A 60,948-nucleotide genomic window follows, 5' to 3' on the forward strand; every position below is an offset into this window, starting at 1 on the left:
ATTCTTTTCTGCCTCATTTAGTAATATCAACTTGACAGTGAAAGCTGATATTGAAACCACTTCAAATAAAGCATCAGGATTTTATTTTAAGAAGCTATTACTTAAGCAACCACAATCATGTAATTTGTTCAAAGTTGGGGAAACCCTAGGATGATTTTTGTTTTAGGTTTGTATGTTAGGAGATACTTATATTTGTTGTAATACCCTTCTGATAAAAGATTACTCTGCAGCAGTTGGAACTTTCTGAGCTTGTAGGACCACACAGGGATAACCACCTCTCCCAGAATTCAGGTCTTTTAAGATGCTTCCCGTTGTTTATCCGTGAAAAAAAAATAAAAAAAAATAAAAAAATTAAAAAATGCTCCCAAACATTAATCAATAAAACAAAATCTGTCTGCATTTGGTTGGAAACAGATAAATTCAGTACAGGTGAAGGTCATACTTGATCTTTCTCCATTTTGCCTCCTGGTTCTCACCCCATGTCAAAGCCCTTGATTATATTCTGCCACAAAAGCGTCTTTGGCAGGTGATGCATTTCCTCTGCTTGTGGTTAAACACAACACCTACAGGCAAAATGATCTTTTGCAGATCAGGACTGGGGTGGCAACAGCTGGAAGAGGTGACTGGTAGGTATTTCAGCTTTTATGGTCTGGGTTTCAGAGCCACCAGGGCCTGAACAGCAGTGAGCAGTGGCTGAGTCCCACCCCAGCACAGCTGAAATGGAAATAATTGATGCTGATGGTACCTTTAACCGAGAGAGAGTCCTTAATACCTCCTGCCAACAGCAGCTGAGTGTCTGAGCCAAAGCAAGGAGGGAAGGCTCTGACAGAAGATATTATGGTAATGTACTATAATGGGACTTGCTGATTTGAATAAAGCAGCATGTTAAACACTCCACAGTCTCCTTGCTGTGTGCCATGACCCTATTTACAACTCTACATTTAAGATATTTGCACTCCATACAATTTGAGACAAGCCAACACGCCCCCATTACAGTATTTTCCCATTTATTTTACCCTTAAAAATTTAAAAAGGGTGCATAGAAACTTTGTCCCTTGGTGAAAAGCTGAGAGCTCAGAACAAGCTTTGCAGCAGCATTCCCATCGTTTACCTCTTGAATGCATCTTTTGCAGTGAAATGCTTGTCCCAAGCCCAAGGTCAGCACAAAGTCACCTGTCACTTGGAGGCAGCACTACTGATCTCAGGCAAGAGCTAACACTTGGGTTTGTAGTTGTTAGAGCAATAAACACGCTTTATTACCCATTCATAATGGAAAAAAAAAAAAAAAAAAAAAAAGAGCTGATATTAATAACTGCACATACTAATGGCTGCAGAGCACCATAACCCGTGCTGAACACAGGCCCTGGAGAGCACTCGAGTTCCAGCTGAGTCAGAGCAGCAGCCTGAGATGGATGAGATGATAATGCACACATGAAATGTACACACTCTGCTGCTCCCCTGACCTCGGCAGCGCTTTGCTCTTCAAACCTTTGTAATCCGTCCTTCCTTCTGCTGCTTCACGACCCCTGTTCCAAATACCTCCCTCCACCACCTTCACTTTCCTAAATTGTGGTTGACTTCATCCCCAGTGGGCTGGAGGTGTCTGTCCTGTGGGGAGCTGATGGAGCTACTCCTGCTCAGCCCCTGCACTGCTGGTCTTGGACCAGAGAATTAGGGCCTGCTCCTATTCCCATCCCTCCCAGCCACTTGGATTGCAGCCTGCATTTCTAGAAAGTCAGGGTTTCTTTAAGCTGCAAATGTCATTTGTAGTTTTAATCTTGTGTTTAACTTCAAATGGAAAGCCTTTGTTTTCTTCCAAGTTCCTTGATGCAATTTTCCTTAAAATTAAGGATCTTAAAATGGAAAATTCTCATAGAAATCAAAATGTTCAAGATTACTAATGGCAAAATGGCTTTTATGAACTGCTTAATTGCATCAATATGCATCAAAAATATTCTGAAATATTTGAACCATTTGAATATGTTTGTTTACTCATTTTGATATTCATCTTGGCCAAGACATTTTAAAGCTAAATGTTTCTACCTCTTTTACCTGGGGATGCTGCTGAGGTCTCGTGCTCGGAGCTGTGTGTCACACAATGACAGAATGGTTTGGGCTGGAAGGAACCTTAAAGATCCTCTCATTCCAATTCCTGTCAAGGGCAGGAACACCTTCCACCAGGCTGTCCACAGCAGTTGTGGCTGTTTCATTCCTGGGGGCATTCAAGGCCAGGTTGGATGGGGCTTGGAGCAGCCTGGGATAGTGGAAGGTGTTCCTGCCCATGGGGACATCTGGAACAAGATGATCTTTGAAGTCCTTTCCAACCCAAACCCTTTGAGTCTGTGATTCTAATTTAATGGCTGAGGGTTCCCTGGTGACTGCAAATGGGTAACTCTTGTCTGGGGAAGATCAGTTTTGATGAACAGGCTGCTGAAACCTGTTGACCATGGCAAACTAAGAGGAGCTGTGTGCAATTTTTCTGCCCCTTTTGAGAGGTGCAGACGGTTGTGAGCTGACACCAGCCATCACAGGATGCCCAGGGATGTGAAGCTGAACAGGACAACCACTCCCAGAGCCCGTGGTGGGGCAGTGCCCAGCTTCTCCCAGCCTTCTGCTGCTCCAGGAGCCTTCTGCACTGGGAATGGCGGGATGGGAAGGCAGGCAGGGGCTGGCATGGGGGCAGGGGTAGCTGTGACACTGTGCTGCAATGTCACAGGCTGCTGCTCCTGCTCATGGGGCCCTGGAGAATTCATGAGAATTGACAGTGAGGTCATGGAGATAATCTGAAGGAGCTAAAGCAGCTGGAAAACTGGAGAGAAAAATGACAAGTTCTTTTGCACTTTTTGAAGCTGAACCTTATTTACTTCTGGGCACAGATCATCAGGACTGATACACACCAGTGGCTAAGGTAGAAATTCCAGGGGAGTAAGAGAACATCCCTTCAGAAACATGTGGGTAATGAATAGCAGAGGAAAAAGAGGCAAGGATAATTTTGGATCTGAGAGCAATGCTGCTGGAATTTTTCTTTTAAGAAAATTTGCAAAAGATATCTCATTGTTTGAAAAGCCCAGCAATACACCAGATGCATTCAAGCATGACTAGATCTGAAGTGTAATTCTCTCAGTGACATGATGGTCACCCTCGGTTTTTTTAGCAATTATGGGGCAGGAAGGAGTCAGCAGCTTCCCTGAAAAAGCAAATCTTTCATTTTGCATAAACCTGAGGTAATTCCTTTCTTGCCACTGAATTCCTGGTTCATACCCCTCTGTGAGCAGGTGTTCTAGGGCACAGGTTAGTTCAGCACAGAGGGGACTTGCTGAGTGTCCCTGGTTTAAGTGCATCACGTTTTAGGTTCTGTAAGTGCAGGAATACAAACTGGCTGACAAACTTTTGTGAATTGGACCATGAGTCATGATTAATTTATCAAGCTGTTCTAAATGCATCAACTAAAATAACAGAAATATAAACAGAAGTTATGTAATTCCTCCTTGCCTGTGCTTGAGCCTTGCTTGTGATGGTGGAAATACAAACTGAACTAGAGCGTATAAAAAGATTTTCAAGAAAAAGCCTTTGTTTAATGTTTTCTATGCATCAGATATTCCACTTGCCTCCCAGATGCATATATTCCAAATCATACTTCTGCTGTCCACAGAAAATTCCTCCATCTATTTATACTTTCAAATCTATGATCTTATACACTAATAAATAGTAATGAAGTCCCAAAGTAAATACCAATGTGATGGTTTCACTGGAGATCTCGCTGACATTTATAAATATCTGCAGCTTTCATGGTTCAGGACACTGGCAGAGCTCACAGATTCTGTTAAACTTTATCATATAATTGTACATATGGTCCCTCTTTTGAAATTGTAGTGCACAGGGTTGATGGAATATTTCTCTTAGGCAGCACTGCATGTGTTTGCCTGCTTTATGAAAAGCCATGTTCCTGTGCAGATGTATTTTAGCTAAACCCACCGTTTTTCATCTCAGCTGACACCAAACAGCACACACAGTCTGGACTTCCCCAAAGCTATGGAAATATTGCTATCTTGTGCTTACTCACCGCTCTGAGTCATCCATTTATATGTCTGTGCATTTATACTCCAGGAGATAATGCAACGAGGCTAAAAGCCATTGCACTCCTTGTGTGTGCCTTGGTCTGTCAAAGGGATTGCAGGACTTGGGTCCCCATGGTGGAGAGTTTAGCTCAGTGACCCAAGAAATACTTTCCAGTTGAATTCTGTCATTGCCCTGCTCCAAAAGGTAAGACAGGAATTTCATAGGACAGCCCAGAACTGAACCTTGCATGGGACAGTCCTGGGCCAGGGATTTTGTTGCTGGGATAAGGCCAAGGTGAAGAACTGTAAAGCATCAGTAGCAATGAGTTTGAGTCCAGCTTTTCCAGGATATGTTTAAGTGACCAAGGACTTGACATGGAAATTCATTTCAGCCTCAGATTCAGGGGTGGCACAGGGATTTCTGAGCCAGTTTCTTGCTGGAAACATTCAAATAACTGTGCCAAAAAGAGAAATTTCTCAATAGACCGAGCCCTACATACTCAGTATCTCCCAATTATACCACAAGATGGGAAAGGGGGAGGGAATTCTCCACTCCAGAGAACTCTGTCAGAGTAGGACTTTGCTCCTCATACAACAGGGAAGGTCCTCCCTGGCTTTAGTCCTATCATAGGAGCAGGAATCAAATAGTTGCCATCCCTGATGTCTGCTACAACTGGCAGGAAATGGATAACTTCCAGATAAAACAATAGCTAAAAGCCCCTTTTTGCTCAGTTAAACTTTGACACTCTGAGGGAGTTCTGTGCTCAGTCATCTCCTGTCTGACATTCGATGGAGACCTTGGGACAGCAGAACAAGGGGAGCTGTTCAGGAAAACCTCTCAGTTTGTGTGCAGATGACACACAGATAGAGCTGCTCCCAGTAAACCTGCACTGGGATGGTGAAAGGAGCTTCCATCACCTGCTACATGGATTCTGCCAACACTTCTGAAGCCCCAGCACTGCTCACATCTAAAGTCAGTTAAAAGTGCTTTGTGCTATCTCTCTGGGAAACTTCTTAAAAATGAACTTCTGGGAACAGTTGCTTTAATCCTCTGGGACATGAGACCTGTGTTTGCCACTGCTGCTGCTGAGGATGGGACTGGAAGAGAGCAGCCAAGGCAAATAGAGTGGGCTGCTGTTGAAGTAAACACTAAATCCCAGATCAGGTGGGACTTCTGCTGGCAGGCTGCAGGATGGCAGCTCTCAGCACACTACAAAAACCCAGCTTTTTCCCAGATGCACAAAGCCCCTTTAGACTGTCTCCAGATTTCCAGAGATGCATTTATACTGGCCTAAAATAAATGTACCAGGGAGGAAAGGAGAAGGGCTTGCTGCATATGCCACAATACAGATCAAGTCAAGCGAAAAAGCCAGTGTTGGTGGCACATGAAAAATTAGCTCCCTGGAGCAAAGTAGGCAACGACTTATTTATGCTGGCTGGAAAAACTGCTTCTTCTACACACTTGTTTCCTCTTACAGCTCTCCTCCTTTCCTACAGCTCTCCCCAGGTAAGGATAACCAGCCTGGTAATTTTGCATATCAGATCCTTTTCCTGGTAATGTTTGTAGGTGCTGGATGTGTGAGCTAACCAATGATTCACTGATAAGTGATTTAAGACGTGTGACCCATCCCCAGTTATCATTCTGAACAAGGGAGGAAAAGCAATGATGAAAGTGTGTGCCTAAAGAAAGATTGTGAAGTCATGTTCTGATCCACATCTCACAGAACAAGAGTGTCCTGAATTGGAAGGGACCCATAAGGATCATCAAAGTCCTGGCCTTGCCTCTGCTGTGCCTCCTCTGTGGCTGAAGACTTTGTCCAGCTTGCAGACGTGTGTGTGACCCCAACAAATGCTTCATGCCACCACTTGAGACCCAGGGGCTGTGCAGGGCAGGCACAAACCCTGCTGTGGAGACCAGCTGGTTGGTTTAAAACCTGCAGAACTGAAGTGGTGAGGGCAGCTGGATGTGCCACCTCTGTGTCCTATTAAGGAAAAGGGGCAGGAGGAAAGGAAGAGGCCACAGCTTGCACCAGGGGAGGTTTGAAATACACATTAGGAAAATATTCATGATTGAAAAGGAAGCTGAGCATTGGAACAGGCTTCTCAGGATGGTGGTAGAATCACCATCCCTGGAAGGGCTCAAAAAAAAGTGTGGATGTGGCACTTGGGGACATGGTTTTGTGATGAACACAGCGGTGCTGTGCTAACAGTTGGACTCAATGATTTTAAAGGTCTTTTCCAACCTTAATTACTCAATGATTCTATGAATGTTGCTAAAAATGACCACTGGAAAAATGAAATTCAGACATGCTGAGGTGAACTCACCAAATTAGTGCCCTGGTTGCCTCATTGGATGGATCATGCAATTTCTCAAGCTGTTCTCTTGCTAACATGGATAATTACTCCCAGCCCAGATAAACCCAAAGGTACCAAAATAACATCCTTCCCGCAATTTTTTTTTTTTTTTTTTAAATTTTGATTCTCCGAAGACGAGGTCTTTTAAAGGTCATATCTTGACAGAATTCCCCTTCTTACCCCCCCTGTTGTGCTAAAATAGATCAGTATTATTGACCTTGACAACAATGCCTGAAAGGTTTAGTGACAATCCATTCTGTATCAACGAGCACATAAAGCTGCTGTTTATGGGCTGGGGCGTTCTCGGTGCAGAGAGATCGGCTTCTCCTGACAAGGCACAGAGTAAAAAGATTTAATGTACCCATCTGAATGTGAATTGGATCGTACCCTCCTGACATGAGATCCCCAGCCGCAGGGAGAGCCCTGCCCGGCGCTGTGGTGCCGCATTAGCCGCTCGTAATGGCCACGAGAAGAAACAGAGCATGACAAGAGCTAAATAACATCAGAGCGGGGAAATGGCCAGGTTTCCCCCAGCCCTTCTGCTCTCCCAGACTTTTTTAAAATGTGGAAAGCAATGAAATGTTTTTAAAGTCGGCTTATTTTGCCTTTGAAACAGCTCTCTTTTTTTTTTCTTTTTTTTTTTTTTTTTTTAATAAGCATTTTTTAGAGGTGGATGTGTCACGATGGAAAAAAGCATCCACTCATGTTTAGCTGCTCTCCCACGTTTAACTCCAGTCCTCAGCCTGTGTATGCTCTTACACCTGCTCTGGGGCAAGAGGTCCCTGTTAATTGAATTCTTCTTTTCCTCTTTCCTTCCCTGAAGAAGAAAAGCCCTCTCCAAAATGATCAACAAAAATAAGAGTTGAAACTGTGGCCTCAACAAGGGCAAATTGAATGTGCCCGTGGTGTCAGTGGGGGCAGGATTTCACTTGTTCAGTCAGAAACAGGTTTTGCCAGAATCCTGACTCTTTCCCCTCGAGTTATGCTGATTACTGGGGGAGAGGGGAAGGGGGGAGGGAGGTGGAAGAACTGTAGAACAGTAGATAAAGAGGTGGATTTAAAAAAATAAAAATCACACACAGTGGTAAAATGTACGCTATTGCTTTTCTGGTTGTTTATAATAAAATTTGGAAAACAAGGTATGTGAAGAAAAGAAGACATGATAAAAATTAAGAGGTTTGTTTCAGAGTTTACCTTTCTCTGGTTTAAGGAGTTATAAATAATCCCTCCTAAAGGGCTGAATTACCTCCCATCATTAGTCTTATCTCCACAATGCCTTTTCTATTATGTTCATTTCAGGGTCAAAAAATTCACCTTGAAAAGCCAGCAGCACACAGCAGATTTCCCCGAGATCCAAGCAGGGAGACTTGTTTACCAGCTCTTGCACTATTCCAGCACTGGGAAGCCGACTGAGGCTTTGTGTGTTTGGCCTCAGGGTGTCTTTCCCTGGATCATTGTGTCTGGAAGTAGCATGGAACAAACTAACAGCTCCTCATGGTCTCTTCTGGAGATACAGGATTGCTGTCCAAGGATCAGCTGCTTCTGTTTCAGTGCATGTATTACTGAATTGGTATCATTGAAAACAGCATTTGGGAAGAAGAGGGGTCACTCACTGCAGCACAAGTCCCAGGACTGGAGAACAGCAAGCAGAGGGACATCATGGTCCAGGGAGGCCACAAGAGTGATCCAAGGGCTGGAGCCCCTCTGCTAAGGAGACAGGCTGAGAGAGCTGGGGCTATTCAGCCTGGAGAAGAAAAGGTTCCAGGGGGATCTTAAAGCCCCTTCCAGGCCTAAAGGGACTCCAGGTGAGCAGGAGAGGGACTGTTCACAAACACTTGGAGTGGCAGGACAAGGGGCAGTGGCTTCAAACTGCCTGAGGGCAGGGTTAGATGGGATGTAGGAAAACATTCTTCCCTGTGAAGGTGGTGAGGCACAGGGGCCCAGAGAAGCTGTGGATGATCCCATCATCTTGTTCCAACTCCCCTGCCTTGGACAGGGACACCTTTCACTAGACCAGGCCCCACCCAGCCTGGCTGGGAGCACTCCCAGGGATGAGGTGGCCACAACTTCCCTGGCAGCCCGTGGCAGTGCAGGTTTAAGGTTCTTTCCAACCCAAACCATTCCCTGATTCCATGATTCTTCCCGCCTGTGTGAGGACAAGAGCCTAAACTTGGATGAACATTTGTCTGCACACGCATTTCCAAGCCCCAGTATTTATGCAGAGACCCCTAGAAATCTCAGCCTCCTTTCCTTCTCAAAAGCAAGAGCACAGTGTTACTCTCCTAGCTAAAGATGTTTCTCCAGTTCATATTTCTCCCCCATGAGCTCATGTGATTCCTGCAGTGGCAGAACTTACAAAGAATTGCCAAAAGAGAGCTTTGACCATGGTAAGTTCAGCAGCACTGCACATCTCTGGTAAGCAAAGAATCACCACCATCACTTACAGCATCACTTTAGTGCCACACAGCTGCTGCAGGTCCAAGAAACCCAGCTTGGGTGGCTGGTAAAGCAAATTCCTGCTTCAGTCATTCAGTCACTTTGCAGATCAAAGGTGAAAATGAAGGCACAGGTTACTTGAAATACAATCTCGGCTGGAATAACCCACTGGGGGTTCCCTACCTGGGAATGCAAACAAAAGGGGGAGGTAGCAGGGGATGGATAAACCCCCCCAAAAGTCAAGGAAAGAATGAGGAGGGGAAGAGAAAGGATTACTCATTCCATCGCCAGCAGAATCCTGAGCGGTCCATTTGTTCTTCCCGCAGGAAAAGTCCTTCCTTTGTTTGCCATCCACAACAATCACCTGGCCTGTCGTTTGCCTTCAGAGAGCCCTTTTCCCCCGTTTCGAGCCCGGAATTACCGACACCAGGTGCACGGCTCCAGCCCATCCCGGGCCCGTCATTCACAAGTGCAGGTTCCCAATTTGCCAGCCTCCCCTGAAGGGCCTTGTCGCAGCCTCCTGTCCCGGTGCAGTGCCAGCGGCCCGGCACAAAGCGAGGGAAATGGGATTTCCTGAGGGAACTGCAGAGCCCCCTGAGCAGTGACAGCAGGCTCGGAGCAGCTCCGAGCACGGCAGCAGGGCTGGCAGCTACAGCAACCACAGCCCCTGGTGCCTCTGCTGTGGGCAAACACCGCCAGTCCCACTCCGAGTTTCAGTCACTGGAGTATTTCGGCTGGTCGGATGCTCGGTGCTGATGGAGGGCACTCGGCTCGGGCAGCGTTCACCCCCTCCCTTCCCTCCCTCCCCAGCCCCTGGCAGCAGGGTTTCCCATCTCTGGACGCCTCCAAGGCTCTGCTGATGGCTCCATTTGGGGTCAGGTGCAGGAACTGAGATGCTGTGAAAACACGGGGCTCGTGGTACCCGGGATTAACTCCGGGAATTTGCCTGTTGCACCTGCACAGGGCAAGACCTTTCCCTCGTCTGTGGCAGGAACTGTCCTCAGCCAGGGCTGATCCATGAGTGCTGCCCCTGCTGTAAAACAAAATAACAGTGACAATGATAATCACAGGAAAGTGAGAACTGAGATGATTTAGGCTTGCAGCTCTGTCCTGTGGTTTGGTTTGACGCAGCAAGTCCAGGCGTGGATGTACCAGGGATGAAGGGGTGAATAGCTCCCCTCTTATCCCTGGCTTTGTGGCACAGAATCATAAGTGGTTTATGCTGGAAAGGACCTTAAAGATCATCTCCAACCCCCTGCCATGGGCAGGGACATCTCCCACTCGACCAGGTTTCCCAGGGCCCCATCCAGCCTGGCCATTCCACTGCACATGAGATTTCTTGCAAGATTCTTACAGTCTCTTTGCAGCTACCTGAATGAAAGGTGTGTCCTGTCTTTCACTCCCAGAAAAATCCCAACAAAAATCCCAATGCCCTTAAGCTGAAAGAAAGTACGTTTAGATGGGATATTTGGAAGAAATTCTTTCCTGTGAGGGTGGGGAGGTGGCATAAGGTGTCCAGAGAAGCTGTGGCTGCCCCATCCCTGGCAGTGTTCCAGACCAGGATGGATGGGGCTTTGAGCCACCTGGGATAGTGGAAGGTGTCCCTGCCCATGGCAGCAGGGTTAGAACGAGATGATCTTTAAGGTCCCTCCCAAGCCAAACCATCTGATAATTCCATGGTTCTGTGTTCCAGGGGAGGGCAGTAGTACTGAAGTTGTTTTCTCTGAACATCCCTAAGGCAGCAGCTCACAGCAGACAAGGAGAGCAGCACGGCAGCAGCTCTGCTGAGCTCAGCACAGCCTCCTCCTAAAGCCCCTGCTGCTGCCTGGGTTGCCCTTGACAGAGCTCTGCTCCCCCTGCCAGGAGCGTGCCCGCTGCTGGCTCTGGAACATTCAGGCACCTTCTTGCTCTTCCTGCAGATGCTTCTGACTCATGCTGATCTCCCAAAGATTAGGGAATCCAGCTTTTGAAGTGCTCTGAAACATGTGTTAGAAAAGAAAATAAATTAATTGAAGCAACATTGGTCTGAGCCCTATCAAGGCTGAAATCAGACAGAGGCAGAAGGAATGTCCTTTTTTCCATAGCTCCCTCTGACCCATGGGCTGGAGGAGGAAGTGGGCAGATATTTTTAACAGAGACATTACATCACCATTTTTTTATATTCTCCATCTGTATGAACTGTAAGACAAAGTGGAGCCAAGTGTAATTATTCCTAAAGAAATTAAGGCAAGAGCACATGCACAGCATCAAGGTGGAGTTCCCAATATGGGAATCTTCCCAATTTGGCTTCTCTCTGGGCCAAATGAAGATCTGTCCTTCTTTCCCACCACCTCCTCTCCTCCCTATAAACCTGCAGCTACCTGTAAAGCTCCCAGAACACCTGCCCATGCCAGGACCATCTGTGCACTCACTGAGACTGGTGTGACTTAAAATCAGGAGCACTGGGAAATAAATCTCTCAAGAGAATCTCCTTTTCTTGGGTATTTGAAACAGCAGTCTCAGCCTTACCATTTGATGCAGTAAAGATTTCTCCCATGGACAAGTCACTCTAAATTGGGAAGGAACAGCATAAAAAAGTAGTAAAACCCACCTATCTCCAAACTGGACTTGATCCCAAGCACTGTAGGAAATGGGCTCACCAGTGGGAAGAATCCTATTCCATATGAAGCCCTCACCAGATTTTTTGCCTGTTTCTCCATGGTTTTCCCAGGTCACCCCACAATTACCCTTAGAGCTTTTCCTCAGCTGCTGAAAAGAGGAGCACAGAAATGGGTAAGAGGCTGCACTGCAGCATTCTTGGAGTTTTCAGGTGGATCCCAGACATGACAACAGCCTGTCTGCTTGTCCCACCCCACTGCCTCACACTGCCTGCCTCTCCCAGAAGATTTTTCCAGCCCAGGAGCAGAACTGGAGACATCATTCCCAAGGAAAGGCTTTGACATCTCTGTGTGAAGGAATTTGCTCAGTAAGAAGCATTGCAGACCACAGGTGTGGGCTTACAATATTGCAACACCCCAATTTTTGGAGCACACTGAAAATGCAAGGTGTTTTTTTATCAAAGACTACAGGTTTCAGCCGTATAAAAATAGGAGACCAGCAGCTTTGGATTGTCTATTAATTTTATATTTTTTACATTAGATTTTCTATTAACTTTTTATTATTTCCATTTGTTTTTCTAAAATATTTCTGTTAGTTTTTCTATTTTGATTTTCTGTTTCATTTCCTCTGCTACTTTTTCATCATTCTGCTTTATAATCAGCTGAGTTGAACAGACAGTTCTGGCCTCTTCCCATTGATTACACAGGACTGTTTTGCTTCTCATTACCTTGTTTCTCTCTTTTTGTTCTGGAAATCATACCCTGTCTGCAAAGAGAAGGCAAGTACAGCATTCTGACCCTCACATTTCTCTCCAGTTTTCTATTGCTGAGATGCCTGGACCTTGTCTTCCCATCGACTGCTTTTTCTACTGCTCAGCTCTGCAGCAGCCAGACTTTGTGGCAACATCCCAGATCCAGCATTCCCCACTAACCAGGAGAACGAGGCCATCCTATTCTAGGCCATCCCCCCAAGAACAGGCAGACAATTATTTGAAGCACAGGAGGGAAAGGGGTGAGAAAACTTTGGTAGTGAGGGAGAGGCTGCTCCACAAGCATTTACAAGTCTCGTTTATAAACAGATTACTGCAGGAAAGTTCAGCATTCGCAGCTGGCTGGAAAACCCCCTCAAATATAGTTTCCTTTGACTCTCCCTTCTGCAACAGTTGGGACTCAGTCTGAAATTCAAATTAAGTTTCATACCCGGCCTACAATTCCATTTTGTGCCCCAAAGCAAAATCTCCTGCATAATTGTGTGTATTTAGGTCACTTCTTCATTGTTCGCTTCTGCAAAGAAAATTGCTGATTTGCCAGTGGAGAAAATTCCTAATACAGTTTTCAAAAAGCACTTTTGCAATTAGAGATTGTGCTCCTAAATGAGACTGGAATGTAGGCATGGATTTGCTTGGGTAATGTCTTGAGACTTTTTATGTCTGTTTTTGACAGCAGTGACTTCATTTAAACACAGACTGTATTTGACATTTATACAGGGCTGAGCTTGTTTGCCAAACTTTATTAAAAGAAGTATTTATCCTACTTTCATACTTTAATCAAATATTACCCATAAATATGCAATATGTGCAAATATTAGTCTAAATAATTAACATTTAATCTAGAGAAATAACATCTTTTGCTGTTCTAAGGTTCTTTTCACTGCAAATTTTTCCCTACACTTAACGTTGAGTGAAGTTCTTTTGTTTCTAAATTTCTGCTGTGAGAAGTACTGGGTTGGTATCTCCTGTTTATGTCTGACTGTACAGCACCAACCACATGTATGGGCAGATCCATATAAACATTTTAACTCCTCCAGGTATCAAATTAAAATATTTTGAGCTGGCTGCAATGACGAAGAAAGCTCTCCTGGAGGCTCAGTTAATTGGCTGAGACCAAGGATCGACACAAAGCAAAGCTGTATCTCTGGGTCTTGCAATGAACTAAGGAGCATGACTCAAAATCTGTATTTTTTTACATCTTAGAAACCCATGGCTTGTGGCTTCATAAATATTTTTCCTGAATGTGCTCCAGAACAGGTTCAAACACTGAGCAAAAAGCCCCACCAGGGCTGCACTTCAGGGCAATGACACCAAAGGTTGGGCGGTGGAAAGTCAAAAGCTGATGCTGCATGTTCATTTCCAGGCATTAATTAAAAAATCAAATCAAATCACTGCCACCCCACCCCCTCCAGACACGTGCTAGGGACAACAAAGCATGGCAGATCTACCTCAGGATGCTGGGAGAGAGGGGAAAAAGAATCAGGTCAAAGCACACAATATACAAATCCTTGCGATGCCGTAGGGCACAGTATGCAACGACCTCAGACTGTTTTGAAAATCGATTACAGAAGGCCTTCAGCTGAATGGAGTCAATGACCCTCTCCCTGCACGGCAACAGAAAACAGCCACATCTTCTCTGAGCTCATACAGACGAGGAGTCCCAGCCCAAGATCCTCATGGTGGCAAGGAAAAGGGGACAATGATGGGAACAGCCCCTCCCAGCTACTCTTCCTCAGACCAGGAGATGAAAATACAGGCTTTCTTTTCAAAAAGATTTGGTTTCCATGAGATGAAAATGGATGAACCCCAGTTTTCCTCTTCCCCTTTGGAAAAACATCACCAGCTGTGCTGGGGGTCAGGATGCAATAGACAAAGAACGTGTGTAATTCAGGAACTACAACTGCCTAGTGAAATATATGTCAAAAGAGACAGCTGGCCTGAAGGCTTGGGCTGCCCTGTGTCTTTGTCTTAAGGATTTCTCTGTCTACAAGTACAGGAGAATTGGGACTGGTGAAATGGGGTGAGTTTTAGCTGGTTTGTCCAACTGCCAGTGCCTCCTTTCTTGCACTTAGAGGATTTGTAATTCGTGCCCAGTTACAGCTGCTCTGCTCAGACAGTGAAGGCTGTGACCAACACACTGAGTGATGAGGTTTGGTGCCAGGGAGCAGAACAGGGGAGAACCACAGAGCCATTCTCTGGGAAGAAGAGAATGGTGATTTGGGTAGCAAAGAAGTGGCAACTCTTAGGCTCTTGATGCTCCCAACAGACATAGAAAAATTAGTTTGGCTGTGTTACTGGTGGGCAGATACTCTGCTTCTGATAATTGTTTCCATCATCCTCATTAGAGTAGAACTGGTGAAGTTTTTGGTTCTGTGACATGCACTGAGTCTGCTCTCTCCATCAGTGCTGCACCTCGAATCCTGGGGGTCCCTTTTGGTCCTTTTGGGCCCCTCAGGACAAGAAGGACATTGAGGGGCTGGACTTTGTCCAGGGAAGAGAACAGAGCTGGGGAAGTCTGATGAGGAGCAGCTGAGGGAGCTGGCAGGGCTCAGCCTGGAGAAAAGGAGCTCAAGGGGGAACCTCCTGGCTCTGCACAGCTCCCAGACACGAGGCTGGGGCTCGTGCAGGTCAGGCTCTGCTCCCAGGAAATGAGGGACAGGAGGAAATGGCCTCAAGCTGTGGCAGGGGAGATGTAGATTGGCTTTTAGGGAACAATTTAATCAGAAGCATTGTCAAGAACCGGCACAGGCTGCCCAGGCAAAGGGTAGAGTCACCAATACTGGGGAAGTTTAAAAGAATGTGGATGTGGCACCTGGGGACATGGGTGAGTGGTGGCCTTGGCAGTGCTGGGTCAACAGCTGCACTTGATGATCTTAGACATCTTTTCCAATGTAAATGATTCTATGATCCAGTGAATTGGGAATTAGGTTGGAGAGCATTACTTGCACAGAACTCGTAAATTGGAGCACAGGGATTATATCACTTAAAAACACACACTCTTCAAGCACTGAGAACATGATACAGCAGCATCAGTTCACCAGACTAAGCACATTTTCCAGGAAATGGTGCAAAAAACTTTTGAAGTCAAGCAGTAGTGAAATAAAAAATTTAAAAAAAAAATCAAGAAAGGGTCAGAAGCAGCTCCATTAATTTTTCCTTTTTTTTTTTTGTGTCAGCTAACACAGACTGCAACTGTGTCTCCTGGTGTTTCTGTTTCTCCTCTCAGAAAATCCTGCATAGCAGCAGAAGCAGCAGAGGAAATGAATTGTGAGCTCTGTGCCACACAAACATCTGAAGGAGCTTACTCCTGAGCACGCAAGGAGCTGCTGGCCAGCTGGGAATGGATGTTCAGCACACGCTGCAGGGCTCTGCCAGCACAGGATCCACCCCCTGGGAATGGACACAGCCACATGGGCTGAGGTGAGGTGTTCACACCATGGCATCAGTTACCTGCTTGCAGGAGTTTGGCTTCTTAGCAGTGCCTCAAACCCTGTGAGAGGGTCCAGCCTGCAGAAAAGCAGGGAAGAAGCTTATCAGTCTCCACAGCTACCTGAGGGAGGGTGCAGTCAGGTGGGGCCATGTAGAATGATACTATTCCTTGTATGAGAAAACCTAGAAAATGCAGAGAAGATGCAAGAGGGAACACAGCTCCCAACACTGAGGGGATTTTCAGACTTTTACAGAATGGTCTGGCAGCTTTGGGCAAAAAAGACATGGACAAGGGAGAAAAATCCAAGGGATCAGGTGCACAGGAGAGGTGGCAGAAGGAATGTGCTTCACTGCACGCAGAGCAAGAGGCAGCCACAGGACAAGACCCAGCTGATCCCTGGGTAAAGGGAATATAAAAATCAGGCCAAAGGCTACAGTCTATCAAGAAAGCAGGTGATAAGGTGAGTACAGCCCCTTATCAAATGCTAATATGAAAGCTCTGTGTTAGCTATTAGACAATAAAAGCTGGGCTGTGGCCTGGGGCAGGTTCATTCTGGCACTGAACTCATGCTCATGCTGAGGTTTTTGGGTGCAGGCAAACTGAGACCCTCAGCCTAATAACTGAAACAAGGCATGCTTCAGCCCATCAGGCTGGCACCTATCAATATTTCCATACAGAACAATAAAGTTTTCATACTGAAATTCCCATGAGCTTTAAGAGTGTAAAAGCATTAAGTTAATATACTTCTGCAATTAAATATTTACATTATTTTAATTCATGCTGCACATTTAATTGATATTACTATCACTAAAGCCTTCTAAATCTTCCTTCTGCTTTTTTTTTTCTCCCTGAAACTGATTCTTGACATCTGACCAGTCTCCAGTTCTTTACTGGGAGTTAACAACAACCAGCTGGGGGGGTGAGTTCACTTGCTCTCCTATTCCAGCTGTACATAGTCTGCTGAGACAGCTGTAGGTGAACATCAAAATCCCCCAAATAAAAAAAAAAACACCTTTGTAACAACTGCAATTATGAGGATCCAGAAACCACTGTGAAGTGCACACTTCCAGGTATTTACAACATGAACTAAAGCATTCTCAGGAGTAAGACTGATTTAAGTTGACGGTGTCACTTCATGTTCTTCAGGTAACAGACTCCTACTGTACCCCTGACAGGGTTGATCACCAGAAAAATAAATACTTTTTCTAAAGTAATACTTCAAAAGGCTTCTGAAATTTTGGAAAAGGTAATTTAGGTAAGGAGGAAATGTAGGAAAAAAACCCCAAAAACACAGCTCAAAAGACTTGGAGGACAGGCTTGTCCAAATAATCCTGTTCCTCTTGGCCCAGAGACTCCCACATTATTTTAAAAACAGACCAGAAAATGTTTTGTTTCCTTAAAAGCCTTTTTAAAAAATGTTTTATTGCATGCTTGTATATATCCTGAATTGTTTTATTACCTTCTTAGAGTATGGGACAGGACTCAAATTTCAGAGGAAGGTGAGTGTTCTCCCCGAGTTCCACTTGGTGTTCACGAGCCAGAACAAACTCTGATGTTCTGTTCAGAGTAAGAGGGAAGAGCCACGATGCAGCTTCAGCAAGATGATACTACTGAAGAGAATCAGCAGGACACTGGACACTGTCACTAACACTTCTATTGCTAAGGAACAGAGGTAAAGACAATAAAACACAGAGCTAATTGTATTTTCTTCCTATCTGCTCTACTGTACCAATAAACTTCCTGTTTCAAATGTCTGTTCAGCAAACCCTTAGTTCCAGTCAAGTCTAAGTTGTAGGTCACCAAATTTTCAAAGTCCTATTTAATAGGATTAAAAACCTGTAGCAAGCATTTCTTCAAGTAAAGCATGTATCCCAGAAAAAGCTGCTAATTGGGAAAAGAATAAATCTCTCCCACAGCTGTGGCTAAGTAGGACCTTCAAAAGGTTACAGATAATTTTAAGCTCTCCCACTTCCATAAAAACACTGGAAAGTTTGCATTAAAATTGGTATGCACAAATTAACTTCATCAATTAGGAATTCTCATTATATTGGTGAACTTCCAGCCCTGCAAGCTCACAAATGAGAGCCACACTCCTCGTTCACCCAAGTCCCAGAGCCTCTCCTGTGTATGTATTTGCAGGGATAATTCTTAGTTATTTCTATCACAAATATGAAGGTTGGAAAAGACCTCTGAGATCGAGTCAAATCTTCAGTAAATGTAAGATCTTCCTTCTATTTTTCACCAAATTCACCTCTCTTCCTTCAGAACTTGTTAGAATAATCTCTTATATTCTTAAAAATTCCTGAAAACTAAAACTGAAATGAGTTAAATGACTTTATCAGGCTTCAGGGTTCTGCCTCTTTTAAATCAGCTCACATAAATGCAGCCTCATGAAATTCAGCCACAATGAACTTCTGCAGTTGGTTTAATATTTCTATCTAAACAGCTTGGATAGCATTCAAATTTATTATTACATGTCAGGATTGAAGAAAACCCATTTAAACAAACCAACAATGCTATTCAGAGGTATGGTATTCTTTGGTTTTGAGGAAAAATACTTTAAAATGCATATTTTCAGTTAGATAGGATAAAACAATCCTTTTATACACTCTGAGCTAGAAAACAAAGGATGTATTTTGTCTCCAATGTCTGCTCCATTAATGTGAACCAAGGCTAACAGTCAATCTTATCATAGCAATTCCATTTTTTTAATCCACAAAAAATATTCTTTTATTTTGCTAGACAATTCAGTGGTTCTGAGTTTTAATCCTTAAAGGGATAGGGCTGAAAGTTAATAGACAAATTTGCTCCAGGTCACAGGTCCAGGTGACAGCAAAATCTCCTCCTGCCCCATCCCCAGGTTTAATTTATTTAGTTCTTGTCAAAATCCTTCCAGCTCTCCCTGTAAAGATTTCCATGGATGACAAATGTGAGCTGGTTACATACAGGCTCATTTTTGCTTCAAATCATAAAGGCTAAACCCATATTTATTTTAGCCTTTAGCATCCCTTAATTCTTAGAAATTACATTACAAAGGTCTAGCTTTTATTTTACAGTACTGAATCTGAATCAGGGCAAAAGATAAAATGTATTTTGCCCCAGTGTGATGTAGAGTTCCAGAAGCTGGGAATCCTAATCCATCCCTAGTTCTCTTGAAAGCCCCAGACCAGGTGGCCCCTGGGGAATGCTGGGGCTGGAGCCAAGCACATGCAGCTTTATCTTGGAATTTCAACATGAAAGGGAAAAAAACAGCAAAAGGGAGGGAGTTTTATAATTGTAACTAAAAGTGATCATGATAAGCCCTTTCATTTTTTAAATTTAAATCTAACTCCCTTGAGCCAGAAAACAGGAGGAGGCCTGGAAAATTTGTAAATCAGGGACAGTAAAAGAGATGTGAGGACGGTTTGTGTAGCATCACACTCAAGTACACACACATGATGTAATTGCCTGTTTTATTTAGTGGAATCACTTTTTGTAGATTAGAAATATTTCCAATTCCCGTTTACTCCAATGCAAGCCTCCACCATCAACAGGCGTAACGCGGTTTGTTCAACTGATTCTAAACCAAAAAAAAAAAAAAAAAATTAAAAAAAAAAAAGGAAAAAGAAAAGAAAAATAAGTACAATCTCAAAAGTTAAGTTAGAAACTAAGTTCACACATTTTCTTTGGGACCAGGAATCTGTACATAGTACAAAATATACATTTATTGAACTTTCTGTAAACACACAGTTTGAATTGTGTAAAACTGTAAATAGTGGGTGAACTAGGTGGAGAATAATTTATTATATATTGTTATACATTCTACTTAAGGAAAATAGTTATGCTCTTGTATATTACTCTGTTAAATTTATAAATTCCATAATGAAGCTGTGTAATCTGCAAACATGCTTTTCAAGCTTAAATCTCTCCATTCGTAACACACATTTATACAGGTCATCAATGAAAAAAGTTACACTTTCCACAAAATAGATATAAAGAGGTCATGAATTTTCTAAAAAGACAGGCACAGCATGTCACTACAAACAAGACTCTTATGGTACGGTGTGGAGTCAATTCTGTGAGAAGACAGGTGAAAACTCTCTAATTCAGCATGTTTGTACATGGTCTTAGGAACAAGACAGATGCTAGAACCCAAAAAATCTTCACTTATGAAGATTTATATAATAGCTGGTCCTGGAAGTCACTTTTCAGATATCCAGCACTCCCTGGCTGGGAGAAGTTCAGCTTTTGTCTCCTATAAACTCTTGGTCACGAGTAATTGAGTTTTCTGAGCAGTGAAATACCTGGTACCATTTGCCAAGAATATTTGCATAATCCAGCACTTACTCCAAAAACTGTATTCCTGGCACCAAAGAGTTAGATCAGGTTAATAAATACAACTTTTGGTGCCCAAGGTCATCAGCAAGAACAGGCTGGGAAACCCCAGCTCCCAACTCCCACGGGCTGCAGGGCGTTAACCCGCGGAATGTGGGGTAACAGCAATCCCAGCACTGGGGACTCCGGGGTGCAACACCCAACTTCCAATTTCAGAGGCTGGAAATTCCAAATTGCAGCAGACTTCTCAGTCTGGCATCACTCAGCAAGAATAAAAAGTTCTCCTGTAAACACTGTCAAAGATCCCTTCATAGAATGGTCCATAGAACGGTCTGGGTTGGAAAAGCCTTAAAGATTATCTAGTTCCAACCTTTCAGGAGTCCATCACTGGACATGGATATAATCCTATGTAAATTCAGGACATTTATTCCTACATTTTCAGTGTTTCATTGTCTTTCCATCCTGGATATGTCCTTTTGGATTTCATATATTTGCAGATAAAAGCACTGCATCAAGGATCAAACCTTTTAAACTGTGCTCTTCTGAGGTTTTCAAAGCAAAAGAATTCTTAGACATTTAAAGAATTCAGAAATTATCTCAGGTTAATCAAACATTTTGCTTTAACATTACCACTGTCTTCTCTTTGGCTTTGAAAAGCTTTTTCAAAACCTAAACTGAGTAAAGATTACATTTGTTTTTCATTCCAAGAGAAGTGAGACAGTTAAGGCTCCAACAACACATGCAAAATTTGTATGTTGTGAGCAAAAGCTCCATCAATGTCAGCAGGATGTAAAGTTAAGTTTGTGCCTGATTTTCCCAAGCCTGACCCTAATTTTCCCCAACAGTGAAATGGAATTGGCTACCCAGTATTTGCACTACTCAGAGTGGCTGGAATTCAGTCACAGTGGAAATTAAACTCTGGACCTTTGTCTACAGGCACCAACAGAATAAAAGTATTGAATGTTTTAGGACCTGCCAGTCTGTTTTCTCATTTTTCTTTATAAATTTCTTTTTCAAAATAAGTAACAGTGGCAGCTCCTTCAACTCCAGAGGCTTCCTCACACGTGGGGAGTCCTGTCCTCCCACCAAGCTCTTCAGAGCAAACACTTTAAGGAGGCAAAAGGGAATTTCAGCTTTGCCTCAACGTTACTGAGCAAGCTGAGCAGTGCAGATGTCGTGCTCCTAAAGGAAAATGGTGCTGCCTGAAACAGCACCCACCCTTCAGATAAATGGCTGGTTACACAGTAGTAAGGACCATTGGTTTTATTCTTCCCATTTTGGGGAAAAAAAAAAGAAGAAAAAAAAGGAAAAAGTAAAAAGAAGAAAGCAGGTGCCTAGTGATATTTTAAAAAGCATTTGGGCAGGAATCAGTTCAAGTTATGAGTAAAAATCAGGCTATGCATAAACCACTCTAGAAATATGACCTGTCATTCCACTTCTACCCAAGTTTTGACACTTTCAGATTTTCTTGGTTCTATAAAAGGCATTTTTGAAGTTATAAGCCCATTTTCCTAACTTCTGTGGTGCAAAAGTTAGGGGGTTTTGTGGTCATTGCATTTAAAGCAAGCCTCTCCCAAAACACTTTCCTAAGACATCATTATGACTCCTGTTCCCTTGGCCTGGAAGCAAAGACTTTAGAAGAATGTGTACAAGAGATGGTGAAAATAAAGATCTGTTTTACTGCTACCCAAAAGGAACACCAAACAAAAACACAGATAAAATGAGGAATATGCACAAAGCCTAACTACAGGTCAATAACTCTGACACAATCAGGAGATTAAAGCTCCAGACATTTTTTTCACATATTAAGTAAATGGTAGAAATATTTGCCATTTTTCTAGAAACAAATTGTCAATGGGAGACAATGTAAACTCAACTTTTAACATGTCTGGTTTTTTTTCTACTTGAATGAATTTAGCAGTCCATGATACTAAAGAAAAGCTTCAAGTTTTCCTAAAGCTTCCTGACCTCCTGTGAACATGTGCCACAGCCCAGGTGGCTGCTACCTCATTTACAAAGCAATGTTATCAGGCAAAATAAGGCCACAAATTGCTTCATATGTGCACACCTGGGTCTTCAGAAAGCTGCAGACTGTGCAAGCACTCCACAGAAAAAAGTCACTAAAGACTGGATTCTCAGATCAGTGTTTCAGACAGATTCTCTGATCAGTATTTCAGTTAAAATTATTTAGCCACAGAGTGATACTTTTAAATTCTGCTCCTTTTTTACAGCTTATAGCAGGAATCACATTCATTTTTTAATTTTTTTTTTGTGCTACAGCATCCTGGAAATTCACATCTGGAGCCTCTTTTCACCATTTAAAGAGTCAAAAAACCTCTCCAGCCAGATGGAGAGTTTATACCCTGAACTGGTCTATGAAGGCTCAGGTATGATCACCTCAGACACAGGTGGGTGTAGGAACAAGGAGCCACACTCATTGTCTAGGACACATTATTTTCATATCTGGTGAAGCTTGGCACCAAGTAATAATTAATTTTCTACACAAGAATGTCAGGTACAGCCCCTGTAGCGCTAGTTTTGCTGTTCCTGAACCTATGCAAGGTACATCAGGCTTGTATCAAACACTGTATTTGCCAAAGGATGAGGAAAAGGGCACTGCTTTCCTAAGGGTTAGCCCCTTTCAGACATGGCCAAGTTTAAATACCAAGGAATTGAAATACACCCAGTCAATTTGTGCACAAAAGCATCTCAAGAAGGTTCAGGTAGAGATGGAAGTGAACATCTTGGCATGATGAAATCCTGAGGTACACTGAACTAAGGTAAGCTGTAACATATCATTAACCTAATTGTGGCAGCCGCGCTGTCTCTCCCACAGGACAGAACTCCAAACCTCTAGAGAACACGAACACAGAGGAGGATTGTCAGCACAGAACTCAAATATGAGACATTGAGATCGAAGTTTGAGGATTCCAGTTTAAAGAAAAGAGACATTTATCAAAGTAAAATATTTGTCTTAAGTGGGGAAAGATCTGCAAAGGCTTCGATGCTCCCTGAACAGGCCATCATTTATCTGGGTGTGGTTTCCCAAACTGCGGCAGGAGGGGTGGGGCAGCCATTCCTTTGCTCTCAATCCTGTCTCCCCACTCTCCATTTTCCCCTAGCACCAGCACCCCACAGCTGGATTATCAATCTACCCAGCTCAAGAGGAGTTTTTTTCTTTCTCCTAACTGCCCACCCATGTAAGGTCAAGCACAAGAAAAGGCAGTAAGGGAAAACTAGGAGCAATGGTTTAGTCTTGGTGTAAGATCACGAAACCATATCCTTAGACCATAAACTACTAAAAATGGAATATAAATAGGAAATGTCTCCTATCCCAGTGTATAAAATTAAAGTGGGATTCTTATCAGAGAATCAACTGAAGTGAAAACTGATCCCTAATTTTGTTATACCATCTTAAGCTTCCAACTCTTGAACTGAGCAAAATGGCTCAAACATGAGCCTATATAGTGACAGCACCAGCTCTGCAATAAATAATGTAATGGAAATTGAAATCAGTTTGCTACAAGTAAATGTTGAAAAGATCAGCTTTGGCACCTGCAGGAACTCTCAAGGTAGGAGCTACCATGACTCATCTGCTGCTCAGTATTCACCAGGCACCTCGCTGACACAACCTACGAGCGCAGTTCAGAGCAGTTTAATGACAAGCTGATGAAATTCCTCTCTCCAATTCTGACTCCAGCTCCAAGTTTAACTGAATGATGGCCGTGCCTCAAGGTCATGGTGGTGCAGCTCCTGGGCCAGCTGAGAGGCTCAGCCTGTTTCTGCCCCAGCGCCAGTACCGGGGACTCTACGGATACAAAGGATTTACAAAGCCTTGCAAACCTAGGATCCTACTTAATGCCACTGCATTTAGTTCATCCAACATTGGTTTACAGCACATTTTGGAAGCCTCTGTCTTGAACATATTTTCAATGCTGAATTAGTGAGAATTATTTGGAACAGTTGTCTATAAAGCAGTTACAGGTATTCTCCCAGAACGATCAGCGAAACATTTAATCTGACTATAACAAAACTCACAGAAACTGTAGCCAGTGAAGCTGTCAAATGTAGAAGGAAAACAAAGTTGCATGGCATACGAAGCAAAGTAGCTTTACAAATGTCATTTCCTTTTAAAAACAAGCAAATCGGGACCATCCTATTTGAACATGTATTTAAAAATACATCTGTTAACATTACACAATTTTCATTTTTGTCACACAGGAATCTTTTTCCAAGAGGGAAATAAATAGCACACAATATTTCAAAGTAAAAATTGCTGCCTTGCCCCTGAGGTGCTAATGTTTTTAGCATTTAAAAAAAAAAAAGTTTCTGGTGCAAGAAGGAGATGCACAAAGGTGCAAAAGTGCCTTTTTCTTTTCAGAGCAGTGAAAAAAGTACAGCTTGCCTCTTTTCTAGGATGCTTTATATACTTAACTCGTTTATTCTGTAATCAAAGTCTGTATCTAAAATGGCAGTGTTTATGCATACATCAGAATTCAGTGCTCTGAGCTCATCAAAACGCTGAATGTAGGCGGGAGAGAGAAAGGCCTGAAACGGGCTTTCTGCCACTACCCTCAAACCTACTCACATCACCTGTAGCAACAGCAGAATTATTTTCTTTCTAACCTTAAGGAGACCTCGTCAGAAGAGGCTTCAAAAATCTCCTTTGTCACTGAGACAGTTTAAGTGATTATGGTTTGAAGTATGGCTTTTCACACCACAGTTTTGCTTCCGATTTTTAAAGTTTAAAACTCAAAGGTTCCACAGTCCAGTTCAAGGTTTTGCGGTTTCCAAAACTAAACTTTAGTCTCTATGAAAAAAAGGACAGAACTTAATCTGCCTAGTCCTAAATTAAGTTTAGCTTTTTGCACTAATACGCCATGTATTATTAAATATGCTCGTTAATTAGGTGCCTGTGAAGCTATAACTTAACATCATTATAGTTTTGCACTCTACAACAAAATTAGACATTTTAAGCATTTATTCATAGGTAGGTAAGGAACTGGTTCTTTAAGCAAAAATTGCTATAAATTTATAAATACAAATAGTGCTTATGTTTTCTTCATTCATGCTTGAACAGATTACAAACTGAATACAATGAAGTTACGTTTAAGCACCCCACATAGACAAGAGGGATAAAAGAAAAGTTTGCTGGTATATACTATACTTAGTTCCAAGACACTATAAGTTACTTTTTCACTGTTCAGTGTTCCCTAACTCTGCATTAGTTTTAAGGCTATATATACAAATATGTATATGTCAAAGTTAGGGAAAGACAAATATAGCAAAATGCATTGTACTACATTTTCCTATCAAAAAGTAATTATACACCAAGTTCTGATTCTGTTTAACTGCAGTAAATGTTACAATCTACTTGTTTTACTGATTTTCCTTTTGAGGAATCTGCCTACTAAATGAGTAAACTACATATTAAATACAATATTCTCAACCAAAAAGACAATACAAGGTGCACAAAACAGCAGTTTTGCAAACACGACTGACTTGAAAACTTAATTTTTGTATGCTCAATGGGAGAAAGCTAAGCTTAAATCAAATTAGTTTATTATCTTATAAAATTTTAAATTAGAATTTTAAACAACAAACAGTTAAATATTGTCAACATGCTATACCTCAAATCACAAGTACTGTTTAACCACTAGTCTCTCATTCTAAGTGGGTCAATTAAAAACACACACCATAAAATGTTAAAGATTGTCAGGCTTTGACAAATGTATTTTTATCAAACAGTAGGCAAATTCAAACCAATGCACATCTTCAGTAGGGAGGGGAAAAAAACCAAAAAAACCAACACCAAAAAGCCTGAAAAAACCCACATTTGTAAAAAATAGGGTAACGGATTAATCCCACATCATCCTCTAGCATATGGCTATGTCTTGGGCAATAATCAAAATCCTTCCCATTTTAAAAATGGGCTACCAATTAAGAAAAATATTTTTCCACAAGTAAAATATCATTTACAATGGCACTGACATTTTAAAAGGCAGGAAAAGAAGGAATTACACATTTATGGGTAAATGTCTTGTTTGTTAAATCAAGCTTTATTGATAAAATGGAATTCAGAGTATTTTTCTTGGAACAGCAGCAGACCCAGCCAATCAGGATTGTAAAAATGCTGCAGACTCCTACTTTATGTAGAAAGTTGTCTTCGTGCTCAGTGATTAGAAGTTTCAGGTAAGGGCTAATGAAAAAAGAGGTGCAAGGTGTTCAAATCCCAGGATTGGTACATCTATGAACAGAATACTGTTAACAGGGCATGATTTAACTCCCACTGAACTCAAAATCACAAATCCCTTCGACTCAATGTGAGAGCAGGAGTGCATCCAAGAAAATGATATATGTTTGTTGAAGAATGTGCACTATTCCTATGTTATTTTTCCATTGCCAAGAGAAATTCACACACTGTAATTTCTGGTAGGTTGCCCATGAGTTCAGCTTTCATATGAACCAAAAAGTTATCTTTAACAGTTTTGTGCACCTCTTGAGCACCTAGCTGGCTAGGCTGCTGCTCCTTGCAATCCAAAACCACAACATGATTTTTAAAAGGGATATATATTGTTGCATCACACAAGCCAAAACATTTCTTCTAACCTTTATAGTGATTTAAAGCGGTTCATAATTAAATATGAGCATTTTGTACAAAGACAATTGCACTTTACAAAAACAAAATCATACAACATAAATTGCTGGAGTCTGATTTACAACATGAATTTATGGTTTGAAATCACGTTTACAGAAGTCTGTTTTACAAAAAAAGATCAGTTCCTGGGCTAGATGTCGTACTGCTGTAGTCACTCCCACCAACACATCATATTCCCTTCTTTAATTAAGGTTGAGGATGGATGTTAAGAAGGGTCACTGAGGTTGGGCTGCACTTTCATTTGCAGGATGAAACGTGTATTCCACAGCTAGATGAGTAGTTTTACCACATATCATCAGTTGAGGCAGAATCCTTAAAGAAAAAAGAAGGAACCCTTTAAAGTCTGGAGTGCCCATCCTTGTGGCAATTTCTGGATAATCCAGACTGAAAAGGGTAAAGACTTAAATCATTTCAGGAGTCTCTTTTCTCTCCCACTTCAGAAACAGCTTTTAAAAAGTAACTAAACCCCATATATTCTTAATTAATGAAATATTAGAACCAAGAAATTCCAAAATATGACCAAGTGTTTCATCAATCCTGAAAATAAGATCCTAGGAATGTTACTCAAAAGCATTTCCAGAGCCTTTCTAGCTGTTTCCTGAGTAGTCAGAAGTAACACAAAATGGATACACTCAGCTCACAGGTGTGAGAAAAGAGCAGGATGTGCTCATGCCATGTGTTATCACCATTATCATCTTTTGTGTTCTCAACCCTCCCTCGCTGCATGGGAAGATACAGACATCAACTGACACCCTGTTATAACTCAGAGCTATTTTAACACTTTTAATTTAAGGTTACAGAAGAGTAGTTTAGGCAACTGAAGGAAATTGTAATTTTGGATGGTAATAAAACTGCAAGGGGGAAAAAAATAAATGTATATAATAAAAAAAAAATAAATACTGAAAGCAGAGACATGCTGTGCTCCAAATCATAATGTATGGCCATATTACTTGGTATTTCAAACTATCCAATATCTGAATATCCCAAAAATTCATTCCATGTAGGCCCACAGGCAACAGCAGATTTTGTATAATTACCACAAGCCTAACAAATGTTTAATCAGTATTTAATTTTACCAAGTGTTTTTCAATCCATTGGCCTGTTTCCTTTTCCCTTGCTTAGACTGCTCTACATCCAGCTTTCTCTACCAGCATCATCAGGTGGGCTCACAGGTTAACCATGAGCAAGTGGAGCCACAGCTCTGCAGCTGAGGTAACAGCTGAATCAGCAGCACAGGAATCAGGGCAAACTGCCCCTGTGCACCACCTCTGGTGGTTTCAGCATCACCTGCTCCTTTTCCCTAAGCAATTAAGGGGTAGGATGGGCTTTTACAACAGCACATCCTGGTGCTTCCACAGCTACACCTCCCCATCATTACTGAGGCTGCAGGAGGTAGAAATATTACTCCTCTTCAAAAGCACTGCCTTAGTGACTCCTTGGAGAGGAAAGAGGCTAATTAAGTCTCTAGTAATGCCACACATGATAATTTCTTAGCACTTAAGTTCTGCACCCTTCATTCAAGCTTGCACACAGAATCCATTACAAACCAGAAAGGAACAGTTGGCACGGAGGTGTAGTTAAAAAAACACAAGCTGAAATTGCCCTTTGCAAAAGTACCACCTCCAGCTTTTCCTTCAAGACCAGAAGTAGCAAAGGAGAGCAATAATATGAAAGAACAAAATGGTTGTTTCAAGAATGAAGAATAAAAGCAGCATGAGTAAAAATGCAGGAGCTGCTTGCCAACTATTCCATATGCAAATTTCTGTATCCCAGTTGCCAACACGATCACAAAGTTTGTGTACTGTACATTTGTAGAACAGCAACATACTACAGAATATATTTTGAAGGTAAAGCATCCTCTTTCAGCCCCTATTTAGGAATTTTTATGCTAAAAATAGAAAAAAGGCTGCCAAATAAAACTATTGCACAGTTGTAAAGCCAACAAAAATCTTTATGTCTGGCTGCATTTTGCTCATGTCACATCCAAGCATGTAAGTAATTTCTGCTGGTAGTTAAAGGATCAGTTCAACAGCTCTGTGAGATATTGAACTTTCAGTGACAGAATGTTATTTCTGGTGATCAAACTGCCACTGGAATCATGGTCATGTTCCCTGTTTGGTTTTTCTCTCCCCACATCTTGACAGTGGATTTATGTCCCTCTCAGCACTGACATGTAAGAACCCAAAATCAGGGTTTTGTTTGCTTGCTGTAAGATGCTCTATGCTTAACAATTTTAAGTGTTTACACAGTCCATTTGGTAAACTAATATATTCTTAACACATCTGTTTAATCTTTAGATATAGCATTTTTCTTCTTGATATTTAGAGAAAAATGTCTTCTGTAAAGAAAGGGAGAAAAAAGCCTCCCATGACCCTTTCCACCATTTGGCAGCACTTAGAAACCCAAGCAGGATTGAAATAATGAAATTCCAGAGGACAAATGAATCAACCCTACCGGAGTTTTGAGATGATGATGCACAGAAGGCAGCAGAAAACAATTACAAAACACAATCCAAAGAGCACAGCAGTGTTATTCCTTTCTTGGGGGAAGGAGTCTTTAACAGGAATTTGCAATATCCTTCTTTACAGAACAGCTAAAATAATTGGGGTGGGGGAAAAGAGAATGTAAGAGAAAAGATACTCACAGCATCATCGTTCCTGTAGGGGTTCAGTCTGTTATACACAGCTTCAATTACACTCCGTCTAGAGCACAAAAAAAACAAAACAAACCCACAAGATTTTAAGGCTGTGTTCTTTTTTTTAACCCCAAGTCAAATTCCCAATTTTAATTTAAATGCAAACTATAGAAGATGTCAAATTCACAGAACCATGTTTATTGCAAGCTAGCACTAAGTGTCTTTAAACATTGCATATCTTTTTAAAACCTTTAGGCTCAAGACAAACAAGGCTGAATATCCCTCAGAATTCAGCAGGAGAAGGGCACAACCTGACAGTCAGGTTCCTCACTTTGAAAAAGGGTAGCAGAAATGTCAGTGAACACAGAATGTCCTGGTCATTTGTGTGCCCAAAACCCACTGCAGTAGTACCTCATTTATTATGGCATATATTAAGTATTACTTCCATAAGGGAACTGTTCCTGGACACACAAAAATTACATTCTGAAGTACATTTTTGCTTGTGTTACGTAAAAATGTAACTTTTCATGTGCAACCATGAAGAACGTACTTCTAGAACAGTGCTCTTCTACAGTGACATGTCCAATACTCTCCTGCAATTTTTTCTCAAAAAATTGAAGTGCAAATTGCAGTTTTGTGTATTGTATCTTCAGACTGAGATAAATTTTGTCTGGTAAAAAAATATCAAAAAATTAATTCGAGCATTTTGACAGCTACCTCCTTTTAAAAAGACCCATGTTTAGCATATTTAAGATGGCCTGAAATTAACCTTAATTTCTGAGATTCTTGACTTTTCTAACACTGATGAGAAATAAATTGATAAAATATGAATACAACATTTGCAATCAACATGCAAATGAGCACCATGATTTTTATTTATTTCTTTTAACACAGGGTGAAAAACTGAAAGTCAAAAAAAAAAAAAAACCAACCTTGAAAACTGGTAATAAAAAACCCCAAAACAACCAAAACAAAACACAGCCAAATGTGAGGCTGAAGGAAGAAGCTGCCTTTGATTTTCCCAGTATATAAGGAAAAAACTTTGTAGGGAGAACAGAAACAAAAGAGGGGAGAAAAAACCAGAAATTACAGATTGGACTTTAAATGCAACTTTCTTTTGGATCCCATTCTGCAGAACCAAGTAAGATGAAGTAGCAGACTGCGATACAAAACAAACTTCAAAGAACAACCTTTAAAGTGCTGATGAATGCATGCAGAGCAATCACAAAGGAGTGCAAGAGAAGAAAAAAAAGCAGATGACAAGCTTTGTAACCATCCTGCATCACAGAAGAGTCAGGAGCTACCACGTATAAAAATCATAGTGAATGATTATTAGGCAAGAAAGATGAAGCTGGATTTAAAGCAATAAAATCAAGCAATTACACACAAAATACATTGAATATATGGATTGGAAAGTTTCCCACATCTTTTAAGAAATAGGTATCTTTGATTTTAAGTACAGGCAGGTTTCTTGGAAAGCTTTTTTTTTCCTTCCAAATTAGCAATAGTGCTTTAAGTTACATCAACATCCAATTAAATCAGTATTTCTCCAAGCCCCTATTCAAACTAGCATCACTGAGCCACAAAATCCCACTGAAGTCACATCACTTCAGCATTTCTGCACAACCTTGATGCTGCTTCTAGCCAAAGGAGATTAAGAAAAATCAATTTGTATGCTGCATTTCATGAGTAACTGACTCACTCATACTTCAACAATACAGCAGCCCATCCTACATAAATGCTATTATACTTTAAATTGCCATCTCTTCTCCTAGTCAAGCAGTTCCTACAGGAACAATATTGTTTTCTAGAAGCCATCTTTACAGTTTTCACTTTTATCATTTATTCAGTTTATTAATTTATAGTTTTTTCAATTATGTGCCTAAAGTCCTGATGTTTTGGTGTAACAATATAAAAATCATACTCTGAAAGGTCAAAAATACTCTCTATTATATATGCCAAATCCATTTTAACACAGCACAGGCTCATGAAGAACCTTTCAAACCAAAAAGCACTTGGTTTGGGATGCAAACAAGCTGAGCACATTGCTTCCTTAAAGAATGAATATTTGAGAAACCACTGAGCATCACTACTGAGCCCTTCAAGGACAAAGTCAGCTATATAAAGCTCCAAATTTAACTTCCCACTTTTCTTTTTTGATAGATTTCTATCTCGCTTTCAGATTTGTCACAAACAGAGAGGAACATAACATAAGCAAATTTTCAAGCAATTACATCATGGCTACAGACAAGAAAAGAAAGCTGCCAAGCAAAACATTTTATGCATACCACTTCTTGTTGAAAGTATATTATACTTCAACCCAAGTAAATAAAGTCAGAGCATGATTTTCACATCTTCAAATGTAACACCCCCCCAGAAACCCCAGTTAATTGCAAAAAACACACTCAGGCCACCCTTAAAAACCCCTCATTCCTTCCCAAAACTACAGTTTGACATTTTTGCAATGATTCACAGTCAACTCCATTCTTAGGCTTGTCCTTTTCATCCAGAACAACCGAGTAATAAAAACTGGAGAACAGATCATCACCTTTTGTCCTGTGCCCTTCCTCCCTCCCAGCCCCCCAACTTTTAAGAGTGGCCTTGCAGTTAAAATGTGATTTAAATCAAACCCCACATGTACACTGATGTGAACTCACTTGCTTGCCAACTCCCCCCCCGGCGGGAGGTTTGGGATGCTCTCAGTTGCTAACGTACGCATCACGTGGACTAAGTCTGGCACTCCTTCACCCTGCTTCTTTATGATCTCTGGGAATCAGAAGTACTTTTTTTGTAAGTGCAGTCCAAATTTAACTTAAAAAGATTGAAACACTCAGTTTTATAAAAAGGCAGCTTAACATTAAAAAAAAGAAATAAAAATTAAAGCAACAGACCATACTCAACATGGTAATTGTTAACTTTGGTTCCATAAAGAAAAACCTGTAACAGATTTGACAGATTTACTGCTGTTAACATGCTGAATTGGCTTTAGAAATACATAACTACCTAGTAATAGTGGGGGAAAAAAAAATCTTTAATGGCTTTGCTGCTATACATTAGATAGAAGATGCAATATCTTCCCTCAGTATGCCCAAGGCATAGGACAGATATTAACATCAGCTTTATCGCTGCAACACAGGTAAAATATTATTGCCATCACAGAAAACACAGTATTTTCAAGAAATAAAAGGTTAGACATGTCAGAAGTAATTCCCATGGCTGTATGTATTAACCACTACTTGTACCTCACTGCATTACAGCAACATGCAAATTTTAAGAAAATTATACATTAATTAAAAGCCAGGACATCATATCTAATTGACAGTTTCATCCTCAACTCAGGAGGTATTTAAATACAGGGAAGAAGCTTAAAGCTGATCCACTTCAGTTTCTGGGTAAAGAGAATCTGATCTGTATTTTAGCCACAGCCATGTTTGCCAAGACATTCATTCTTTATTCTTAGGCCTGGTTGGTTTTGGTTTTTTGCTTGTTTGTTGTTTTGTTTTTGGGGTTCTTTTTTTGTGTTTGCTTTTTTCACTTTTCTCAAGTCAAAAGCACACAATTTTATTTGAATTCAAGACATTTTAGACCGTACCACCCCTGAAGAGTAACTCTTTAAACAGTGATTTTATGAAGTCTAAGGAACAAGAACATTTTAAAAAATGCATCTCAATCATTTCTTTGTAACCATGAGCTCTCAGAAATTGCAAACCACATGAATTATTAAGATCTGGTGCTGTTCAACGTCAAGTGAATACTGCAACATGCATACAATGTACATATGTGCACATCTATACATGCATGTATGTACATGCACACTACTCTTCATGTAAGAAAGCATTTACACAGTTTGAAAGTAGTTGGAATTCATCAGTACCGCTTTTGAAAAATACTCAAGCATTCAGATTTTGCCCTAAATTCCAGAAGAACATACCAAGTTTCCATTTTATAATTTGTGAGATAAAGCACATTGAAAGCTTTTAAAACCAACATGTATCCAGTCCTTTTTAGTTAAAACAAAACAAAACCTAATAAACCACAATTGTGAATTACTTTTTGTGAATGTAATGTTTTTTCAGGGCTGTGTGTGTTTACAAAAACCATCAGCTCTGTTTTGAAGTCAGGCTGTGTAAATTATTTGCAAGGTATAGTGGAAACACTGCCTAGTCCTCAACCAGCATCAAACTCTGTAGCATAAAGTTTTAAGCTGTTTACTTGAAACCTAAATTTTAAATACAGGACACCACACACCAGAGAGACCTCAAGAACTTGCCATTTCCTCAAAATCTACAGCCAAAGTTCATTTTACCATCTAACATTTAGCAAAGGAATAATCTATGAATCTTAAATCTGAATAAGAAGCCAAGATCTCAGATTTGGTTTGCCAAGTTCCTTTATTGTGCAATTTTGAACATCTAGAATATGCTACATTGTGCTAGTGGCTAAAGTTCTGCTGTACAAAAATAAGGAATTTATCGTTGACCTAAACTACACAGTTTCACAACCTGTAACTGCAGTACATTTAACATACAGTCTCCACTAAATGAATACATTTATATTTTGATAAAACTATAGATACAGACTGAATGAACACTGAAGACACAACAAATGGAGTCGGTCTGCTAGCTGTGTAATTTATTGGAATTATTCTTGTTTCAATACATCTTTAACCCTCCCCCCAGTCTTCAATTTACTTTTAAACCTTCTACACATTTTCATGGCATCAAGTACTGGAAAAATGTACTTACAACCCTAAAATAAAGGATTCAAAAATGGGAATTCCATACAAAGTTTAAGAAAAAGCCAGAACTTTGTTTATGTGAAAATTAGGGAAGGAACATATAAAAGCTAACTTAAAATTATTTATCTCTACATAGGTATAAATATTGCAGGGATTATCTACTGGGGAATGGTTTTATGTAAAAAAAAAAAAGAGAACAGAAAAAAAAAAGCTTAGACAAGTTTCTTTTTAGAGTCAACACATCAATAACACATATTAGTGCAAATAATAGCAACACATTTTGGAATGACTGATTACTTCTACCATGAAGTTCACATGATACTTTAGGAGTAACACTGATTTATTGCAAGTAATGGCACAAGGATGGTTCTCCACACTTGCTGCTTCTTCCATTATTTGTTGCAGCTACAAATCTGGACCACAAACACATCAGGAGAGTCTTAAGTGACATGGTAAGTAGAAAAGTTTCTACATTTTTAAAAATCTGAATCATCTCTCCTTATTCAAGATGACCATCATTATTAAATCCTATTCAGTCTTAAAATTTGCACTGGTTTTTAACAGTATAAAGGTATATTCTGGGCCGAGGGGATAAAAATACAACCAATAAAAAATGCACATTAGAAAGGATCGACTCTCATTACTTGTTGGACTTCACTGAGTACTGAAGTGCATAAAAATACATAATATGCATTTTGACCAAGTTTCCATTCTAATGAATTATAAATTTAAATTGGTATTACAGATTAGTAAGGTCATTCTAAAAGTACTCTTTATATTTTTTAGTTCCTTCAGCCAAAAATCAGACTTTTAAAATTAAGCACTGCCACTCTTATAGTATCCTAAGATAAGAGCAAGATTATTCACTGTAGTGTATAAAGTTTCAGATGCTGCAGCAGTCCTACCTTACTAGTCAATAAGGCATTTACTTCAGAATCAATGCAGTGGCACAGGAATTAAGTTAAATATAATAAAGTTATCAACTCCTGTTCTTGAAATTCCACTTCAGTTCAGGCCTTTCAACTTTCCTCATGCATAAGTCTTAAAAGGCCAAATTCTGCAAACAGCTGATACAAATCACTGCTGGGTTGAGTAGTGTTTACTAAACATTCATTAATTTAAATAATATTTTTGTGCAACAATAGACAAAAGATTGAGGATAACTCTAAAAATTAAGCAAAGACCCTTGAGGAGAAGTACAATATATTTCCTCAAGTTGTTCAGACATCATCCCATTAAATTAGTATTAAAGTGCTTTATAACTACATACAGAATCCTTTTGCCTCTATGCAATTATCACACTTTGCTCATTCCTGCAAATTTCCTATTTGTATAAATGCAAAGTACCAGCAGCCAAATTCCTTGTATGTACCATAATCACATGCAGGTCCAGTGTTTAGGCTCTTCCTTTATAAAATGAAGCAGCTGTACAAAAATGCCAGCTTTCCTCACTGTAATGTTCCTGGGGTACGATGAGGCCAGCTGAAGAAGCAGCCTTGGCTTCACCATATTTTTATATTCTAAGTCACGGGTTTGTCTGAACTCAGACACAGTATCTAAGATAAGAAAGCAGTACTTGCCCAGATAAGGAGAGTTACCACGCTGTGAATCAATGTGTGAATGTACAGCACACTTGTTCTTCACCCAATCTGTGGGTGGGCACACACAGCTAGCTCCTCACACGCCTGGTGCAAACCTGCTCTGCACGGGGGGAGCCATCTGACACTTCCCTCCGCGCTGTGACTGCACTGGGATACTCCTGCCACGCTGTCAGGGAGATTCACACCAGCACTGACTGCGCACCAAGCTCTCCTCTCAGGCAAGTGTAGAGATTAAAACACAGAGATGTCTGCCTGGCCATTTGTTCAGGGGCAGAACAGATGCAGTTTGCAGAGACCTGGCGAGCGAGGCCTCTGAAAAACGTGCTACTTTCTACAGGAGCACCTACACAGGTTTTAAGTGCTTTAAAAACTGCACATGGATTTATCTGAGCCCACAATTCCCATGCAGGCAAGTTCTCTGTGAAATTTCTGGAGCTGCACTGTGTTACCTTCATGCAAGTTAAGGAGGGAAAAAGTGCATCATGTACTCCTCTAACTTACTAATCACTGCTACCATAGATGTGGAGAACTCTGCCTATCGTGCCCTGTGTGCTGTTAAGGATTCTTGGGAGTACACACACACATAACTAGACTTGTAACATATAGAGGAGTCCACTTCAAAAATAGACTTAACCTATGCAAATAATGCATACAGCATGTCTTAGATTTCAGAAACAAAGTCCAAACTGTAGTTGGTTTTAAATATCAAAAGGCACTATAAATGCAGTTTTAATCAGAAAATATTCGAATTGATTTCGAATATCCTTTTTATGTGTTGCAAAAAGCCCCAGAATCACAGTTTCAATTTAAAGTTTAAGAACTCCTAAAATACAAATTAAAAGAAAAATTTTTAAGTTACTATGAGAGTAAGATGAGTTCCCAGCTTTTGTTTGTCATGAATGCTTAAAGATTAGCTTTGACAAATTTCTGACGTACTTTCAAATAAGTAAGTATGTAAGCAGGTGCTTAAAGATTACAGTAATCAAGTTGTAAACCTACTATTACTGGATAATAAAATATTACAGCTAACTGATTTGTCCTTAACTATATGGAAAAATGGCACTCAAATTACCATCTTCACAGACACTTCGTAAGATATTCTGATTATTTCATTTAACTCCATGTAACAGGAACCAGGATTCACTGGTCTGAAGTTAGTACTGTCAACAGACTCAGGAACAAAAACTTCAGAGCATAAATGAATTCTCTGCCATCCTGAATAATTTTCAGGGCTACAGGCTGCTGCATTTTAATAGCACAACTTTTCCAGGAGATACAGGAGTGCTTTTTTCAGAGGTACACAGGATGGCCAATGGCACTTGAAGGTCTATTAAAAAGCCTGTATGTGTTAAGGGTTTAGTTGTTGGAAGGGGAAGGGGGCCAGGGGTCTGTTTAGAAACAAAGTTACTTATTTTTTTTTAAATGATCCACCTTCTACTCTGCTTTCCAGGTACTTGTCCAACTCTGCCTCTCTTTTCACCGCCTCTGGTGATACCTTTGGTGCATTCGGAAAACAGATCAATATCACACTCATGTTGTCTCGACTTCCCTGGTGGAAAAGAAAAAATTATTTGAGAAATGTATACACACCAGGCTAAACACATATCAAAGCATTTTAAACACAGAAATTCACACATCATATGGTATCAGAATCCAACTTTCACTATTATAGATTAATATCATCATTAGAATAAATCTCCCTGTACCTCTTACAGAATTCCAGGCCTATTCATTCAGTACAACTCTTAACTCATTGTTTTTTCCTCTTTTATGGTCTGAAGACTACATGGAGCTGGTTACAGACACCCCATTGTCAACTAAAAACTGACACTAGTAGTGAGTGTATAATTACAAGGTTGTGTTCCATCTTGTTTTAAGTACCATCCAATCATTTTGGGAAAACAGGTGAATGAGTGAACAAAACCATTATTGCTCAAAAGCACTAATCAGGAAGGTGCTGAATTCAGACAGTGCTTCCACCAAAAATTACAGCTATTAGGTTTTTCTTCTTTTCATTTAAAACAAGAAAAGTTGCAAGTCAGAGAATTTGTTTGAAAACCTGCTGTAAGGTACCCAGGTATTTGCAAAAGATGTTTACATTTAAAACTCCAAGTAAAGGAACCCCAATACTTGAACATTTAAAAATACAAACACATTCTGCTTACACAAAGTAGCTGTTTGGTTTACTTTCAATACTCCTATGCTTTGGCCTACAAACATGCATCCATAAGTTTAACTCTTAACACTAATTAACTCCACTGATGTCAGCAAGATCAGGAACAAGACAGTGTGCAGAAACAACAGTATATGGGTATGAGGAGGTTCCTACAGTTGGCTCCTGAAAAGCTTACAGCATCCACAAGCCACTGTTCCTTTCCTGGTATTTGATTTTAGGATTAACAAACAAAAATATAACCATCATCAATCTGTCAAGGTGTTGGAAAGCAATTACAATTCTCCAGATGGGAAACAATGATCCTGTTAGCCATGTGGGATGTTGTCTTGCTTCTTTTAAAAAAAGCTGGCTTTTTTAGTCTAGGACTTCCAATTTGCCTTTGCAAAATAAGTATCAAGCTATGAAACTCAGTAACTGCATCAGAGTGCAACTTATTAATACAAAGTAGATGTTAATGCAGACAAAGTTACATAGTTCTGTTAAACCAAACAGTCTCATCATCTTCTGCTTGAGCTGATTTCAGAGCTGTGTCACCCAACAGTGAATAAGAAATACAGTAATTAAACCAAAATAAAAACTAACTTAAGAAGCCAGGTCTTCAAAATATGAAGTCAAGGTTCATTGATTCTGCATTTATCTTGATGTAAATATGACAGTAATGTTACGACTACATGCCCAAGGAAGCAGGAGAAGATTATGAAGGGGAAAAAATACTCTCTAGCCTGACTAAGTCTTAAGAGTTAGGGTTTTGTAAAGTATGTGAGTAATGAAATAGAAAAGGGCAGTTATTGTCTTTAGCTGCTTGCCCATAAATTCCCATCAGCTTCTAGTTTTCCACTGATCACAGTGTATCTGTACGTGATTATAACCTCCTAATTAACCAAAATCACCCAGAAAACCATTGCTTGTGTTGTGTGTGCGTTCCCGCTCTATCACCGTTTTTGTAAGGAAACAAGGTCATCACTGTCAGTCATGTTACCATAAACAATTGAATATTTATAGACTGGAAGCAAAGTTATTATTAACTTGTTCATAGACTTCTAATAGTGAAAACACAGTAAACTCCTTCTCTCAAGTCTGGCTACCTTGTACAAGCAGGTGTCAACTATCTCATTGCAAACTTTCTCAAGGTCATCAGTGACTTCAAGTCTGGATCTTACAAAGTCACACAGCTCTTCATTTCCCATAACATCCCAGATACCGTCGCAAGCCAGGATGATGAACTGATCATCTTCTTCTGATCTCTCAATCTCATAAACTTCAGGCTCGGGTGAGACCAGCTGTTCTGTAGGACCTTTCCCATGGACACATTTGTAATCGAAGTCCCCAAGTGCCCTTGAAACAGCAAGGGAGCCATTCACACGTTGAATCATTACGGAGCCGCCTGCATTCTGTATGCGCTCCTTCTCCAGTGGGTTACTTGGTTTGTGATCCTGTGTGAAGAAGTGAACCTTCCTGTTTCGACAGAGCAAACCTCTCGAGTCTCCACAGTTGATGAAGTATGTGTGTTGGGGAGAAATCATGACACCCACAGCTGTTGACCCACTTCTGTCTGCGCCGTGCTTCTTCTCGGAGATGACTCTCATGTGTTCATCAATTTGCAGAAAACCTGTTCTGATGCCGCTCTTTACACTTTCCACAGATGGTGGCCCATCTGGCCCTTTAAAATCCTGGTTGCTCGTGATGTGATCTAATAAATGCTCACAGCAGTACTTGGCAACCTGTGATCCAGCGTGCCCATCATAGACAGCAAAAAACGACCATCCATCAAGTCCATTTGGCAAACCAATCACAGCCGTGTGTGCATCCTCCATTTCCACGCGCCAGCCTTGCATACTGCTCAGACCGTAACGCAGCCCATTCCCCTGCCCCTGGGCATTATGCTTCTCCATCTTTGGCTTGTCTAAAAATGCTCCCATGGTGACCTTCCTTCAGTTCTACAAAAGAAGGAAAAAAAAAAAAGGATTATTAAGATATTTCCTAAATGTCTCATTTACAAATCCTGTTGGAAGAGAAAAAATAATGGTACAAGTAACGTTAAGATGACCAAAATACACAGCTATAAAGCAGATTTTTCTCTGTCTCCAGTCAAATTTGCATTGCTTTCATCTAATTTAAACAGGGACACTACTACAAACTGAACTGCACTTTTCATATTTTTGTATTTTCAGCTGTTTTACTTGAAAAATTTATATTCACTGTCATTCATGGTTCTGAAAAAAGCCTCTAATAGAACTATGTATGAAATCAGTTTCAAAGACTGAAACTGGCACACATCTGAATGGCTGTTCCCTGCAACTACTGAGCCATGAAAGAGTTCAACGTTTCCAGGACACTGGAATTCCCTAGACCCCTACCTGCTGGCCACAAATTCCTGCTAACATTGCTTTTCTGGTTGTGATAGGGAAATGAAAGCAAACTGATTAGGGTTTTTTGGGTTTGGTTGTTATTTGTTTGGTGTTTTTTAACAGATAAATCGTAAGAATGACCAAGAGGATGCCAGAGTCTGCATAAAGGAAAAAGCAACACTGGATAAACTAGCAGCAGGACTGGGAAGGAACAGAGCAGCTGTCCCTTTAGGCAGCAGCAAGCCATTAGTTTGGCTCAGCCATCTTGTGAAAGCTCATCCTTAGATTTTTCAGTTAAATTACGCAGTAGCTTCTCAGATGTCTGTGCTGCAGATTTACTTAAAACCCTCATGTATTCATGCTTCACTGAAAGACAACTGCCCCTGACAAATCTGTTTGGAAATAAAATCACATGTATTGTATATCTTGTGTGAATCAAGATTCAAGCCAGACCCATATACTGCACGCCCTCTCCTCCTTTACTTCCTCCTTGGGATGTGATGCAGCAAATATTCATGATTAAGAGAATAAGAGTTATATTTGCAGGCAGTGTCAACTGACTGGTTTATCTTCATGGTTTTCACACCCTAACCATCCAACCCACCCTTCTAATCCACATTGCTTTATTTGTGCATTCATTATTAAAAAATTGTACAAAATAGGTCACATATTTTACATACTTGCAAATTATGCCTTGGGAAGGATCAAAGAGTCTGAAAATCACTGTTATACAATACAAGGTAATGGAACAAAACTATGAGCTTTTCTATTTGAAGACTGAGGACAAAAATTAGCTGTGAGAAGAACCTCAGAAAGATTTTACCTGAGGCCCCAACTAACCACTTTACTAGCAGAAAAATCAGTACACCAGAGGTTTTAGAAATGTTCACCTTAACCATGGAATGTATTTGACCAGTTTTCTAAGTGACAACATCACATTTTTCTAACATGCTTTTATTACAATACAGCATCTGCCATTACTGACACCATATATCCAACAAAGCTCTTCACAGTGTCTCTTCCAGCCGCTGTCAACCTTTCTGAAACATCTGCGTTACAATAAACAGTCAAGAAACGTTTATATTTTATCTCACCACAACAGTGATTCAAATGGGAGGCACGGGGACTGGTTATGCACTCTCTGGCTCATATGCTGTGTTAACAAAAACAAAACACATACTTCAGCTGTATGGGGATGGCAGCAGCGATTCACCTCTGCTTCCCCTCACCACAAACCCTGCTCTGGAGTTCTGTCTCTTCTCAAGGGAACACAAAATATTGATGCCCAAGCAAGCTGTAACTAACCAACAAAACAGTGTGCACGGTGTGTGTCTTGTGTCCCAAGTACATGCAGGAGGTTCACATTACTGCAGTTGCTAGGAAAAAAATATGACTTAAGATGTTTTTATCTTCACATACAACTGTAGTGAAGTCAGAGTGATCAAAATAATAACAGAATGCTGCTATAAATCACATGAGGAATTATTTTGCTGAATAATACTTTTTATTCATTCTATGATAGGAGCACAGTTTAACACTGAGTGTTCTCTTTGTTGAGGAGATCATTAAACAGAATGCAGATATTCAACTTTTTCACCTTAATTTAGAGTCAAAAAAGCAGAAACTGCCCATGAAAATATACTTTGGTAAGGTATTTGACATTATTGCTGTATTTATAATTAAACAAAAACATTAAGGACAGGGTATAGTAACATGGACCACAAACACTGTCAAAATCTGGACTAATAAGGGCCATTTTTCTTCTAATCTCTCACCTTAGTATGTACACAACATTCAGAGCTGTATTTTGTAAACTGTTTGTCCTGCTCAGTAGTTTATCACATAAATTAGAAATATGTACAGACAGTCTGTGTGAAATTCTAACAACTACAGAACTGCTAGAACACCTTCTAAGTTAACAAACCACTCTCCATTTAAATACCAAAATACTTATCCCTTCCCAGAAGGCAACCTGAAAGCTGGTGATCTTTTAAGCCAGGCTTTGTAGCTGAGATGTTGATCCAGGATTTCATGTTTTCCATGAACATTTTCCATGTTTTCAGGGGTGAGAGTTGACCACCACGGATGAGAATACAGCCAGGCAAAAGGAAAACCACAATGTGGCCACTGAACAACTCCTTCAGAAACTGCCCACAGCATGAAGTGATCCCCCTCTGAAAACTGCAATAAAACACTGCAGCTGTCTTCCCTGCCACACTCCAGCTAACCAGACTTTTACCAGAACAGCAGTCTAAGCCTGCAAGAGAATAGGCCAGGTTCTCAAAATCCTCACTGTATCTGTAGAAAAAGCATCGTTTACTTAGGATAGGATGAATGTGCTAGACCTTTAGGTTTTTTCCAGAATTTCAATTCTCATTCACAAAAATTTCAGTTAAAACTGACCAATCTGAATTCTGATGAATTGGAGACTACCTGCTATTTCTCTCCCCATACCCTTAATGTGTAGTTAAAACCTGAAGAATTTCCAGAGTCTTAGCTATGAACAAAAAGAATCTTAGTTTTACAAGAAGGGATGGACACACACAGAGAAATGCTGATATCAGAAAGCCATGCCTCCTTCCTACTAAAAATACCTTTTATACCTGTCTTTGACTCCATATCTATGGAAACATCTTTCACACATGGTGTCTACCTAAATGATGAGCACATCTGTCATTCTTTGATAAGGTGCTTTGTGCACTACAGTGACTGAGTTGGAATGACATCTTTGGTTAAGCACATAACTCTGTATGCAAATCTGATTAACCTATAGCAGTTTGAGTGCCCAAGTTACAGCATGACTTTGTTATGTAAAAACACAGACCCAAAACAGACTGCATGCAATTCGTGCAATACATAAAACAGATCCTGAACATGGCTTAACTCAGCCTCTCTTTACGTCTTTAGTCATCTTTCTTAAGAGGAGCTCTCATTTTATGACCTTCATTCTCCAAATAATTTTACTCTCTTAATCCAGTCACACATTTCTACAGTCATGTCAGAAAACTGCAGTCCCATGGCAGGAGACAAAACCAGTCCTCTACTCTGGAAGCCTCAACTTTGGGATGCTTGAAAGATGCACATATGTACTGAAGGAGACATTCTTCCTCTTGCAATTAAAGGCAAAGTAAGAGAAAAGGCACTTTAATAATGAAGATTAGCGGCAAACATACACCACCTTTTTTTTCCCCCTTAAAGGAGGACCATTCTGAACAGTACTGTAAGGGTGGTGCCTTGTAAAAAGGTCAGAGGTGCAACATTTTCTTCATAAATGGTGACTCTCACACATCATCTGGTGCTAGAACTGCATAGCCATCAGCCAAGCAAGTTTCAATTTTAATCTGATTCTTAGATCACCATTTCCATATCAGTGACTTCCATTTGTTTTAGGTACTAAAAGAAAGAGCTTTCTGCAGTCAAAGTTTCTGGATTTTGGCTCTGAAGAACAGAGAGACATCTGAACAAAACTAGATGTGAAAATGGACCCCTGTGAATAGAAATTAATGTGCAGGAGGTGCATCTCTGCATCTACAAGTGCATTTGAACCATGATTTCTGAAGCACTGATTTTGTGGAGGTCAAACTGAAGGACAGCCTGTCCAGCAAATGCACAGAAAACTCAAGTTGTGGTTTGCAGACAGAAAAGTAAGAATACTGTACACAGCCTAGAAAAATCAACACAAATAACAAGATCTTGGATAAAACCTAAGAGTGACAAAATTCAAAGGACTGCAGCATTAGAAACAAAACTGAAATAATGAATGGAGCATGCCAAAGAGTCAGTAGCTAAACTCCTTGAAAGTAGATGCAACTGAGTGGAGAACAGAGTGGCAAAGAAAAGGGAGGGTAATTAGTATACCAGGCCATGGACAACCATGGACAACCACAGATACATCACTGGAATGCATGAAATCTCCTTGCCCCTTCATTTGTTCCTCAAATTGTGCTATCCAGGCAGCACAACTGTAATGCTTTCTGCTACACAGGAAAATAAATTTTACTGCTTTGCTATTTGCTTGTTCATTTGCCTGAAGGCTCAAATGAAGATAAGCCCTAAATTATTCACAAAGGACAGTAAATGCAACTCCATATACCCCTACAGAAATACAAATTTATTTTTCCAAAGATTTTGACAGAGATTTGATCATTTTGTCCAAGAAAACTAACCACCTCCATTTGAAAGTTTCACTTGAACAGTATGTAAATTAATAATCCTTTTTAAACAATGTTCAAGTTGTATTCATTCCACCAGGATAAGCTGCTTACATGAACCACACTGAAGTCACAGGCATTTGTTCTAACTAAGCTGAGAAATACCCCCACACTCCAATTTCCTGGAACAACTCTCTCAGTGACATTACACCCCGTGTGTTGTAATGAGGACCACAGAGAAAGATTACAACCTTTACTTGAACTACAGGACACAGAGCAAGTCACCAAATTATACAGACTGCTACTGACTAGAAAAAGGGCATTTGTTCACTTCAGCTCCAGCCTGATCCACAGTACTTTTCCCTCTGCCTTAAGCAGCCTGGATGCAGTAGCAGACAGCATGTAATTCTGCAAACGTGGAAACATTTTCAGAAGTTACAGCCTCTTGAATGAAAAACTGACAGTACATACTGGATGCCCCAAATCAATTAATTTTAACAAACAACATGTCAGAGAACAACCCAGGGATCGGAAGAATGACTAAAATAAAACAGAACACGCAGATGAGGAGACATAATTACACCACAGTCATGGGCTGAATGAAGTCATGAAAAAGCCTCTTGCCAATGAAACTATTTAAAAACTATTGGAGGATATATGACTGAGTTCTGGCACTCATGGTTTGAAACATCAATAAAACACAAAAAAATTACAGCTGATGTTTCTGAATGTGTACTTTCAGACACAGGAATACATGGCCAGCTAGGAGACGTGAACTGTTTATGAAAAAGAAGTAGATGAAAATACAAAAGTGGGGCTATTTCAATAAACACAGACTAACACACCATTTCCAGAACATTTGTTTCTTGGGGATGCAACTGTAGTCTGTGTTATATTTAAGTAAGACAGCTGCAAAAGGAAGAACATAAACTACCCATAGGGGTAAGAAAATTTCTAATAACATTAAGAACCTTTTGGTTTAGGACAGATGTAGGAGGTATGGCTTGTAGCAGATAGAAAATAACAGAGGAAGCAAGTTAATAACTGTGTGTATGAAGGAAAGTATGAACTGCTCCAAATTTCCTCGATTTACCCTCCCTCTCTCCCAGTAATTAATATGCAACAGCAATGGCTATTACAACTTCACAGCACAGCAGAAAATACTAAATTACTGAACTTCTGATACCTATGAGCTCTGATTTCTTAATAGCTGGTCCACAGGCACTGCCATTTCACTAAGTTGTTCAGAGAGATGTTTTTTTTTAAGTGTAACTTCTTAAAATCCCTTCTCCTTGCTAGGAGCTGACAGCCTTTCCAAATGCCTCCCTGTACTAAGCAACAAAATATTTCATCCCACGTGGTGTGTATGGCAGGGCAGGTAGGATTTAGGAGAGGATTATTAAAGCCTTCTGGAACACAGAAGGTAACCATTTCTAAGTTAACACCCTCCCTCCAACAACATGTTTCAGCTTCTTCTTAAAACATTATTTTCTGCTCCTGCCTACCTTTCCTGCAGACAACTAAACCTGTTCCAAGGTTAAATGAGAAGCTTCTTAATATGAGTGTATTTTGGCTGAGGTTCAAACTCTCTCCAGCAGAGACATGTGTAATCTGATTTTTGCAAAAGGAAGCCCTGGACATTGAAATAGATAATTCACCTCTAACAAATTGTTCCTTCAGAAGTTTGAAAGATAGTGATGTAATTTCAAGAATTCTTTATGGAGTTAATTCTGCAATCTGGTCAGTTATGGAAGAAACTAAATTCTTTCCAGAATCACCAAGACCACTGCTGGAATGAAAAATCCCTACATTGATTCTAAGAGGAGATACAACTTGCAAGTTAGAGTACCAGTCACTCATCAGGATCCTGACATGACTGGCACCCTCGGAACAAGATTCAATGAGTATTTCTTGGCCCAGACAGAGTTCTTGTTTCTTTCTAAATATCTGTACTACAAATTAGAAGTGTGAAGGCATATAAGAAAAAAAAAAACAACGAAACAACACAGCAGCATCAAAGTATGAGCAACCCAATCACCATGAAAAACTATGTAGACAACCAAAATGGCACTAACAAGAACTATGAAAATCAAAGAGGTAACTGCATAAATTCATGTGCTGCTGTCTGAGCAGCATGAGAATGAAAATGCCAAGGTCCTTGCTTGAAAGCATTAATAAGCAGAAAACATGTCCATGCTGGTGCTGAGTTCAGCACCTTTCTGATTATACTTCATTTTCCAAAGATTTCTTACTTAGAAGTGTTGGAAGATAAACAAAAGACACCCATTTTAGACAAAAAAGCTTAGACAACTGCTTTGTTAACAGTGTAGAAATTCCTGCAGGCTCCAGCCAAAATTCAGAACCCCATTGATGCAACAGAAAAAAAAGAACTAGAAGATCCAAGGAAGCTGCAGTCTGTGTAGACAGAATTTGGGAAAAAGAAAGGCTTTGCTTCAGTTTATATATCAATGAGATGCAATAAGATTCAAATTTTTTGAAAGAAAAAGGCAAACAAGTGAATTTAAGGATTCCAACCAAGCTGCTCATGACAGAAGGAGTACAAAGTGCTACACAGCCATGCACACAGCAACGGTTTCAGCACAAAGAAAACACGGGTGAAAAGGAAACAGAAAGAGACAACTCAGAAGAATGGAGCTATAGTAAGTCATAAAAGTTGAGTTACAATTTTTTCCAGTATTTGTAATACCACGAGTGCTCTGCCACTGTCATTTCTCATCAGAACAGATCATTTCCCCACCCTAAGCATTGGGGGCCTAACTGAAAATTCCTACTTGAGTACAAGCCACTTAGAGTGCAAGAATTTAACAAATCTGAACATATCAAATAATTCAAATAATAGCTTAAAACCCCCTTTTCTCTAAGTTTCTGGGTGTTTTTTCTCTCTTATTTACAGCTTGAAGCTTCAGTATCTTCATTCACTGTCAGTTTTACCAATCCAACAATACCTGCCACTTAAAAAAGTTAAAGATTCACAGAGCAATGTTTTCTTTAGCAGAAGGCTCACATAATTCCACTGCCATTTCTGTGTCAAAGGAAAAAAAGAAAAACCTAACCAAACAAAAAGCATTTACTTTTTTTGTCGAGTTCAGCTAAACGTATTCAGAAAAATCAAGACAACTGGGGAGTCCTAGCCCATCCTGTCCCTACCCAAAGGAGTGAAGATACTGGGTAAAGAGCCTCTAGACCAGAATGGCTTCTGTCCATGACTGTTCTGGTTGTTCAAATGCAACTGGAGTGAAGTCAAGCTACTGCCAATTTGTCTTTGTCAGTGTTTTAGCTAAGTGTTAAAATAAACCAGGAAAAAGATGCTCCATGGAAAAAGGTCCCAATGGGATTATTCACTGAGACTCCAAAAACAAAGGGAGGCTCGAATAACAATAATTTAAAAATCAACAAAACAGCAACTGTATTAAATGAACTATTCCTGAAATATGGGGAAAAATTTACACTCACACAGTCACTCTCAGTTCAGGAAACTGCCATCTTTTTTATAGTTGGTATTGTTTGCTGCCTATGGTAATGTGTACAAATTCTTACAGAACCCCACCATCCCTCTGTTGTATAGTCTCACTGATAACCTCACCACAAACATCTTAAAAATTTAGTTATATAGTCCTATATAACTCAAGAAAACAGAACACATGGAATCATCCCTCTATCTGCTCTTTGATTTCTCCTCTGTGTTTCTAGTTGCTCACCAATGTCACTGCTCCTTTAAAAAAACTACTTAAAGCTTTCAGATCTTTCTAACTTCAACAAGAAGCACTGGCCAACTATTTATGGTTTGTCTTAAGAGCAATTTATTTTAACAAAATGGCAGAATAAAACCCAAATGAAAAACAAGTTTATACAGATAGAGCTTGGAAGTAAAATAAAAATAAACTATTTTCAGAAAACACAACCAGTATGCGTGTGCCCAATAATTAGAAGATGATGTTTGCATGAAGGCCCCAAAACTTCCTGTTTAGTCAAGCACTCAATATTATGAAATAATACACAAGCGATTTCCCTTCACTTTACATGAAAACATTTGTGGAGCTCTAATCTCAGCAATGTTAACACTATTCTGGTGAGGATATAGGAAAAGCAGCATACAGGAGAGACTTGAAACCTGATGACTACACACGGGAATAAAATGGCAATAAAATAGGAAATGTTCTGAAGTTACAGCTGTAACCTGGCTTTGCTTGCAAGGAAATGACATCAAAACTATGCCAGAAGCACATTAAGACCTGGAAGTCAAATCCTCAAAGCCTAGGAAAAGCTGGAGTTTGCTCATTTGTACACACACAGAGCTTTTATTTACAAAGCTATTATGCCCTCACGTCCCCAGCATTCCTATCTCATTAAAAGAACAAGGACAGAGGATGACTGCTGCAATAAAATAGATTTTTTTCCCCCAAGACTACATAAAAATATAAAAAAGAAACCAATGAAAAAAACCCAACCCTATTGTTCTTAGTCTTTTATACAGACAGAAGCTTTCAGGACAGAAGGCTTTTCTCCAAGGGGCACATGGATCACCAATTTCACTTCTACCACTACCAGCAAAGAGGTGATTTCCCCATGATAAACAAGGCAGTAAAGGTGTTCCTCTCACTCCAAATTAGAGTTCATGACAGCTCTAAACATTCTGGTCACTTAATAAGGACTTTGTCAGATTCACCTGTTCTTCAAATACCAAAGCAATGCTAATGCCAGCATTTCCTAAGCTTACAGGCCCTTGCTTTGCAGCCTCAGAATGTTTTTTTATACAGAGCAGCAGCAGCTGATTTTTAACAAGGGTCTGTCCAAATACTTACTGTAATTGACTGAGGGAAGTAGAAAATTATTTACTGACAGCAACTGATTCTTTCTTCATTAAATTTTCCTACAATTTAATGCTAGCTGTTTAACCGCCCACATTTTTCCACATTCTGCACTCCTTTCCAAGGACTGGGTTTTACTTAACAGCTGGAGAATTTCTTAAACTCATCTCCAAGCACAAAGAACTCAGGCATAGTTTACACACTTCTCGTGGCTACTGCATTTTGGGGCATTTCTAAGGAAAAAATACCACAGAACTTAATGGACAAATAGCTATGATATATGGTCAAGAAGAATTAAGGCTACCATTCGAATTTCAGATGACAAGGACATTTGGCAGTAAAAATGAATTGCACACATAGATACACAAAATCCTTCAAGTTACAGCTGAGACCCAAACATGAGAACACACTTCATTCTCTAGGTCACGATCCAGCAAGGCATTTAAGATGAGAGCAACATCACAAATCTGAGTAGTCCTACATAATTCAGCTGCACATGGTGTATCGCCATAAGCACACTGAAGTGCTTTGCTTTATTTAAACTGCAGCTATCAAAATACAAGTCATGTTACACTTGAGTTTGATGGGTTTGTAAATTCTTATCTTAGAAGACTTTAAAGACCTTTTTATCTACTACAATATTCTTACTTTTGAAAACTAGACTGTTAGCAATTAAGAGGCTAGTGTACTTTTTTCTCTCTCTGTAAACTGCATTTCTCTACATTTAAATATTGAAACATGGCTAGCCAGTTTTGCCTTTTCTTTTGTAGCACTCTTAGATGCTCTTTTGATACATATGCCTATATACTGCTATAAAGTTGACACTCTGAACAGTAGAAGTGTACTTCATTGGAACTATTTGTCAGTGAAAGAAGTTTTTATTCTGTTGTTTTAGTCACATATAAACACCTTTCGAGAAGAGCTGTTAAAAAAATCTGAGCAACTGTTTCATGTATTTATAAACACACTCTGTTCTGTAGACTCCAACAGGCAGCTGAAATATCCATTAGTGAATTGTACTGGTATTTGTGTTTAAACACAAACAAAATAAATAAGAAAAAAGATAGCAACTTGACAGAAATCTGTAACTCAGTATGTGGTTTAACACAGAGCAGAGTTCAGCAGACAAGTACAGAAAAGCAGACCTTGCAGCAGTGGTTTAACACCAGTAACACCCAGTGCTTACTGACTCTACCCAGGAAAAAAAAAAATCAGCCTATTCACTCCCATGGTATCACACTTGCTTTCTCCTCCTGCCCTGATTACAATTCCCTTGGTCTAAACATTCTTCTCAGTCTTAAGAGTCAAGTGATTTACTCTAGAAATACTAAACCTTAATAAATGCTAAATTGTTCCTTCACAGACAGAGAGCAACATAAAGAAGCTGCAAGTACAAAACATTATCTCCACTGTGATCTGCACCACATCATGGCTCAAATATATGAATCCTCCTTTAAAAATACTTCTTAGCTCTGGTTAATGGAATGTACATAAAATACCATAAAATGTGCATTTATGTACATTCCCATGATCTTATAAATATCCTAAGAACACTGTAATTTATTCAGGGATTACATACTGTATACACTGACTTGATACTTTGCATTTGCCATTCATTCAATGAAGAGGATTGTAGTTAAGCATGTGTAAATGTTACAGAAATTTATTTTTTATCCTAGTATACTAAACTGAAATTTGGATCGTGTGATTAAAACTACAGAGGATCAGTAAGAGATCAACAACCAAGTATTATCCAAAAAGTGATTAATTTCCAAAAGAACAAATGAGACAAGTTGCGTCATTTAGAAAGAAACAGATGATACATCAATTTTATTTAATAAAAAACTAAAAGTCAAGTATGATTTATGAGAAAAGAGAAGCAAAAATTACAAAGGTCCACACGCTATAATAAGAATAAATGCAGTTTGGCTAAGGTTTAACTATGATAAACCACTATTATCTTGACTTCAACCATTACTACTATTCAAGTCTTTAAAATGTCTCTGGTTTGCAGAGGCAAAATGAAAACGGTTATTTTACAGTACTTCTCATTCTAAAACTTGTTTATTTTTCAGCACAACCTGCATCATTCCCTTACTTAATTGCAATATTGTTCTGCTTAGCCAATTACGTAAGTATTTTGTACATCAGAATAGACCTGAATACGTAAAAATTAAGCCAATAGAAATGTCAACATTTTAGTAAGAAATATGCTATTCTTAAATTATTTATATTTAGGTCATCTTGAAAAAGCAGCTGCTTTACATTCCCTAGTTCCAGTAAAAACAAAAAGTGCAATAAGATCTCTTATTGACAGCTGCATTCAAAAACATACCAGTTACATAAGTTTGCAAATTATACTGTGCCAGAGTTAAATATCTAAGCATTTTAACGACAGTTCTCAAAATGCTATCTCAGCAAGAATGACTCAACTCCACTGTATAAACTGCACTCCAGATAAGAAACAACCAGCTTGATTTTATAGGAAAAAAACCCCAACTTTTTAGTATTCTGCTTTAATTCAAATTGCTCTGAGTTCTGCTTGTTTGGACGTGCAAGCTTCGCCAGTCATTTGGCATTTCCATCTCTCCTCACTTTCAACAAAAGTATCCAAAGCATACCTATAGACAGTTAAGGAAATACTTGGAAAACAGGTATAGTTTTCTACTGTACCTCCAGGGGAGAGATTTACCTGACAAGCACCAAGCAGAGGACTAAACCTGTAAATCAGAGCTAGGCCTTGTATATGAGAGGAACATGGCTATGCCAGAAGAGAGTGAGAGGACAGACAAACCCTCTCCGTGTTTATCTGAGTATTTTAACAGAGATCTCTGTGAGGAAAACATTAATAAGTGGCACAATGAATCAGTAAGTCTTTTAGCCCAGTCTCATAGACAAAAGGGAGAGCCAGAAAGGCCTGGGAAAGAAAATTTTAGGATCAACTAATGCTGGTGCACCAATCCAAGCTGCTGTCCTTTAACACCCTTCCCTTGAACACTACTGTGTTTGGGTAGGTAGAGTGCAAAACTTCCTTGGCCCACGTTTTCTCTGATGTTATTCATAGAAGAAACTATGAATAGCAACAGATGGGAAGCTATCAGAGAAGAAATGTGGCTAGAAATTGCACAATTCTTGATCATTTGGCAACTCACTCAGGATCCTGAGTAACAGTAGCCATCCAGCCTTAATTCTATTAGTACTTCACAAAACCTGCTTCAGCCACCTAATCACTGAAACAGTTCAGGAAAATGCTACAAGGGCTCATATTTGAAAATTCATTCCCTGAAATCAAAAGAGCTAGAACTTCTATTTTATATACTGATTCTACTTACTCTGATACAAAATACCTCAAACTAAGGAAACAACCTTCTTTCCAGCTACTGATCTCATGATCTACTACTGTCTTCCGCTCACAAAAAAAAAAAAAATTAAAAATAAATATTTCTTTTGGATTAGATACCTTATGGACCTTAAACATTAATGTTAACACAGAGGCCACCCCAATGCACAGCACTTTCCCATTTGACAAAAGGTACAGCACAAAAACATTTAGTTCTTCCCAAGTGCTACTGTAAACTTAAACATTAGTTCTCTAGCCACAAAATTTTGCCATCCACATAGCAACACTAAGAAATATTTTAATCACACCAAATAAATACAAATACATATCGAACAGACGTCAGCAAAATCAATTCTACTGAAACTGTCAACCTCCAGCCTGTCTTAACGTTGTACCACAGCTACCAGAACAAAAAGGTTAGACGTATGCTCAGAACCTCTGGCATTTCACACGCAAGCCCAATTACCCAGCACATCACCGCACAACTTTCTCACCGAGGACAGCATTTTCTTCCACGGACTTTTACCACGCACGCTGTGACAGATCGCAGATCGTCAGAGCAACCTTTGCTCGTGACATTGTTTTCAAAGGCACCGAAATCTCTCACAAACTTTAAACGCCCGAAAGGCGTTGGCGAGGGAAAGCCGCCCGCTGCATCAAAATGTCACTATTTGGGGAGCGCTTGATGCTCCGACCCTCGCCAGGGTGGGGTGCTTTATAAATAGATGCGTGTTTTGTTTTTTGTTTTTATTTTTTTCCCTGTCCGTGCCTTGCCCCGAGCGTTTGGGCGGCGATGGGAGAAGAGGCTGTTTATAGCCTTTATTAAATGAACTCCGGGCGAGGAAAGGAGGGGGCAGGGAGAAAAGGAAAGCTGCTGCTCCTACCTGAGCCAGGCCCAGACCCCGCTGCTCACCCTCCTCCCGCCGTGCCCGGGGGGCTGCAGGGACACCCCCACCCTCAGCAGGCGCCTGCAATGCAGGGGCTGCGCAGGGGGCTCCCGGCAGCGGCATCCCAGCGGGATCGCTCCCCCCCTTCCCCATCCATCTCCCTTCCCTCCCTCCGGCCGCCCGGCCCGCTCCCAGCTGTGCCGCCGGGGATGGCGCCGAGCTCCCGCGCTCTCCGCGCTCCGCCGCCCCCGGTTGTTTACAGGCCCCGGGGCCCCGCAGCGCCCCGGCCCCGCCGCCCCCTCACCCCGCCCCGGCCCCGCACTGCGCAGCGCCACTTACCCCCCCGGCCGCGGCGTTGGCGCCGGCTGTGCGGGCAGGGCCGCGCTCCCGGCGGTGCGCGGGGGAGAAGGGGAAGGAGGGGGGGACAAGGAGGAGGAGGAGAAGGAGGGGGGCACCCGGCTGGCGGCCTCGCCTCAGCTCATTCACAGGGCGGCTCTGTGCCCAGGGGGAGCCCAGCGCTCATCTCGCCCCGCCGCCGCCGCCGCCGCTGGCCCCCCCCCCGTCCCCGTTCCCCGCCCGAGCTGCTCCGCGCCCACCCGCGCAGCGCCGCGCGGAGCGCCGGCCGCGGACGGACGGACGGACGGGCGGACACACGGACACACTCGCACTGCGCTGCCGCCGCCGCCCCTCTGCGCAGGCGCGCACACCGCAGGGGAGGGGAGGCGGGAGCGCGCGCGCGCGTCCCCGCGCCCTTTCCCTCCTCAACGTCTCCCTCCCCCGTTAAAAAAAAAAAAAAAAAAAAAAAGTCAAATAATTTAAACACCCCAAAAAAGAGACAAATTGAGCCTTTCAGGTGAAAATAAAGAAAGCGGGGGGAAAAAAAAAAAAGGCGGAAAAAAAAAAAAGCAGCACCCCGGCAGGGTACCCGGATGTCGGACGGAGCGGGGCCGTTACGGGTATTACATCACCCTCCGCCCCGGGTCCCGCGCCGCGCCGCGCGGGGCGGTGACGTCATCGGCCCCGCCCCTGCCCCTGAGGGGGAGAGGCTGGCGCGAGAGCTGGGGGCGGGTGCTCCCCATCCCGATCCAAATCCAAATCCCGATCCAAATCCCGATCCAAATCCCCATCCAAATCCCCATCCCGGTCCTGTTCCGATTCCGATCCGGATCCCGGTCCCGGTCCCGGTGCGGTGGCGGGAGCAGCTCAGCCCGCCTGAGGACGATGGAGCGCACAGTGGGTCTCGAGGCGCTGGCGGGATCCGCCTCGTCTCCCTGAATCATTTAGGCTGGGATCATCCAGTCCAACCTACGACCCAACACCACAATGGTCTCAACCATGGTGTCAACCAGACCATGGCGCTGAGTGCCACGTCCAGTCATTTCCCAAACACCTCCAGGGATGGTGATTCCATCACCTCCCTAGGCAGCCCGTTCCAATGTCTAATCACCTTTTACGTGAAGAAATTCCTCCTGGTGTCCAACCCGAACGTCCCCGGGCACAGCTTGTGACTATGTCCTCTACTCCTAAGGGATTCCTACTTGTCTGAATCGGAGCCCTGCAGGATTTCCCGTTGGAAGCAGAACCGCTGGCAAAATCAGCAGCGGATTACGAGTAATGAACGCATAATGGGTTTAATAATCCCACGGGTTTCAGCCCCCTTTGATGAAGGCTGGCCTGTGGACAATAGACATGGGAGTGTGTTCATGAAGTGACTCCCCCACCAGTCTGCGGGGAACAAATTGAGAGGAGAAGCTTTTAGACAAATCTCTTTTGTCTCAAGGAGGGGAGGATGATGCTCAAGGAGGCTGTGAAGGGAGAGGGGTGATTCTGGAAGGAATGGCTTCTTCCAGCAGGTTAAACCTCGTGGCTGGGGTTTTCTGAGGTGGAGCAGTGCTTCAGAGGAAGGATTAGGAACACACGGTTACTCTGAGGATGTGAAGAAGGAATTGAATACAGAGGGAGATGATGAGGACTTCGAAAGATGAAGTGGGTGCTTGGCAAGGTTGTCTAGATAGTTTCCATCTTTAACAGTATTCACAGCAAACAGCCATATGTTAATGGCTTTAAACTGAGAGTAGTTATAGATTGGAAATGATGAAGAAATTCTTTACTGCGAGGGTGAGGAGGCCCTGGCACAGGCTGCCCAGAGAAGCTGTGGTTGCTTCCATCCCTGGAAGTGTCCCAGACCAAGTTGGATGGGGCTTGAAGCAACCTGGTGTAGTGGAATGTGTCCCTGCTCATGGCAGGAGGCTGGAACTGGATGATCTTTAAGGTCCCTTCCAAACCAAAGCATTTCCTGAACTGAATATTGGGAGAGGCCTCCAACTGCAGGTTGTGTTCCCACTGTCCACAACCATTAGTTCATCAGTGACTGAGGGCAGTTTACAGCAAATCCCTGCCCAGAGGGAGCTCAAAGAGCTGTGAAAAATACAAGGAAACCTCATTGCTGAATGGTTTTCCTGTGATAGATGAACTGACCATGTTTAGGTAGGATTGCAGAATCTCCACTTCCCTGTTGCTGCCTGTGGCTGGATGGAATGTTCAGAGATCTCCCTGTATTCACCCTAATCGTGATCCTTATCATGATACTGAGCACTGCTCAGTCGTGCTCAATGTTCTAGTAATTATTAAGGGCCTTTTATTTAGAAATTTTGTGCCTTTGTAGTTAAAAGCAGTAAAATTTGTGGATGGAAACAGAACTTTAGAGCGATTTAAATGCAAGCCCTAGCCCTTCCCTTCCCAAGATTACATAGAATTTTCCTGCAGGCGTGTGCCATGTTTCTTTACTCTCTCCATTTAAAAATAAATTTAATTTTTATGCCCCTTTTCAACTTCAAGAAAGCTTTCCTAGCACTTTGAATTGTATACAATCATGGATTTCATTTAGATTCCACGTTACCTATACCTGTGTTTTGAGTGGTTTTTTTTACAATAAAACTGAATGAAAACATGGCCCTGTATCTTTTTGGTGATGCCCTCATTTTAAGCTGCAAGGATGTAATGAGAGCAGAGAGTTTGCTGCTCTCATTTGCTATTTATACATTTTTCAGGGGAAATTGGACTAATTCAAATTACTGCAATATTTTCTTTAAGCATAACTTTCTTTAGTTCCCTAGATTTGCTTGGCCTGTTGCACTGACAATGGTAATAAATATTTACAAGACATTCAAGCATCACTTTTAATTAGGATAAAACAGCTGTGTGTATTATATCACTCTACTAAATATATTTGTAGTTGATGAGACTACATCTCCCAGCATACAACTCTTTATTTTCTCTTTAGCTGTACATGAAGTTGTGATACAAATGATTGGGACCTGTAGTCACCACACTCATTAGCACCACAGTAACAAGAACCATTGTGAAACTCAACTCTGTATCATAAATCATTTATGAGTTATTGAGAAGGATCATATTTCACTGTTGGGAACAAGAAAATTCTTTTAGCATTATAGTCATATTTAAAATGATATTCTGCTCCCCCAGCCTATTTTTAGAAAATATTACTTTGGACAATTTTAATTCTGTTTCCTGTTACAACTTTTTAAAAGTCTTTAGATGGATGGTAATTGCCAAGATTATTTCTAAAAAAGAAAATATAAAAACCTGTGTATCTAAATAAACAGCTTTTTGTCACCAATGCACACTCAGTTACTGCAGGCAGGAGGATGACTTTGTCCAGTCTATTCATTAAAACTCAATTTAGAAAATTCCACACTTAGCCTGATGAAGCTGTTCCAAATGACATCATTTCCCATAAAAAGAGAAAATGGGACCGCAGTTGCTACTGGGATCACATGGCAATTTAACTGCACTTCAGAGTCAGCTTCCATCGTTATGGCCATATTCTGTACAAACCTGCTGTAATTTCTGCATGCTGTATTGCCCAACACCCCTTTTAACTCTTTCTGGTTTCATACCAGTGGTTAAACTTTTTCTGTCATAAGGTATTTCACGAAGTATCAGAGTTTTGTCTGTGTTTTCCTCAAACAAGGGACATTTAGTACCAATATCACAGAATCACAGGATTACAGAATCGTGGAACAGGCAGGTTGGAAAGAACCTCTGAAGATTACCCAGTCCAACGTCCTGCCAAGGCAGGGTCACCTGGAGCAGTGACACAGGAATGCATCCAGGTGGGTTGGGAATGTCTCCAGAGAGAAGACTCCACAGCCTTCCCGGGCAGCCTGTTCCAGTGCTCTGCCACTGTAAATGTAAGAAGTTCTTGCTCGTGTGGTGGTAAACCTTGTTGTGTTTTAATTCATGCTCTTTTCTCCTCATCCTGTCTCCAGGCATCACCAAAAAGAATTGGGTACCATCCTCATGTCATCACCTTTGAGATATTTGTATGGATTGATGAGATCCCCTCTCAGCCTCCGCTGGACTAAACAGGCCCAGCTCCCTCATCTGTCCTCATAGGAGGGATGCTCCAGACTCCTGGTCAGCCTTGTGGCCTCTGCTGGACCCTCTCCAGTAGCTCTTTGTCTTGAGCTGAGGAGATCAGAATTGAACACAGTGCTCCACATGTGGCCTCCCTAAGGCAGAGTAGAGTTGGGGGATCACTGTTGTAACTGTGAACTGCTGTATTGCACCATTTAGATTTCTTGACTTCTCAGAGAAAAAAAACCCTGAACTTCTCTCATCTGAAGCCTTAGTTTCAGCTTCCTTTACTTACTGTCCCTCTTCCTCCTCTCTTTTATGTTCTGCCATGGATACCTGATGTAGGTGGGAAACAATAAATTTCAAGTTGTTCTGCAGCCTAAAAAATTGGTAAACTGTGTGGGTTTGTTTTGTTTGGAAAAGCATTTGTATCAGCTGGTAATACTCATCTAAATATTAGATGTATAATCAAGCTGTTGTCCAGGCTGCCTTGGTTTGGTAGAAGGAGACAGGTGATCATTACTGTCATGTTTTCACCAGTGTCTGGAGCAGGTTGGGTGAGTCCTTTGAAGGTGTGTTTTTTCTCTTCTGTAGTTTCCATGAGTTCACAAGAAGCTGAGATGACTACTTAGACTTGATCCTTAATTTTTTGATAGCTAAAATTAACTCATTACCTTAGACCTTAGAGATGCTTAGAGATTATCTACAGAAATCCTCATATTAATGATATGTGTGACAGGTAATAGTGGGATGTTGCCATAACTTCATGTTTAGCTTGGGAAGTACTGATGCCCTTCCCCACCCCTTCTCCAGGGATTTTTTCCACCTATTTTTGGAATCCCAAACCCAGATGGATGATTACCTGCAGGCTTTCCACCTTCCTGGTGCTATTCCTGTAGCATCCTGGTGTGATGACACCTGTAGGGATCTGCTCAGGCAGCTGTGCCATTGGGAACTCCATAAAATGATTAATAATCACATGATGTTTAAATCATCAAAAGCACATACCTAGGGTGTATCCTGCATCTAAACTGAATTTATCTGAAGGATGTCACAAACATTTTGGTCCTTACAAGAATGCAAATAGCCTGCATTCTTGAAATTTGATTTAATTCCCTTTCTGCTGGACTCTTGAAAAGTGCTTCCCAACCTGCCATAGTTTGTTGACTTTGAGATCAGATCCATGCTCTGCTGGTCACTTTAAAAAATAACAGTTATGACCTCATTTAAAAACCAAATGCTGGTAATTTTCAAACTACAAAATTAGGTACAAAATCATTAGGGCGTCACAATGTGGTTTTCTTATTTTAGCTGTAAGAGAAAGCGAGTCATGAGTTTTATTTTTCCAGAGAGAATTTGCTGATGGAAGTAACCTATAATTCAAGAAAATCAGCAAAAGCAAAGTACAGTAAAGACTAAAATATCAACAGAAGCAAAGTCCTTTTATGCTGAAAATTAATATAAAACATATTCAGTATAGAAACATAATGAAAATACAAAGCTTGTAAAAATGAGCACAATAAAAATACAAAGCATAATAAATATAAGCAAAATAAAAAATAAAGCATATAAAATGCAAACATATAAAATATATATTATGAATTAATAAAATATAAAAAGGAGAATAAAGGTAATATATTTACCATTAATGTAAATTAGTATATAAAATATTATTAATATTCTAAAATATTGGGGAGGGATTATGCCTCCATTTTTCTCTTTTTTGTATATGAAATGTGGGAAAAGCATGGCATCTCCCATTTTCTTCCAAAGCCCAAAGATGTCAAAAATCCAGGAAGCTCAGGAAGGGAAATGCAGTTTATTGAGGTTTCAGAGCTCATCTGCAAAGCACCCACATTTCACATAGCTCTTTCTATCTAGAGCAAAATGTCACCAAAGACCCAGTGGCTGGGAAAATTTGCTTTTCCTGTGACATGTGGAAATTAAAAAATGAATGTCAATTTAGTCAACAAAAATTTTAAAGAAAATAAAATTGAGGGGAAAAATGAAAAACATTTAAACGGTGATTTTTTTTTTCCCCCCTCCCTTTGGAATCTCTGCTGCCTTGGGAGTTGAAATGGAAAAGTCTTGCTAGAAAGCCTGTGTGTCCTGAACTTGTTATGGAAAAAGGGACAAAATAACCACGTTTGATGTCTGAAGAAGAGCTGGCATGGCTTGCCTGGCTATGCCAGTTCATTTTGGCCCCTGTCCCTGAGCTCTCCACCAGTTTCTCGGCAGTACAATGCATATGGTCTCTTTGGGACCATCTGTGCCTCTCCGCAGCACACAAACCATCAATCAGCTTAAAGCCACATTCAGAGACAACATAAGTTGATTTGAAGTATTTAAAAGGCTGGGGCGGATTAATACACACCAGGACTCCAACAGGAATACCTTCCACACTTCTTCCCAGCACGGAGGAGCACACTTCATTTAATTGGTGTCACTGGACACCAAGATATGCCTATACCTTGCTATTCAATTTCTCAAAGCCCGATTCTCTTGACTAGATCTTTTGCTACAAGACAATCTGTGAAGTAGAGAACACCCAGAATATTTTATCAGCCAGGCTTTCTCCTGTTCCGTTCATTAGACGCTCTTATTAAAATGTGAGGGCACATGGATATGGGCACGTGGATATTGCTGGTTTTGTTTGCTCTTGGTCCTCGCTGAGGACAAAGCTGCCACTGAGCTCAGCGTTGCAGGATCAATCCCCCAGTCATTAACGCGTTGTAAAAACCACTCTCACCCAGCCAATTGTAATGGGCCTGCCCACAATTGCCGGTTGTTTAACCTAAGAATTAGTTTAGCAATCACAACTGAAATTACATGAGAGACTGGCAATGCGTAAGAATACTTCATCCTGAGTCATCAAGAGTCTTATGATGCTCTTAAAGGGTTTATAATTATTAACATCCAGGCAAGACTCTGAAATTTGATAAAGACTGGAATTTCCAGATGTGAGGGGGATTAGTTTTGATGAGAGGATAAGATTTATATTTTGTAAACTCCCTTTTTCCCCCCTTTTGTTTTACCAGTCCTTTTCTTCTTTCAACAGTCGCATGTTATACCTTGTACCTTATTCGTACAACCACATACAAATTATGCTTTGCTACATTCATTCACATAAGTGAGTTTAATCAGTTGTCTCTTTTAATAAGCTGTTAGCTGGAACACAGCTGAGTAGCTGAATTATTTTTGTGTCAATTAAACAGTTAAATTAAGCTAAAAGCAACACATCTGAA

General features: G+C 40.8%; 1 protein-coding gene and 1 long non-coding RNA gene across 11 annotated transcripts; one reads left to right on the forward strand and one right to left on the reverse strand.

Annotated features, from left to right (window-relative positions):
• Positions 1–19,081: 19,081 nt before the first annotated feature.
• On the reverse strand, positions 19,082–54,357 carry PPM1A (protein phosphatase, Mg2+/Mn2+ dependent 1A). 10 transcript variants are annotated; one of them, XM_086895166.1, is made up of 6 exons: positions 53,663–53,897; positions 38,854–39,705; positions 37,024–37,141; positions 31,911–32,019; positions 29,263–29,320; positions 19,082–19,205 (listed from the first exon to the last, which is right to left on the reverse strand). In XM_086895166.1, exons 2-6 carry the CDS (start codon positions 39,685–39,687, stop codon positions 19,173–19,175), a joined length of 1,152 nt encoding a protein of 383 aa, XP_086751292.1. In that variant the 5' UTR covers positions 39,688–39,705; positions 53,663–53,897; the 3' UTR covers positions 19,082–19,172. The 10 variants fall into 10 exon arrangements, with proteins under 10 accessions (XP_086751292.1, XP_086751297.1, XP_086751294.1 ...); XM_086895168.1 differs by lacking the exons at positions 19,082–19,205; positions 53,663–53,897 and adding exons at positions 24,927–26,930; positions 54,236–54,357; XM_086895167.1 differs by lacking the exon at positions 19,082–19,205 and adding an exon at positions 24,927–26,930 and having other exon boundaries at positions 53,663–54,026.
• LOC147652760 (uncharacterized) lies at positions 54,355–58,090 on the forward strand. The gene is made up of 2 exons (XR_015288586.1): positions 54,355–57,459; positions 57,616–58,090. It is a non-coding gene; the product is annotated as an uncharacterized LOC147652760 (long non-coding RNA).
• Positions 58,091–60,948: the final 2,858 nt, after the last annotated feature.

Source organism: Cyanistes caeruleus, chromosome 6, assembly GCF_971803275.1.
Source record: "Cyanistes caeruleus chromosome 6, bCyaCae1.hap1.1, whole genome shotgun sequence".
Taxonomy (NCBI): domain Eukaryota; kingdom Metazoa; phylum Chordata; class Aves; order Passeriformes; family Paridae; genus Cyanistes; species Cyanistes caeruleus.

Excerpts from the sequence above, each read along its gene's own strand:
- PPM1A (XM_086895163.1), bottom strand. The coding sequence starts at position 39,687 with ATGGGAGCATTTTTAGACAAGCCAAAGATGGAGAAGCATAATGCCCAG. Across the intron at positions 37,142-38,853 it reads TTGACACCTGCTTGTACAAG|GGAAGTCGAGACAACATGAG; the intron begins GTAGCCAGACTT and ends CTTTTCCACCAG. Across the intron at positions 32,020-37,023 it reads CCTGGAAAGCAGAGTAGAAG|AGATCATAAAGAAGCAGGGT; the intron begins GTGGATCATTTA and ends TCTGATTCCCAG.